This window comes from Macaca mulatta, chromosome 13 (genome assembly GCF_049350105.2).
Source record: "Macaca mulatta isolate MMU2019108-1 chromosome 13, T2T-MMU8v2.0, whole genome shotgun sequence".
NCBI lineage: Eukaryota > Metazoa > Chordata > Mammalia > Primates > Cercopithecidae > Macaca > Macaca mulatta.
Window position 1 is genome coordinate 40,474,898 of NC_133418.1, and position 72,089 is coordinate 40,546,986.

The following is a 72,089-nucleotide window of genomic DNA, read 5'->3' on the forward strand; positions in this document are numbered from 1 at the left end:
TCATTGCATTGGGAAGCTGTCTTGTGCCTCATCAGAACTTTTTCATACTGTCCTCTTCATATTAGATGCCAGTGGCACCTTCCTACAATGTGTAATGACAAAGAGTATCTCCAGATATTGCCAGATATCCCCTGGAGGACAAAACTGCTCCTGGCTGAGAACTACTGGTGTAAGGATTCAGCGTGTGACTCTGAGGTTAGACTGTTTAGGTTTAAACCCAGACTTCTCCTCTTAGGGGACCTGACCTTGGGCACAATATTTAAACTCTCAATTTCCATATACATAAAAGCAGCCTATTGTATCTACCACACAGCATTGTTGTGAGAGTCAAATGATGCCTGATGCTTAGTAAATGAATAAGTATAAGCTATTATTTATATTTTTGGTTTCTTCCAGGTGATCTACATTTTACAGATTTATTTATACAAAGACAAGAATAATTAGCCATATGAAACTGGGCCAGGCAGTTGTCATTCAAGTCTATAGTGGCTCAGTGTCCTTCTAGTGCCATAAAGGAACGGCTCTGTCTTGGGGTCATAGATATAGTTGCAAATTCTGTTTTGGTTGCCTGCTAATTTCGCTATAAATAACCTTCTGTTTCTCCCTTGTCATTCTCCTTTAAAGAGCGATATCATCTACCACTCAGCTTGTATTAAAAGGATCAAACTAGTACAAGACTGCAAAATAAAACAAACAAACAACTCAAAAACTCTTGCCTGACTGCCTGCTTTCCCACTTTCTCATCTTTATCTCCTCCTCTCTTCCTTCCTTTCTTCCTTCTTTCCCTCCTTCTTTTTTTCTTTCTGTGTCTATCAAAAACGTCATTTTCATTGGTTCTGATTCATAAAGTACAGTGATTCTGAACTACCTGGAGGGTTTGTTAAACTGCAGATCAGTGGCCCCACCTCCAGACTTTTTAATTCAATAGGTCTGGGGTGGAAACCAAGAATCTGCATTCTTAATAAGTTTCCAGATAATGGTGATGCTGCTGATCTAGGCACCACACTTTGAGAACTAATGTCATAGTATTTACTGCTACACTCTAGAACAGTGGTCTTATTCTTAAGCAAATATCAAAAACCCCTAGAAGGCTTTTAAAGACACATTGCTGGGTATGTCTCCAGAGTTCCTGATTTACTAGGCTTATACAATGACAACCACTGCTCTAGAATGGTTCTCAATATTAGTTGCACATTAGCATCACTTGGGGAGATTAAATTTTTTAAATTAATCTATAATTAAACATATTTATTATAATCTCCATGTTTTTATAAGTCCCAGTTCAGAGCAATTAAATCAAAATCTCTGTTTATAAATATTCTCAGGTGATTCCAATGCATAGCCATGATTGAGATGCCTTTCAAAAGCAAGTCTCTGAGATTTACAAAATCTCAGAAAGCAATGAGTAAAGCTGAGGATTTTGTGTGCAGCATCTTCACATATCTTTTGTGTGCAATATCTTGATATTTTTATGTTGACTCCAAACATAAAAGGAAATTCAGAGCTTTAGTTATTGATGTGATGAGCAGATACTTAGTCATACCTACCTTGAACTAATAATATAAACACTCATAGGCCTGAGGAATGAGGAGACTTTTAGAAGTAGTTTTTATGTAGAAAATTGGGAGACTTTATGACTGCTTGAGGCTAAAGTCAGCAATAGATTTTTAAGAAACCAGATAAATGCATGATCATTGAAGGCATTACAAAAAAGTAATACATATGTTTTCCAAATTATCCCTAGACGTTGCTGGTTAAGGCAGTCTTGGCATTATAATCCCTTTTCCTAATTTCCTGGCAAGAAATCTGGAGGGGTTCAACTCTAAATAACAATCCTGATGGTATAATGATTGGTTTACTGTCCTCAAATAGAAAAGTTATATCTTTTGTTTTTCTAAAAGATTTCAAGAAATATCTTGCTCCCTTCTCTGCCAGCATTACTTGCCTAGCTGGTCGAGAGTAGAAGTCAGAGTTATGCTGAGTCCGTGTGAGTTGTGGAGCAATGGGTACCAGGGAGGTGGATGAGAGGAGGACCAAGAAAGTATGGCGATAGTGGAATGAATGGTGAGAAGCCTAGCCAATGCCATCTGATCACGCCAATTGAGCTTTCAGATCGGAAATGAGTTTTGAGCCTTAAGGAGACTAGGAGAGACTTGAAGACTGAGAACGCTGGTGATTGGGAACTGCTTTTGCTCTCATGGACTTATCTCAGGGTGGTCATGGTCAGCTGATGCTATGCTGGTGGTATCCACTCCCAGGTGATTACCTCATGTCTTCTGGGGAACAAGAAAACATTGCTTCAATGGGGATGATAGATAGTTCTCCCTTCGATTATAATTATAGACTTTTATGAGTTTCTTTGACAGGTAGCCTACTTTGTCAGTTTTTATATAGTGATATCTCTTAAGGAATGCAGGGCAAGTCCCCTTAAAGTGTAAAACTATCAAAGTTGCACCATTCAGTGTCACATTCAGAATTCTTCCCCTAAGTCCCACCAGGCGCGGCCTAGAATGGACTTCCAGATACATTATGCCTCTTCTGTGCCATTTCAGGTTTCTCAGAATTCGGTATTACTGGAATTCTCCTTAACTTTTTTCCCCCTCCTTTCCTTGGCATTAATTTTATTACAGCTGCATCTTACCCCTAGCTGATTTTCCTAGCCGATTATTCTGCAAGTTAACTCTCTGTTGGCAGACCTAGAATTCCACTCCCTTCTTCCCTGTTCTGGTTCCACTCTGGTAAATCTCTGTGCCTGGTGGTTAAGAAGAGAAGTCTTTTCTTTTTTTCTTATTTATTTATTTATTTATTATTATTATTATACTTTAAGTTCTAGGGTACATGTGCATAACGTGCAGGTTTGTTACATATGTATACTTGTGCCATGTTGCTGTGCTGCACCCATCAACTCGTCAGCACCTATCAACTCGTCATTTACATCAAGTATAACTCCCAATGCAATCCCTCCCCTCTCGCCCCTCCCCATGATGGCCCCAGGGTGTGATGTTCCCCTTCCAGAGTCCAAGTGATCTCATTGTTCAGTTCCCACCTAGGAGTGAGAACATGCGGTGTTTGGTTTTCTGTTCTTGTGATAGTTTGCTAAGAATGATGGTTCCAGCTGCATCCATGTCCCTACAAAGGACACAAACTCATCCTTTTTGATGGCTGCATAGTATTCCATGGTGTATATGTGCCACATTTTCTTAATCCAGTCTGTCACTGATGGACATTTGGGTTGATTCCAAGTCTTTGCTACTGTGAATAGTGCCGCAATCAACATACGTGTGCATGTGTCTTGATAGCAGCATGATTTATAATCCTTTGGGTATATACCCAGTAATGGGATGGCTGGGTCATATGGTACTTCTAGTTCTAGATCTCTGAGGAATCGCCATACTGTTTTCCATAATGGTTGAACTAGTTTACAATCCCACCCACAGTGTAGAAGTGTTCCTATTTCTCCACATCCTCTCCAGCACCTGTTGTTTCCTGACTTTTTAATGGTCGCCATTCTAACTGGTGTGAGATGGTATCTCATTGTGGTTTTGATTTGCATTTCTCTAATGGCCAGTGATGATGAGCATTTTTTCATGTGTCTGTTGGCTGTATGAATGTCTTCTTTTGAGAAATGTCTGTTCATATCCTTTGCCCACTTTTTGATGGGGTTGTTTGTTTTTTTCTTGTAAATTTGTTTGAGTTCATTGTAGGTTCTGGATATTAGCCCTTTGTCAGATGAGTAGATTGCAAAAATTTTCTCCCATTCTGTAGGTTGCCTGTTCACTCTGATGGTAGTTTCTTTTGCTGTGCAGAAGCTCTTTAGTTTAATGAGATCCCATTTGTCAATTTTGGCTTTTGCTGCCGTTGCTTTTGGTGTTTTAGACATGACGTCTTTGCCCATGCCTATGTCCTGAATTCGGTATTGATGGAACGTACGTCAAAATAATAAGAGCTATTTATGACAAACCCACAGCCAATATCATACTGAATGGGCAAAAACTGGAAAAATTCCCTTTGAAAACTGGCACAAGACAGGGATGCCCTCTCTCACCACTCCTATTCAACATAGTGTTGGAAGTTCTGGCTAGGGCAATCAGGCAAGAGAAAGAAATCAAGGGTATTCAGTTAGGAAAAGAAGAAGTCAAATTGTCCCTCTTTGCAGATGACATGATTGTATATTTAGAAAACCCCATTGTCTCAGCCCAAAATCTCCTTAAGCTGATAAGCAACTTCAGCAAAGTCTCAGGATACAAAATTAATGTGCAAAAATCACAAGCATTCTTATACACCAGTAACAGACAAACAGAGAGCCAAATCAGGAATGAACTTCCATTCACAATTGCTTCAAAGAGAATAAAATACCTAGGAATCCAACTTACAAGGGATGTAAAGGGCCTCTTCAAGGAGAACTACAAACCACTGCTCAGTGAAATCAAAGAGGACACAAACAAATGGAAGAACATACCATGCTCATGGATAGGAAGAATCAATATCGTGAAAATGGCCATACTGCCCAAGGTTATTTATAGATTCAATGCCATCCCCATCAAGCTACCAATGAGTTTCTTCACAGAACTGGAAAAAACTGCTTTAAAGTTCATATGGAACCAAAAAAGAGCCCGCATCTCCAAGACAATCCTAAGTCAAAAGAACAAAGCTGGAGGCATCACGCTACCTGACTTCAAACTATACTACAAGGCTACAGTAACCAAAACAGCATGGTACTGGTACCAAAACAGAGATATAGACCAATGGAACAGAACAGAGTCCTCAGAAATAATACCACACATCTACAGCCATCTGATCTTTGACAAACCTGAGAGAAACAAGAAATGGGGAAAGGATTCCCTATTTAATAAATGGTGCTGGGAAAATTGGCTAGCCATAAGTAGAAAGCTGAAACTGGATCCTTTCTTTACTCCTTATACGAAAATTAATTCAAGATGGATTAGAGACTTAAATGTTAGGCCTAATACCATAAAAACCCTAGAGGAAAACCTAAGAAGAGAAGTCTTGATTTTTGTGACTCTAATTCAGCTAGATTTTTTTTTTTTTTTTTTTTTTTTTTTTTTTTTTTTTTTTTTTTTTGGTCAAGTTTCAGGCTTTTAACTTCTTGCAGCAGAAAAGTGATAAGGAATCAAAGAATAAACATATCAATGAAACGTTTTCTCATGTTCTAAAGGCAGTTTTTTTTTTTTTTCTTTCCTTCCATTGTTCCAAGTGAAGTAATGATGTTTGGTAATGGCAGATTTTGAAAATGTAATGATTTTCTTATTTGAAATTAAATCAAGAATCAACCTAGCTTCTAATCCTTCTTTCCCACATGAAAAAGATAAAGAGAGAAGCATGCACAAATCAAATGTTCCTAGATCATGTTCTCAAGAAATATAAAGTGACTTCAAGTTTTTCCTTAAAGTGAAGATATTTATAAATATCTTCCAAAATGACTAATTTTCATTCCGTGGTTATTACAGTAAAAAGGAAGTGGGCATTATGAAAAAGTAAAGTAATAAGTATATATATATATATGCATTAATAATTGAAAAGGATATGATTATACAGTAGTTTTCAAACAGGGTTTTCAAACCCTGCTGTTACCAGAGGTGTCTCAGGGTGGAGAGACTTGAAGACTTGATGGAGGCTGGGGGACAGCATTCTAGCACCTCAGCCCCCATCACTTCAACAGAACTACTCTGCTTTCTTTGTCCTCATATGTGGGATAATTTAAATAGGCTCATACTCTCTATAGCTGTATGCTGCAGATTTATATACTTGTTCATAATGAGAGTATGTGTGGTCATTTCTATGAAAGATTCTGCATTAGCTGTAACCTTGAGCAGTAAGACTGGGATTTCTTAGTGTCTGATGAACTGATAGAGGTAGGAAGGGTCTAACTGAGATGCCAGCTCCAAAACAGATGAATGTGGGCAGTGAGAGAGAAAGGGAGTTTTCAGCTGCCGGAAATGAGGCACATAACTCTCAGTGATGGGATGCAGGATAAAGATCTTTTCATGCTCCATAGAATGACCAGTTCCAGCTGGCATTTGAAGTATTTAGTTTCCTGATACTACTTCGTCCTACTATTTTCCCCCAAACTTCTATTTCCTTTTTTTTTTTTTTTTCGTGTTTTTTGGAGACTGAGTCTCTCTCTGTCGCCCAGGCTGGAGTGCAGTGGTGTGATCTCGGCTCACTGCTAGCTCTGCTTCCCAGGTTCACACCATTCTCCTGCCTCAGCCTCCTGAGTAGCTGGGACTACAGGAACCCACACGATGCCTGGCTAATTTTTTTTGTATTTTTTAGTAGAGATGGGGTTTCACCGTGTTAGCCAGGATGGTCTCGATCTCCTGACCTCGTGATCCGCCTGCCTCGGCCTCCCAAAGTGCTGGGATCACAGGCATGAGCCCCAAGTTTCTATTTCTAAAAACTCTTGATTTATTTACAATTAAACATATTTAATACAACATTCATGTTTTTATAGACACAAAATTCCATGCACTGGGGAGAGTGAAAGACTTGTCTAGGATCGCAAATCTGGAGAGGAGATGATGATTCCTTCATTTCTTATCTAGAGTTCTTTCCTGGCCGGGCGCGGTGGCTCAAGCCTGTAATCCCAGCACTTTGGGAGGCCGAGACGGGCGGATCACGAGGTCAGGAGATCGAGACCATCCTGGCGAACACGGTGAAACCCCGTCTCTACTAAAAAGTACAAAAAAAGTAGCTGGGCGAGGTGGCGGGCGCCTGTAGTCCCAGCTACTCGGGAGGCTGAGGCAGGAGAATGGCGTGAACCCGGGAGGCGGAGCTTGCAGTGAGCCGAGATCCGGCCACTGCACTACAGCCTGCGCGACAGAGCGAGACTCCGTCTCAAAAAAAAAAAAAAAAAAAAAAAAAAAATAGAGTTCTTTCCTTTGCTACAGATATTCAAAACATCTTTAGAGGCTGAAGAGTTCATATTTCTTATGTACCTTTACATAGAAACCATGTACATAAAATAGCAGAGCTGCTTTAGATGAAGCCACATTGGGGAGGGGCTTTTAACCCTACTCACTTTTCTCTCTCCTGCCTCCAGCAGCTGAGGTTTCTTGTTGATCACAATTGGAAAATGACAGTTCTGGCCATGGTATTAACAGCTGGAGACCGGGCATGGTGGCTCACGCCTGTAATCCCAGCACTTTGGGAGGTCGAGGTGGGCAGATCATGAGGTCAAGAGTTCGAGATCAGCTTGACCAACATGGTGAAACCCTGTCTGTACTAAAAATACAAAAATTAGGCGGGCATGTTCGCATGCACCTGTAATCCCAGCTACTCCAGAGGCTGAGGCAGGAGAATTGCTTGAACCTGGGAGGCAGAAGTTGCAGTGAGCCGAGATAGCGCCACTGCACTCCAGCCTGGGTGACAGAGTGAGATTCTGTCTCAAAAACAAACAAACAAACAAACAACGACAACAAAAAACAGTTGGAGTCCAAAGGCCTCTGGGTCTTCCTTTTTCTTCTTCCTTCTTATGTAAATAATATTGGAAAGACTAAATACACTACACTTTCCACACTAAGACCCTGCAAAGGAAAATATTAAAAATACATTTTGGCTTTTAATTTGTCTTATTGAGTGCAATTAAAATTGTTTGACATTTACTAGTAGCTTAATGGCTTGTTAGATAAGTGTTTTATTGCTTAAGTAATTTGAAATTAATTGTATGCTACTTACTTTAAATCCACATGGTCTCTTCTTTTATGATGTTGGCAAGCTTGTCTAAACATTCCTCTATAGAATAAAAAAGCAAAAAATCTAATTAAATGTTATGTGAATTAAAAACATGACTAAATGTTTACTGTATAATTAACTGAAAGATCTTATACAATATCACTTTGATTTTTTATGGAAATACTTAAACCACAATTACTCCATCAGGTTAACTTAAGAGATATAAAATATCTTCCAATATTTTCCTTTTGTCAAACTAATACCCTTCCATTGCATAGCACACTCAAATTTTTAATGCACTTTTATGTAATTTTCTAATTTAATATAATGTCAATTACAGCAGAATTATTATTATGCCTTTTTAGTAAACAAGAAAAACTGTAAGTTTACAACAGTTAAGAGATTTGAAAAGATCACAAAAAATAATACATTAAAAAGTCAAAACTAGAATCATGGTTTTAATTTCCAGTCTTTTAATTCTCCCTAGTCTATCATAGGCACAAGACATATTTGGTATTGCAAGAACTAACCTCCTTAGTTAGGGTGGAAGGAAACTGTTAGGAACTGCCTTCTAAAGGACTGCTCTGCACCTGCTCATTTCCTGTGTCACTCAGGAGAGTGCCTTAAGTCTGTGTCTTTAAGACACAAGTTTTAAAAATAATTTGAACCCTTAAAAATATATGTATCCTGCCCGGCTAATTTTTTGTAGTCCCAGCTACTCAGGAGGCTGAGGCAGGAGAATGGCGTGAACCTGGGAGGCGAAGCTTGCAGTGAGCCGAGATCGCGCCACTGCACTCCAGCCTGGGGGACACAGCGAGACTCCGTCTCAAAAAAAAAAAAAAAAAAAATATATATATATATATATATATATATATACACACACACACACACACACACCCTGGCATAATTCTGAGTCGGAAAATTTCTATTTCAGCAGGTCCTCAGAGCTGTTTGTCCTCTTAAGTGTAGATCAATCAACCCAGTGAAAGCTCACTTTTAACAAGTGTTATTGAGAAACTGCAGTGTTCCTAGACCAGTGTTTCAAAAAAGAACTGAAAAAATGTAAAAGCAAATACTTTTATGACTATGGAATCCATACAGACTATCAGCATTATATTTTAGAGCACCAATAAAATAATGAATGTTATCATGGGAACTAGAATAATCAGTCTCACTCCTTTCCCCCCACTCCCATTTATACCTAGATGCAAGCAAAACAGAGGTTTAGAGGTGTTGGAAAGTGGATTCAATGGGAAAGGAATTTAATATTTGGTTAGAATATGAATTTCAGCACTTATTTAAAAACACGCTTTTAGTATAAGATATAATTATTTCAAAGTACATAAAATTCTGTTAGAGAAATTGATCGTGAACATACACACAAACCTTGAAATACAGACTACAATCAGCATAATCGGTGTTTCAGCGGACTGGCAACCACTGCAGGAATTTAGTGATGTGGGAAGCAGTGAAGGTTAGGAACTGTCTGGGGGATCTTTAGCGAAGTCTTGCTGGGTTTTGAATGCATTCTTGATTACAAGCCTAGTATCTTTGTCAGTCCTCTGATCCAGGCTCTTACTGAGATACTATTTTTGAAGATTCTCCAGCATTGGGCTTTAAGGTAAACCAGACTCATTGTTTTTTCTTACCTCAGGCTTATTATCATTTAAAGCAAAATCATTTGCCTGTTTGTGATGTGAATTATTCATTGATGTAACTACATCACATGCTGATACTGGGGAAAAAGGATCGAAATAATCCAAGATAAATGAGGAATGGTGAGAGACTGTGGGGAACAGGAAGATGTACTTGCACTGCGTTAAGGACATTTTCAGAAAAATGTAACAATTCATTAGTTCACTTATTCCATAGGGGGAAAAAAGTCCACACATTGATTATTCTTTCTCCTTATTCTCCAACGTATTAAGGCCAGAATGAAAAGAAATAAGAGAAATCAAGTTATCATAGGCTTATCAACCTAAGGCAGTTTGGGTTCTACAGAGTTAAAACATGACTCTTGTTTATACAGGAAACATTTATTCTAACAGTCTTTGAGAAAATGGGTGATTCCAGAGTCTCATTAGAATTAACAAAGCTTGTTTTGTTGTTTTATTTGGCTTTAATTCTTCAAAGTAGGCTGTCCTGATTTAATTCACCTGATGATTAAAGTATCCTATCTAGGTATTTTTCTCTTCTGTTTACTTCATTGTAGAGCACTATCTTGGGAAAACAAGTGTTAGTTTTGGTGGTTTCAGATAACTTAAGAACAATTACTGTGTACTTCAAAGAAAGAAAATTCTCTCTAGTCCACCTACCTTCCTAACTGGAAATTTGCTAAGCATTCATGGCATTCTCTCTACTGGTTTAGAAAACATACTGGAAATTCTCAAAATGTGCAATGTAAGGTTGTAGCCGTGAAGGGAAGGGGATATTGTGCAATACCTGGGAAGCAGCAGTGGACCCAAGGATTCATGGATCAAATCCTTGCCTGTGCAGGTACATCCAACCTTGCTGTGGGCCCCATCCTAGGCCTTGTGCAAGGGCCTGTTGAGTCTGCTAAGGGTATGCTTATATGCCAGACCTGTTGTTGCTGTGATGAAGTCTTCAATAGTCTCATGCCATGGCTTAGGACCATGAGTAGAGAAATGGAAAGTTTGAATTTGGAATCAATAGAGCAAATCACAGAAAGGACAGAATTAAAGTAACCAACTTGGGGTCCGAGCATGGAAAAGTAGCTGGCAACAGGCAAGTGGTTTGAGGAGGGTGGTAAAGATTCCAGAACTTTTGAGCAAATAATTATTGAATGCCTATAGTTGTCAAGAAATAGGTGATGAATTCTGATGTGGTCTCAGAGCTGAATAAGTGGAGGTAACAGCAAGAACAGATATTAAGACACTCCAAAGAAAGGAAAGACACCGTTGGAACTCAAGTTGCAGAATGTTGAAGGCCTGATGGAGACTCTGTTAGTAGATGAGATACCAAAGTGATAGGAATTTTCAAATATGTGATTTTTTAATCTGGCAAAGTGCTTCTCCTTATAACTCTTTACTTGATCTTTGGGCACAACTCAGACAGTACTCAACCAGTGAGGTTCACCTTCTCTCAAAGGCACAGCAAATTACACTTTCACAGTGTCTCATGGGTTTCATTTTACCATTCTTATCTTATCCATTCCTCCCCTGTACAGTTTGCTTATGATGAACTTACTAATTTCACATGAAATATTTTTTAAAATGGTCATGAAATATCTGCAGTGGTGTTTTACTACAGAGAATCCTCTATTATGCTGAAACTCAGGGCCGTGTGGGTGTTGTTAATATGCAGAAGTTGAAATGTTTGTAGTAAACATTTTCCTGGATCATATAATCTGAAAACTCTAGTAGCCCACCACATCCAGCAGAGCCAGGATATATTCTTATGATTCCACTGGAGTCACGGAATACAGCTGTTCATTGAGAATCTAAGCAAGCACTCTTCACTCCCCCAATCTTTCAACTGAGACCATTTATTCTTAATTCCTCAACTTGAGACAATAGAGTTTGATATGTTTCCTCATTATAATTTTATGAAGCAATAAATGCCACCACCCCCATCTACCAGGAGGCAGCATCCACTAAAAGGTGAGGCTTGGAACCAAATTGTTTTCTTTGGAAAATCATAGGAAATATATTATTGGTACATGCAGCTCAGTTGCAGATTCAATCACATCTGAAGTTCTGAAACAAGAAGCTGTCTTACAGAACTGCAGGAGAAGGAATGGAGGCATGCAAAGGGCAGTGTCTTAATTTTTAAGTGTGTTTGGTTGAAAAACTTTTCCTTTGCCTGGGGCTTTGCTAAGGAAGAGCTAAGACTCTCTGAGGACATGAACGAAAGCTCTGCCAAACAGAATGAGTGAAAATAAGGGCAGGGAGGGAGGGACCCCAGGGCTGGACTTATTCAAGCCTTAGGATGACCCACAGAATCAAGAATCCTAAAATAGGAGGCAGAGAACAGAACAAAAACAAAAGTTCTGGGCAAATTACAGAAACGTCTTTAGTTGTCTATGTTACGGAATTTTGGCTGATTTAAGCCTCTGTATAATCATTGTTACTGGTACATTTGATAATCAATCTCATCTTTAGCCTAGTGATAAGTATAATTAATATAGTCTATGTCTACTTAAGAATGAAGCTCAGCATTCTCTTTAAATATTGAAATGCTGGAGGTTTTGGTAAAAAGGGGAAATTGTGTTTTGTTTCATAGCAATGCTATCAGCTCAAATTGAGTATAAAATTATCACTTAGATAATTAAAATGCATTGGTGTAAGTGGATGATTTAGCAGTTAAGTTTAGCTTGGGATTTGGATTCATAATGCCTAGGTTCAAACCCTGGAGTTTCAACTTCCAGCTATGTGACTTTGGGCAAGTTACTTATCTCTCTCATAGATTGTTTTCCCCATATTTAAAATGAAAACAATAGTACCTGAGTTACAATGTTGCTTTTAAAATTAAATGATATAAGGTAATGAAAGTACTTAGCACATTATCTGACACATTGTTAATGCTTTATAAATGTTACCTATTATTATTAGTAACTGGTTAATTTATTTCTCAGTCAATTGATTTAATAATGAATTCTAGAAAGCACTCTAAATATTTAAGCATTAAAGTAGGCAACTGCCAAATCTATGTGTCTGTGAAAGCAGTCTACAAGGCAACTATTAATCAACTGCAGAAGTATGTAACGCTCATAAGCAACAAGACTGTTGGTTCTTATTTCCAGCTACATAGCTCTGTGTTTTCAAAATAGTGTTCTTTGTAATTAATTAAACTCTAAATATCTAGAAGAAAAGGACTTTTACATCTCCAGTGCTCAGATTCAGTGTGTGATTTAAAAAGTGCTTGAAAATCCATCATGTAGAGAGTAGAGAAGGTGATGAAACTACCCATCTACAGTGTCCTGCTCAGCCTACATCACTGGACCAGCATACAGCAAATCTATTAACCCATCTATGCCTAGTGTTCCATTATTGGAATGCAAAACTTGTGGGACTTATGTATATCCTACTGTTCAAGGTCATCGCCAAGGTCTGATTTTTCACACACAAAAATTTTCAACCTCTGGAATAAATGGGTTAATACTCCCTTAACTACATCTACAACTAGATGGTGGAAGACAAGTAAATGTCTTGCATCTGCCCTTTTTTTAACTTAGAAAAATGGGGGAAATCTTTCTGTACATCATGGTGACTCCAAGTACCTTTCCAATAAATATGTGAACAAACAGAGAGTATCACATGAGTTTTCTAATTCTAAGTGAGAGCCTTGAAAATAATGTAACCAAATCAATCCAGGCCATATCAGGAACTTCACTTGTCAGCTCTTTCCCACTTTTTCTTCTGGTGGCCTTTCCAGCTTTCCACAGCTTTATCTACTGCTGGATATAACATATACAGAAAGATTTCTTCCATGTTCTGAGTTACAAATAGGTCACAGTATATGCTGTTTACTCGTCTTGCACCATTTATTTAAAGATGATGTAATTAAAGAGTATTGATGAATTTGCTGTTTGGTGATCCAGCGATGTAGGCTGGGAAGGACACTATAGATTTGGAGTTTCATTGGTTTCTCTACCTCTGACGTCATGGCCCATTTCACACTACTCATCTTTCTTGGATTCCCTGTCTAGCTCATAGTCTTCTTCATAGATTAGAAATTCAAACATAAATCTAATTTGATTAGAACCATGGATAGAACCTGGGCATTGATTCCAAGGGTACAGGTTCTCTCTAACTTGTTCCCTCTACATCCCCTGAAACATTGCTGTGAATAGACCATTTTACAAAGTTACATTGCTGATATCTCCTGAACTGTAAGGAATCTTGAGGGCCAAAGCTTCTTGCCATTGCCTTTACCTGTTTGCCAATTTTGGAGTTCAAATATCAGCCATGATATAAATTAGCATCTCCCAAACATTAGACCACAAAACATAAATCCTGGGATATGCTAAAAGATGTCGTTTCATCATTATGTTTGGGAAATACTTTTTTTCTTATTCTTGGTGAAATACATTGTATATTAGCACATTAAAGGCTCTGAGATGCTTTCCTTAGAGGAAAAAAATGTACTTGCTTAATTTTGTTTAACTTGGAATTTTGAGATTTATTTGACTCTCAAACATTTGCAAAATTATAACTCTTATGTCATATGAAATAGTGTTTCATTGAGTATCAGTTTGGAAAATACTTTTCTGGTATTGGTTCTTTGGGAATTCAGGTACCTGTAAGAGGTGACCCTTTTACCCTCAGGTTAAATATCTGTGGTTTCTGTCTCCTCTATTACTTCCTATTAATAGATTTCTGTAATTCTTCTCACCACCACCTGCTAGACTCATGAGATGGGTCATGACCCAATGGTTTTGATTTATTAGGACTTCATATTTTCTGGTTCCAATTGCTACTCTCCCAGGAGTTCCTTTGGTTAGAAGAATACTAAATGAATAGTGGTATTCCCTGGCACAAAGATGAGCATGGAGAAGAGCACCAGGTTGCCCAGAGCCATAGACAAGGCATATGGTTCTGCACTGAAAAGTGAATCCTTTGGAGGAGATGAATACATTCATGGCATTGATTGTGATGAAGGTTTCATAGTTGTATGCTTATATCCAACAAATCAAGTTGTATATGTTAAGCATCTATAGCTTTGTATATATCAAACATACCTCAATAAAATGATTAAAAATAAATAAATTTATCAGGGAGAAGAGTGATTTCTATGGCCATGGAACTACAGAATTGCATCCTAGAACAGTGGCATGACAGAAATCCCCTTTGGGGGGCATACATGAAAACAATGTTAGAATAATTTTGACGTGTGTTTTTAAGAAATTATTATTATTATTATTATTGTTACTACTATTATTTGGAAATCAGGGCAGCATTGTGGACACTTCATGGAGTTCTTGAGGGGCTAGAATGAGATACTGATGTATGCCAAGTGATTATTCTGGCTCTTCAAAGCACCTTTTCAGTAATCATCCTCTACCTGCCTCAACATTTTCCCCTTAAAAGGTGGGATGACTCACTTTGAAGGCCATGAGTTCAAGTTTAGAAATTGTGACTCTGAGGTCAGGACAAAAGAATTCTTTGGGGATGAAACCAAGAAATATTTTCTGTAATTCAGATTTCTGAGATTGAGACCTCAAGATCAATCAAGGAATTGGATTTATTTTGAGAAATGTACCTAACATAGAGCATCAAGAAGCTTAAGAGATCTTTGTAATGATTTGCTAAACAAATAAATAAAAATAGACCTCTTCTGTCAGGCTTAAATCAGTTCTGGTTAATTTTTCAAAACCAAAAATAACTCAACAGACTGACATTTAACTTTCTGAGAAGTTAAATCTGTTTCAGTCCTTTAGGCTGGTCACATCTGGGTGAGCCTTAAGCAAATGCGCCTATGGGCTTTATAAAAAATGGTTCATTATGTTTGCATAGTTTCTGACTAATTTAAACTAGTCCTGCTTTACCCAAATGTTTTCTCATCAGTTTAAATTAATTCAGGTTCATCCAGGCCTACTTAAATGTATCAAAACTACTTGAACCAAATGAACCATATAAATCAATTTTCTTTGGTTCAGATTGTTTCTGTTCTGAAACTTCAGGATGAACTTAAAACTTGTTGACTAGTTTTAGATTTCTATGTAGATAACACTGCTTCTAACTGAGTAAAACCTGTTGTAACTAGGACTGATTCTATTCAAACTGAATCAGATTCATTTAAAGGACTTTGCCTGGTTTATGGTAGAATTAAAGGAGAACGTTCTTAACTAGAAGGGCAGCCTGATGATCTGTTGAAACAAATGCTATTCGGTACCCTGGGAAGATAAAAAACAAAATAGGAATACACTCAACTGGGCTTTCAGAAATAGATGGGGATGATAAAAAAGATGAATTCAGATGGCCATAAGAATGAACAGAAAATAAAACAGAAACAAATTGTCTGAAGAAAAATGGTGAGAGAATCTAGCTTCTGCTAAACAAAGGTGACATGGCAGGATTGCTTCACGGGAAAGACACATGTCAGAGACCAGGTAAGGAAATAAGAGAAGGCCAAGACATTCAATAATATTATTTAAGACGAAGAGAATAGAAGTCAACAAATCATACTATTATATTAATTCTAGTATATTATGTTAATTATATTATGTTATACTAATTATCTCCCAAAAATATTTCCAAAATACAGAAATCAATGAACAGGAGTGGCTTGAAATCTTGTTTTAAACAAGAACAGACAGAGTAGAGGGAAAGAGAAGCGGAAAAGGGGTACACTGCAAACATTCAGGATCCACATTAATGTATAAGTATGGTTAAATCACAACTGAATATCAGAATTTATAATACAAATGTCATTTAAATATCAGAGGCTATTGATATATCCTAAAGGACTATTAGATATAAAAGAGTGAGTACACGGTTGGGGTATAAAAAAAGAAAAATTAAAAATGTTTTACTTTTTAAAAATACTAAGTTAATAACTTTCACTGTTCTTTAGAAGAATTGCAGACAGAATTTAAGTTCAATGACTATGATATCGGTATTTGGAATACATATATAGCATGAGTCAACCTAAATGGGGAGCTAAAATTTTAACTATAAGAGGAGATATTTCTAAAAAATTTATAAAGTGTATAATTGTGTACAAATGAAAGAACAAAACTATGGGAAGATAATAAATGGGTGAGTGGAGTGTGTATTAAAATTATAATGATGGACAACTAGAACTCTTGGGCATTGTATGTAAAGAGAACTCAAAAAGACTCTTATTAAAGGTGGAGAGAAGAAGGCCGACTTGCTGCAGATCTAGGACTCAAGAAACAATACAATAGCGAGGTGCCTGTGGTTTTCTTTGTTGTTGTTGTTGTTGTTGTTGTTGTTGTTGTTGTTGTTGTTTGGTTTGTTTTTTTGAGGAGTCTCGCTCTGTCGCCCAGACTGGAGTGCAGTGGTGAGATCTCGCCTCAACTGCAAGCTCCGCCTCCGGGGATCACACCACTCTCCTGCCTCAGCCTCCCGAGTAGCTGGGACTACAGACGCCCGCCACTACGCCGGGCTAATTTTTTGTATTTTTGGTAGAGACGGGGTTTCACCATGTTAGCCAGGATGGTCTCCGATCTCCTGACCTCGTGATCTGCCCGCCTCGGTCTCCCAAAGTGCTGGGATTACAGGCGTGAGCCACGGCGCCTGGCCTGTTTGTTTTCAAACCTAGACTTGGAGCTGAAGAAGCCGACAACTCAGAGGTGCCAACAGGCTCAAAAATGCAACAGACAAAAAAAAAAAAAAAAAAAAAAAAGCCCCAACAAAAGCCTGCCCTTCAGTCAATCACCACGAAAGAGGTAGCCTACCGAGACAGAAAACTCTTAGAAAATAACTGCTCGACTCAGGCCAAACACCACAGCGAAAACTATAATCCCATTGGCACCCACACCAGCCTAAGTGGAGAGCCTATTTTTTGTCTCTAATGAGGCTGCAATGAGGCAACCGCGTCTTGTCACCAGGCGGTTGACAGAAAAGGTGGAGGAAGGAATGAGGATTTCATTCCCACTGGATGTGACTGAGTATCCCTCATCAACGTATTTCTCCTTTCTTTACCCTATGTGTGAATAATAGGGTAAAGTGTCCGGCATATAGTAGGCACTAAATACATGCTTATGTTTAACTTTTATGCAAGTAAATGTTAGAAGAGCATTTGATGTACTAGGCACTCAAGGTATCCTTGTTTATATCCCTAAGTGTGAGTAATGCTATATTAGATAAAGCCCAGCCTATACACATTGCTCAACTCAATCTTCTTTTCCTTACCTATGGATCAATAATGTTCTAGAATAGGACCTGACATACATTAGGTGCTCAGCACATGCTCATTTCTTGTCCCTCTCTATGAGTATTGGCATATGAAAATAATACCTAGGATAGACTACATACTCCTTGTGTGCTCAATTGCTGTCAATAATATTATAATATTATATGGAATATAATAATATATAACATATATAATATATAATATAATATTATAATATATAGAATATAATATATAACATATAAAATATATAATGTAATATTATAATATTATAGTAGACTAATACCAGACATACAGAGGTTCAGTATGAAAGGTGGGATTATTTCCTACCTTTATGGGAGTCAGTTTGTACTAGGATAGTGCCTACTATGTATTAGATGCTCAAAAAATCTTGTGTCTTTCATTACGTGTGGTAAGGTTGTGCTAGACTAGTATCTCACACATACTAGGCTGTCCACGCATGCTTACTTAAGTCCCCCATATGTGATTATTTTAGCTCGTACTTTTTTTTTTTTTTTTTTTGAGACCAAGTCTCGCTCTTGTCCCCCAGGCTGGAGTGCAATGGTGAGAACTCGGCTCACTGCAACCTCCACCTCCCGGGTTCATATGATTCTCCTGCCTCAGTCTCCCGAGCAGCTGGGATTACAGGCACCTGCTACCACGCCCGGCTAATTTTTGTATTTTTAGTAGAGATGGGGTTTCACCACATTGACCAGGCTGGTCTGGAACTCCTGAACTCAGGTGATCCGCCCGCCTCGGCCTCCCAAAGTGCTGGGATTACAGGCGTGAGCCACCGTGCCCGGCCTTTAGCTCATACTTTGGCCTATACTAGATGGTCTATTCAGGCTTGTTTCCTTTCCTTGTGTGTGGATGTGTTGTAATTTAATAGTATCAGTTATATATTCCGGGTTAATGCATGCATGCTTCCTCTTCCCTATGTATGCATGCTTCCTGCTCCCTAATGTTATACAGATTAGTGCGTGGCATGTACTTGAAGTTTAATGCATCCCCGTTTCCTTACCTCGTGTGTGAGTAAAGTTGTAGTAGACCAGTGCCTGGGATATACAGGGTGCTTCATAAATACTGGTTTTCTTCTCTTGTATGTCAATAAGTCTGTACCGGAATAGAACCTAGTATACACTGAATTTTCAATACATACTTCCGTGCTTTCACATAATGTATCAGTAATGATGTACTAGAATATTGCCCGGCATATCACTGCTCCATATAGGCTTGTAGTTTACTGTATGTTATTCCAGAATTGTATCTTACATACAGGTTTCCAATCAATGGACGTTTGCTTCTTTCCCCTAGGTGTGAGTAGGTTATGATAGAGTAAAACCTGAAATACACTAAACGCTCAGTGCGTGCTCAATTCCTTTCCTAATGTGAGAATAAAGTTGTACTAAAATAGACCCTGCAATACATTTGTTATTTAAGTCCAATTTCTTCCTTTACATGATAGATGAGTAGTGTATAATGATATTGTGTGCTGCAAGCATGCTCATTTTCTTCATTTAGATGTGAGTAAAAATGCTCAAGAAAATTTCCATGCACATATTTTGTACTCTATATGTGCCCTTTTTATTCTCACACAGGTGAGTAAGGTTGTACAAAATTATTATCTTACATATGCAATGTTCATTACTTAATGAATGCTTGCTTCCCGTTCCCAATGTATAATGTTGTACCTGTCATGTTCTAAGTGTACAATGCAATAATCTTCTCTTCTTATGTGAGCAAAGTCCTACTAGACTAGTGCCTGGATTAACCTTGGCATGAAATGCATGCATTAATTTTTCAGTCCATGTAAGAGTAAAGTTGTACCAGAGACCTGGCTGGCATTTAATGAGTGATTGTTTCTTTTTTTTCTAATATTGCATTAAAACAGTGCTTGACAACACCAGATGCTCCATGCATGCCTGTTTTCTTCTTCTATGAGTGAGCGCATTGTACTAGAAGATTGCCTGACAAACATTAGGCACTTAACACATACTTTTATTATTCCACTGACTTATGAGTGTTGTACTAGAAAAGTTCCTGGAATATACCCCACACTTAATACATATTCATTCCCTTTTCCTAGATGACAGCAAATATTAACTAGACTAATACTTGGTATATAGGAGGTAGTATTTGCAGTCCTGTTCCTTTCCACCATGTGTGGATACAGTTATACTAGAAGAGACCCTTGGATATACTGGTGGTTCAATGCATAACTGCTTCCTTCCCATTGTATGTGAGTAATGTTGCAAGGATAATATCTGGTCTATACAAAGCATTTTAAACATGCTTATTTCTCCTTTTCTGTAAGAACAGTACTAGAATAATTCATGGTTTGTACTAGTTGCTTCATTGTGCTCATTTCCTTTCCACATGTGTGAGTAAAGTTGTCAGGTATGTTTGCTTCCTCCCCACTTTGTGTTGTGAGGAAAGGCACACTAAACTAGAATGTACCTCACAGCAGTTCCATCCATACTTGTTTCCTTTTCCATATATGTGTATAGGTTTGTATTAGAATAGTATGTGGCATACCCTAGGTGATCAAAGTATTTATGCTTCCTCCCCCTACATGTAAGTAAGTTGGTATTGGTGTAGCACCTGGCATAGGTACTTAATGTATGCTGGTTCCCTTTCTCAGTCACATTGTCCTAAAATTGTTTTTGACCAAATACTTGGTGCTCAATTCAATCTTATTTCCTTCCCCTATGGGTGAGTAACATTGTTCTAGAATAGAACCTGTCATACACTAGGTACTCAATGCAAGTGTTTCTTTTCCCTATGTGTGAGTGCTATTGTACGAAAACAGTACTTGGCATATACTATGTTCTCTATGCAGGGTACTCAGTACTGGGTTGGGGGTCCCTGTACTAGATGATCAAAGCGTGCTCATTTCTTCCAACTGTTCAAGTCTAGTGCCTGGTGTATTCAAGATACTTAATGCAATCTTGTTTTCCTACTCCTCTGTATGAATAATGTTTTACTAAAATATAATTTGACATATAATAGGCATTCAATGCATGCTAGTTTTTTCCCCTGGAGTTATGTTTTGCTAGAATACTTTTTAGCATACATTAGGTGCTTCATGTTTCCTTTCCCCTATCTTCAGTCAGTGTATGCTAAAATAAGGCCTTGTATACCAAAAGCCCTTACTGCATTGTTTAGAGATTAGATGGTATATTGTGTATGTTGAACCATGCTTGCGGTAAGTTCCACTTGGTCATCCTAGTGTTTTACTGAGGACTTTTGCATCTGTGTTTATCAGGGGTATTGGTCTGGGCTTTGTTTCCTACTGTTTTCCTTAGAAACGGGGTCTCATTTTGCCACCCAGGCTGGAGTGCAGTGGCCAATCATAGCTCACTGCAGCCTCAATCTCCTGGACTCCAGCGATCTTCCCACCTCAGGTTCCTGAGTAACTGGAATTACAGCCACATGCCACCATAGCCCAGCTGATTTTTTAATTTTTATTTTTTGTAAAAGCAGGGTCTCATTATGTTGTCCAGGCCGGTCTTAAACTCCTGGGCTCAAGTGATCTTCCTGCCTCTTCTTCCCAAAGTGCTGGGATTACAGGTGTGAGCCACCACATCTGGCCTGGTTTTCCTTTCTTATGGTGTCCTTTTCTGGTGTTGGTATCAGAGTGATGCTGGCCTCATAAAATGTGTTTGAAAGTATTTCTTCTTTTTCTCTTTCCTGGAAGAGTTTAAAAGGATTGGTATTCTTTGAATGTTTGGTGGCATTCAGCCATATAGAAGACCATTATAGCCATTATAGTTTTCAGTTACTGCTTCCATCTCTTTATTTGTTACTGGTCTTTTAAGGCTTTCTATTTATTTTTGATTCAGTTTTGATAGGTTGAATGTTTTAGGAATTTATCAACGTCTTCAGATTATCCAATTTGTTCATGTATAACTATTCATAATAGTCCCTTATAACTGTTCATAATAGTCTTATAATGGTCCTTTTTACTTGTGAGGCATCTGTTGTAATGTAAATCTCTTTCATTTCTGATTTTATTAAGTCCTCTCCTTTTTCTCAGTGTAGGTAAGAGTTTGTCAATTTTCTTTATCTTTTCCAGAAACGACTTCATTTTATTGTCTCTTTTCTATTTCTTTTTATACTTTATTTTATTTGTTTCTGCTATAATCTTTATTATTTTCTTTCTTCTGCTAACTTTGGGCTTAGTTTGTTTCTCTTTTTCCAGTTTCCTGAGATGTAAAGTTTATTTATTTGAGATCTCTCTGCTTTTTGAATGTAGGCGTTTATCACTATAACCTTCCCTCTTAGTACTGCTTTTGCTGCATCCCATAAGCTTGGTATGTTGTGTTTTCATTTTTATTTGTCTCAAGATATTTTTTAAATTTCTTTTTGATTTCCTTTTTGACCCAATGGATGATTAAGAGTGTGTTGTTTTCCATGGTATATGTATATATACACCACATTTTCTCATTTTCTTTCTCTTTTTTCTTGAGCCAGAGTCTCACTCTGTCACCCAGACTGGAGTGCAGTGGCACAATCTCGGCTCACTGCAACATCCATCTCCCAGGTTTAAGCAATTCTCCTGCCTCAGCCTCCCAAGTAGCTGGGATTACAGGTGCCTGCCACCACGCCCGGCTAATTTTTGTATTTTTAGTAGAGACAGGGTTTCACCATGTTGGCCAGGCTGGTCTCGAACTCCTGACCTCAGGTGACCCCCCTGCCTCAGTCTCCCAAAGTGTTGGGATTACAGGCATGAGCCACTGCACCCAGCCCACTACATTTTCTTTATCGATTTGCGGGTTGGTGGACATTTAGGCTGGTTCCTTTTTTTTTTTTTTTTTTTTTTTTTCATTTGTGAATTGTGCTGTTATAAACATGTGTGTGCAAGTGTCTTTTTCATATAATGACTCATTTTCCTCTAGGTAGATACCCAGTAGTGGGATTCCAGATCAAATGGTAGCTCTACTTTTAATCCTTTAAGGAGTGTCCATACTGTTTTCCATAGTGGTTGTACTAGTTTACATTCCCAGCAGAAGAGTAAAAGTGTTCCCTTTTTACCACATCCATGCCAACATCTTTTTTTTTTTTTTTAATTTTAAAATTATGACCATTCTTGCAGGTGTAAGGTGGTATTGCATTGTGGTTTTGATTTGAATTTCCGTGCTAATTAGACATGTTGAAAAAGGAATAATGGAATTCACAGCCACCTGGATGGAGTTGGAGACCATTATTTTAAGTGAAGTAACTCAGGAATGGAAGACTAAACATTGTACGTTCTCATTTATAAGTGGGAGCTAAGCTATGAGGACACAAAGGCATAAGAATGATATGATGGACTCTGGGGTCTCAGGGGGAAGGCTGGGAGGAGGATGAGGGATAAAAGACTACACATTTGGAGCCAGGTACAGTGGCTCACGCCTGTAATCCCAGCACTTTGAGAGGCTGAGGCGGGTGGATCACGAGGTCAGGAGATGGAGACCATCCTGGCTAACACGGTAAGACCCCGTCTCTACTAAAAATACAAAAAGTTAGCCGGGTGTGGTGGCAGGCGCCTGTAGTCCTAGCTACTCGGGAGGCTGAGGCAGGAGAATGGTGTGAACCCAGGAGGCGGAGCTTGCAGTGAGCTGAGATCGCGCCACTGCACTCCAGCCTGGGCAACAGAGCAAGACTCCCTCTTAGGAAAAAAAAAAAAAAAAAAAGACTACACATTTGGTACAGCATACACTGCTCAGGTAATGCATGCACCAAAATCTTGGAGATTGCCACTAAAGAATTTATCCATGTAACCAAACACCACCTGTTCCCCCAAAACTATTAAAATAATAGTAATACAAAGAATTTAAAAAGAGTATGTTATTTAATTTCATGTATTTGTGAATTTTCCCATTTTCTTATTATTATTGATTCTAGTTTCACTTCACTGTGGCTGTAAAAGATACTTGGAATGGTCTATTCAGGGATTCAACTTCTTCCTGGTTTAGTCTTGGAAGAGTGTAAGTGTCCAGGAAATTATCCATTTCTTCTAGATTTTCCAGTTTATTTGCGTAGAGGTGTTTATAGTATTCTCTGATGGTAGTTTGTATTTCTGTGGGGTCGGTGGTGATATCCCCTTTATCATTTTTAATTGCGTCGATTTGATTCTTCTCTCTTTTCTTCTTTATTAGTCTTGCTAGCAGTCTGTCAATTTTGTTGATCTTTTCAAAAAACCAACTCCTGGATTCATTGATTTTTTGGAGCATTTTTTGTGTCTCTATCTCCTTCAGTTCTGCTCTGATCTTAGTTATTTCTGAAGAAGTTGAATCCCTGAATAGACCAATAGCAGGCTCTGAAATTGAGGCAATAATTAATAGCCTACCAACCAAAAAAAGTCCAGGACCAGATGGATGCACAGCTGAATTCTACCAGAGGTACAAGGAGGAGTTGGTACCATTCCTTCTGAAACTATTCCAATCAATAGAAAAAGAGGGAATCCTCCCTAACTCATTTTATGAGGCCAACATCATCCTGATACCAAAGCCTGGCAGAGACACAACAAAAAAAGCGAATTTTAGACCAATATCCCTGATGAACATCGATGCAAAAATCCTCAATAAAATACTGGCAAACCGGATTCAGCAACACATCAAAAAGCTTATCCACCATGATCAAGTAGGCTTCATCCCTGGGATGCAAGGCTGGTTCAACATTCGCAAATCAATAAACATAATCCAACATATAAACAGAACCAAAGACAAGAACCACATGATTATCTCAATAGATGCAGAAAAGGCTTTTGACAAAATTCAACAGCCCTTCATGCTAAAAACGCTCAATAAATTCGGTATTGATGCAACGTACCTCAAAATAATAAGAGCTATTTATGACAAACCTACAGCCAATATCATACTGAATGGGAAAAAACTGGAAAAATTCCCTTTGAAAACTGGCACAAGACAGGGATGCCCTCTCTCACCACTCCTATTCAACATAGTGTTGGAAGTTCTGGCTAGGACAATTAGGCAAGAGAAAGAAATCAAGGGTATTCAGTTAGGAAAAGAAGAAGTCAAATTGTCCCTATTTGCAGATGACATGATTGTATATTTAGAAAACCCCATTGTCTCAGCCCAAAACCTCCTTAAGCTGATAAGCAACTTCAGCAAAGTCTCAGGATACAAAATTAATGTGCAAAAATCACAAGCATTCTTATACAACAGTAACAGACAAACAGAGAGCCAAATCAGGAATGAACTTCCATTCACAATTGCTTCAAAGAGAATAAAATACCTAGGAATCCAACTTACAAGGGATGTAAAGGACCTCTTCAAGGAGAACTACAAACCACTGCTCAGTGAAATAAAAGAGGACACAAACAAATGGAAGAACATACCATGCTCATGGATAGGAAGAATCAATATCATGAAAATGGCCATACTGCCCAAGGTAATTTATAGATTCAATGCCATCCCCATCAAGCTACCAATGATTTCTTCACAGAATTGGAAAAAACTGCTTTAAAGTTCATATGGAACCAAAAAAGAGCCCGCATCTCCAAGACAATCCTAAGTCAAAAGAACAAAGCTGGAGGCATCACGCTACCTGACTTCAAGCTATACTACAAAGCTACAAAACAGCAAAGCTGTTGCATACTACAAAACAGCAAAGCTGTTTGTATACTACAAAGCTACAAAACAGCATGGTACTGGTACCAAAACAGAGATATAGACCAATGGAACAGAACAGAGTCCTCAGAAATAATACCACACATCTACAGCCATCTGATCTTTGACAAACCTGAGAGAAACAAGAAATGGGGAGAGGATTCCCTATTTAATAAATGGTGCTGGGAAAATTGGCTAGCCATAAGTAGAAAGCTGAAACTGGATCCTTTCCTTACTCCTTATACGAAAATTAATTCAAGATGGATTAGAGACTTAAATATTAGACCTAATACCATAAAAATCCTAGAGGAAAACGTAGGTAGTACCATTCAGGACATAGGCATGGGGAAAGACTTCATGTCTAAAACACCAAAAGCAACGGCAGCAAAAGCCAAAATTGACAAATGGGATCTCATTAAACTAAAGAGCTTCTGCACAGCAAAAGAAACTACCATCAGAGTGAACAGGCAACCTACAGAATGGGAGAAAATTTTTGCAATCTACTCATCTGACAAAGGGCTAATATCCAGAACCTACAAAGAACTCAAACAAATTTACAAGAAAAAAACAAACAACCCCATCAAAAAGTGGGCAAAGGATATGAACAGACATTTCTCAAAAGAAGACATTCATACAGCCAACAGACACATGAAAAAATGCTCATCATCACTGGCCATCAGAGAAATGCAAATCAAAACCACAATGAGATACCATCTCACACCAGTTAGAATGGCGATCATTAAAAAGTCAGGAAACAACAGGTGCTGGAGAGGATGTGGAGAAATAGGAACACTTTTACACTGTTGGTGGGATTGTAAACTAGTTCAACCATTATGGAAAACAGTATGGCGATTCCTCAAGGATCTAGAACTAGATGTACCATATGACCCAGCCATCCCATTACTGGGTATATACCCCAAGGATTATAAATTATGCTGCTATAAAGACACATGCACACGTATGTTTATTGCAGCACTATTCACAATAGCAAAGACTTGGAATCAACCCAAATGTCCATCAGTGACAGATTGGATTAAGAAAATGTGGCACATATACACCATGGAATACTATGCAGCCATCAAAAAGGATGAGTTTGTGTCCTTTGTAGGGACATGGATGCAGCTGGAAACCATCATTCTTAGCAAACTATCACAAGGACAGAAAACCAAACACCGCATGTTCTCACTCATAGGTGGGAACTGAACAATGAGATCACTTGGACTCAGGAAGGGGAACATCACACACCGGGGCCTATTATGGGGAGGGGGGAGGGGAGAGGGATTGCATTGGGAGTTATACCTGATGTAAATGACGAGTTGATGGGTGCAGCACACCAACATGGCACAAGTATACATATGTAACAAACCTGCACGTTATGCACATGTACGCTACAACTTAAAGTATAATAATAATAAATAAATTAAAAAAAAAGATACTTGGAATGATTTTAATCTTCTTAAATTTATTAAGACTTGCGACATATTACATAACGTCTCCCGGAGAATGTTCTTTGTGCACCTGAGAACAATGTATATTTTTCTGCTGTTGGGTGGAAAGTTCTGTATAGGTTTGTTAGGTCCTTTTAGTCCATAGTGTTGTTCAATTCAGATGTATGATTTTCTTTTTTTAGTTGGTTTCCAGTCTAATGCTCTCTTCATTACTGAAAGTGGATTATTTTAGTCTCTTATGATTATTGAATGGCTGTCAATGTCTCATTTGATATCTGTGAATATTTGCTTTAAATCTTTAGATGCTGTAATGTAGGGTATGTATGTTTTTATAATTGTTACATTTTCCTGTTAAGTTGACTCTTTTATCATTATTGGATAACCTTCTTTGTCTCTACACTTGGCATATGCTAAACTTTAAATGCATACTCATCTCTTTTATGGTATGTCAGAAATGTTAGTGCCTGGCTTTATTAGTTGCTCAATGAATCTTCATTTTCTCCTCCTACAAGTGAGAAAGTCTCTACTTGAACAATATCTGGTATTGTAGTCACTCAATGCCTGCTTGCTTCCTTCCCCCATCAGTGACCAAGACTGTGCTAAAATAGAACCTGACTTAAATGAAGCACACAATGTATGCTTGCTTCCTTCCTGATAGGGATTTGTGAAGTTATACTGGAATAATAATTGGCATAAATTCAGCTCTAAACGCACGCTCATTTTCTTTCTCTACATGTACATATTTGACAGTAAACAAGTGCCTGACATATGTAAGTGCCGGTTGCACCCTCATTTCTTCTCCTAAGAGTGAGTCATTCTGTACTAGAGTGGTACCTGGCATGCACTAGGTAATAAATGCATGCTTGCTTGCATCTTTCACCTATGTATGGATAACATTATTCTAAAATAACACCTGACATATATTAGGTGCTTAGTTGTAATCTTTTCTTTCCCCTTATATGTTAGTAGGTTTGTACTAGCATGGTATCTGGCATATCCATGTTGTTTGTTTGCACTTATACATGAATAATGTGCTGGAATCATGCCTGATGTATGTTAGGTACTCAACTCATCCTTGCTTTTCTCTGATACGTGTTTTTAATGTTGTGTTCAAATAATACCTGAAATCTATAAAACTTCAACTTATGTGTGTTTCTTTCCCCCATGTGTAGTGATGTCAGAATAGGAATTGTGCCAGACATATTTTAGGAGCTCAAAGAGCGTTCATTTTCTTCTCCCTATGTGTAAGTAATGCATTAGAGTAGTGCTTGCCATATGCTAGTGCTGCATGCATCCTGGTTTCTTTCCCTTATGTTTTAGCAAAGTTGTAACTACAATAGTGCCTGGCACATCACAGAAGCTCAATACATGCTTGTTTCTTTCTCTGTACTTGTGAGTAATGTTGTAGTAAAATAGGTCTCGGCATATAATATGTGCTGCAAGTAGGCTTGTTTCTTTCCCTTAAATGTGATTGTGGGTGTACTATAAAATTGCCTTGCATATGGTAGATGTGCCATGCACGCTCGTTTGCTTCCCCTTAAGTGAGAGCAATTTTGTATTAGTCTTAGTAGAGGACCTGACATATACTTAGTGCATGCTTGCTTCCTTTTATTTATGTGTGTGTGATGTTGTGCTCAAAGATTGCCTGTCATACAAAGTATTTGCATTCTTGGAGTAATGTATTAAAATAGTGCCTGGCATACCCTAGTTGTCCTATGCATGCCTGCTCATATCTGTCCCATATATGTGAGTATGCTTGTATTAAAATATTACCTAGCTTATACAAGGTGCACAATGAATTCTTGTTTTCTTTTCTCTGTACAAATAATGTTGTTTCAGACATATACTGGTCATTCCTATGAAATATGTCTCATTATCTATATGTAATAATGTGCTAGAATAATGCTTGACCTCTCCTAGGTGCTCAATGTATGCTTGTGTTCTTTAGGCTATATAAGATTGAAGTGGTGCTAGAATACTGCCTGGCCTACACAGAACATTGATGCATGCTTGCTTGTTTTTATACTTTGTAGGTAATGTATTGGAATAATGCTTGGCAATACTAGGTGTAAACAAGTGTGCACAAAGCAACGAACATGTTTCAGGAACTATTTTAGTACATACACATAACAGAAGGGAATCCGGCATGCATTAATTTCTTATTGTATGTCCCTATTATTCTATTACAACTGTATTAACGTAAGAAAGAGAAAGAGTGAAGCGTGAGTGAAGTGCCTAGTGCATGGTAGAAGCTATTCTTTTACAACCTTACTCTTGTGTAGTAGGAATCACATAGCCATGCATTGACAGACTTGTAAAACTCCAGTCACTGTTCTCATAAAATCTTCCTCACACATAGTGCAAATAAATGATAATGAATTGAGTGTGAGGCAGTGTTGCAGTACAACATTACTCACACATTAAGAAAGACAACAAAGGGTTTTGAACATCCAGGATATGCCAAACACTATTCTAGTACAACGTTACTTCCACTAAAAGAAAAACAAATGAGCATATCTTAAGTTCCTAGAATATGCAAGGTACTATTTTTGTATAATGTGTGTATAATATTCACTCATGGGGAGAAGAAAACATGCATGCAATGAGCATCTGGTATGTGCTAAGTACTATTTTCCTATATCCTTACTCTCACATCAAGATTGGGAATGAATATACATTAAGTATATGTCAGCTACAGTTTCTGTAAAAAAATACTAACAAGTCAATTGAAGAATACTTGTTATTCTTGATCTCTTGTATTTTTCACTATAATAGTACAAACTCTTTCATACACAGGAGAAGGAATAGGCATGTGTGTTCAAGGCATCCTTGTAAAATTTCTTTCCTATGTGTGAATAATGTTGTATTTAAAAAGCAGAGGGCCAGGCATGGTGGCTCATGCCTGTAATCCCAACACTTTGAGGGGTCAAGGCAGGAGGATTGCTTGAACCCAGCAGTTCAAGACCTGCCTGGGCAACATAGCGAGACCCTGTCTCTGCATAAAGTAAAAATTTAAAAAATTATCCAAGTGTCATGGTGTATGCCTGTAGTCGCAGCACTTAGAAGGCTGGAGCAGGAGGAACTCTTGAGCCCAGGAGGTCAAGGTTGCAATGAGCTGTGATCATGCCATTGCACTCCAGCTTGAGCAACAGGGTGAGATGCTGTCTCAAAAAATAAATTAATAAAATACAATAATTAAAAAGGGGAAAAATATAATAGGCACTTAAAGAATATTTGTTTGCTACTCTATGCATGGGTAGGGTTTTTCTGGAATAGTGATTGGCATAATATTAGATGCTTCATGCATACTCATTTCCTTCTCCCATGTATGAATACTTCTGTGCTAGTATCGTATCTAGCATGTATCGGTGCTCAGTGCATGCTTACTAATTTTCTTCTCTATGTGAGAAATATTATACTAGAATATTGCCTGACAATACTAATTACTTCTTGAAGGTCCCTTCCTTTCCCTATTAGTGAGTAATCTTGTGCTACTATAGTCTCTGGCATCTAGTAGGCACTCAGGGTATGTTTACTACCTTACCTCTGTATGTTTTAGTAACGTACTAGAAGATTTCCTAGCTTATAGTAGATAATAAAGGGAACTTTTCTTCCTTCCCTTGTGTATGAGTAATGTTATCTACAATAGCACCTGGTGTATAATATGTAGTCAATGTATGCCCATTTCTTTAGAAGTAGCGTCATAAAAATTGTCCCAAATATGGGAGCTCAATGCCTGCCCCATCTGTGAGTAATGCTGTGTTAGAACAATACCTAATATATGCTAGGTGCTCAATTCATGCTCATTTTTTCCATTTATGTGTGATTTATGTTTTAAGGCTATACTACACTAGTGTATACTAGGTGCTCAATGAATGCTTGTTTATTTCCTTCTATGTGTAAGTAATGTACTAGAATTTATATGTCAGGCAATCAATTCATGTTTTTCCTTCTTTCTCTATGTGAGTAATGCACTGGAGTTGTTTCTGACATATGCAAGTTGATCAATGCATGCTTACTTAATGTTTCTTTAGTGTATGTTTAGTTACGTTTCTTTAGTGTTTATTTAGTGTATGAGTGATATTGCTCTGATTTTTCACATGCTTTAGAAGTGTTGACAAAGGGAAAATTTACTACCAAAATATGCACAGAGATTTGAGACAGCTATAGGCAAATCATATCATCAGATAGATGTCTAATGTGTTGGAGTATGAGCTTTGACAGAACTTCAAAGTTGGATAGAATTTACATTGTTGAAGAAAATGAAGAATTATCCAGGTAGGAAACCATAAGCCTATGAAAAAATTGAATTGGAGTATGGTAAGGATCACTGAATGTTGAGTGTGGAAACCCAGTGTCAAGATTTTGTTCTGTTGCTATGTAATACTGAAGATATGGTATTACCTCCCCAATTGTCAATACTCTTACTTTTCTGTAACCCAAATACCTCAGGGTGTCTCGGGCTTGTGGATGTAAATGAAGTCACATTAGTATACACAATTACTTTTTGTGTTATTGTTGTTCTTTGTCCTTGCCTGCTCATTCAGAATCCTCACTTTATAAAATGAATCTACTCAATTCTTTCTGAAAGTTCATAGGAATACCTCTTTAAGGACTAGTGTGTGTGTTCCGTGATCTCTCATACCAGGTCATATTCCTCTCCAGACTCTCCCCTCCCTGCCCATTACGTGGATTCTTCCAGGTGAACAGTGCTCAGTGCACACATGTACACACACACACAACTCTATCAACACATATAATTGTGGTAAGAATAGATAGCAGGAGATATGCCCTTGTACATTTTTCAGTGGACAGTATTTTTAACTCTAGCACAATGTCATACAGCATATTTCTAGAACGTATTCATCTTGCATTACTGAAACTTTATACTTATTGCTGGCCTAGTACACTTTTAAGTAGTCTCTTCCATGTGAGAGTCAAATTGAATTCTTCACAGAATTGGTGACCTTGAGTGTGAGTCTCTTCCCTCAGGTCCCTCAGGTACTGCATCAAACTCTGCTTTCTAGCATGCTTGGTTCTTAAAGAGACAGATAAGGTAAAATCAAAAAATAATTTAAGTATAGCCTTTGTGATTGGCAAAGAGAAAAATCAGTCCTGTGGTTAAAAGCTCTCTCATTGGAATGAGGTTGACGATCATTCATTCAAAATGTAATAAATAAAGAATGGAATTTACACAACATAAGCCAGACACCAGGAATTTAGTAACGAATGACATCTGCACTATTTCTGCCTTTATGGATAATTACAGATCAGTGGAGGTAACAGATATTTAAATAAACAAACATAATTCAATATATTATCTTTTCTGAAGATAGCAGTGTGGTGAGGCTTTTTCAGAAATGTTTCAGTTAAAATATTAAGAAGAGACTAAAGAATAATAAGCTAGTATAAGAGGGAGCTAAATGATGTGAGCACATGGGCACAGAGTATGGAATAATAGAATAATAGACATGAACTTTGGGAGGATGGTGGGGGGGTGAAGAATGATAAATTACTTAATGGGTACAATGTATATTATTCAGGTGATGGTTACGCTAAAATCCCAGATTTCACCACAACACAGTATGTCCATGTAACAAAACTATACTTGTACCCCTTAAATTTATACAAATAATAAAATGAATAATGAGATAGAATGTACATTAACACACACATTCCACTTTCACTGCTAATCACTGTTGCATTACCATGACTAGAACAAGAACATATTTTGTACATACACACACACACACACGTGGAATGAATGAATGGAGGGATGGATGGTGCTAAGATGACAAAATGGAATAAAAGATTCAAAAATATAGAGGTAATGGGAGCAAATATTTGTTGAGTTGCACACTGCCTTTGAGCGTCTGGCTGCTCATCACTAAAAGGTGAATGATAATATTCCCCTTATGGGATTGGTCTTGTGATTAGTCTTTTGATGCACTCAAAGCACTTAGCGTTCTGTCAGTGCTCATTGCTAAGGAAGGAACTCTAAATCATGAGAACAAAAGTAAGTTACAGAGGGTAAGAAAGTCAATCTGTCTTGATAAGGATGTCCATGGGTTTGAGTCATAGCATCCCAGTGACTTGATGTGTCACTAAGGGAAGCCAGGACAACTTGGAAACCTCATGAAATTCGGCAGTGCAGCTCAATACTTTTCCAAGCATCATGACAATGTGTCCTCCATGGGGGAGTAGCTGATGTGATGCTCCATCTGAAATTGGCTTAAGATGTGAGTTTAGGACAGTTGAATTTAGGGGTTATCTTCTGAATTTGAAAGGATTTAGCAAATATCTCTGTGTAAAATTCTAAGACCATCTTTGATTTCAGAAAATGTTACAGACTTTTAGCTAAAGTCCTGAGCTTGGGAATTAGAACAGCTTGGCTGTGTCCAGACATTGCTTCTGAGCAAAAACAGAGATGCCAACAGTAATTTTTTTCTGGGTATACATTTTATATATTGTGTAAAGACAAAATGAAGAAAAAGAAAGAAAAATGGACACTCAAGGTTGCAGAATTTATCCTTTCCCTAATGTAATGTAACTGTCAGAATGAAATGAGGTAGATATTTTTCTCCTAAGAAAATGCTCAAGTTATAGAAAAGAGGATAATGCTTTTGTTCTTGTACGGAAGATAAGGTAGTATTTGCTGATTATGCTGATGTGAAAAGATGATGTGATTTGCAAATTTGAATAAATGGTCAGTCCAATCCTGAGATTATTTTTGCTAAGTAACCTTCCATTTAAATTTCTCTCTGGAATAAGTTGGGATATGAATAAAATAAGAGTGATCCAGGATTACCAAAGCATATATGGATATATGCCTTGTATAACTTGCAGCTTAATTATTTGCTCATGAGCCACTGAACAGGATACATTTAGTATTGCCTGTTTTGGAGTTGTTTTTATATGAAACTCAGATAATATGTTATATTTTGATTTAAATCTTCCATTTGTCTCACTCAGCAGTATGTCCTGAACATTTTCTGTGCCTACACATACAGATCAATATTTTTCTGACAGCTCTCTGATATTGTATGGCACAAACCTGCATCATTTAACACTCCTATTGTTGAACATTATGCTATCTCCAATTTGTCCATATAATAAACAATGTTACAAATACCCTGACACTTTTGCTTAAGTATCTACGTAGATTTCCAGAAATGAGATTGCTCAAAGATATGTGCATTTAGTTTGCACTGTATTTTGTTTTGTGTTGTTTTTGAGCAGTCTTACAGTTACAGAATAGTTGCAAGTACAATACAAAGAAGTTAGCAATGCAACTGTCTTACACCTCTGAACTCATCAGTGTGTGTTTTCTACAAATAAATATATTTGCCTACACAGCCAACTTCCAACTATCAAAATCAGGTGATTAACACTGATTCATTGCTACTATCTAATACTCAGACCTCACTCAGGTTTCTGTAAGTGTCCTAGTAATGTGACTTTCAGCAGAAGGATTCATTTTAGAATTATATGTTGTATTTAGTTGTCATGTCTTTTATTATTTATTCTGGAATCTTCTTATTTTCCTTGACTTACCAAACAATTAATTTTTTAGAATGTCCCTCAAATTGTGTGTGTCTGTTGTCTCCTCATGAGTAAGTTCATGTTATACATCTTCTGCAGGAATATCACAGAAGTGACATTGCATTACATCTGTTCAGTAAGTACACAACTTTCATTTGGGTTATTGCTGATGACGTTCACTTTAAACATTTGATTAATGTAACATTTTACAAGTCTTTCCATTGTAAAGTTACTATTTTTTTTCTCTCTCTGTAATTAGGAAGTATTTTGTGGGGAGGTTCTTAAAACTATATAACCATGTTATTTCCCATCACACTTTAGTTTAGTTCTTCATTCACTTAGTTATACCTGTGACATAAGTAAAGATCCATTATATTTTACTTGCAATTTTTAATGTAAAAGTGAGATTGCTCCAAAATAAATCCATGGTTTCCTATCTGACTCAATGTGTTATAATACATTACTGTCTTTGAGCTCTTTATTACTTACTGGGACAGCAAGATGTTCTGAGATCATCTTATACTTGCCTACCCCAGCCTTAGAATCAGCAATTTTTCCAAAGATATTCTATTTCTTTTAAGTAGAGATGGGTATTTAGAACCCAAAATCTGGGTGCTTGATATGTTCATTGCTTCTGACTTCAACTCCAATGCAACATTTCAGGATTCATTCAAATTTTCTCCCTTTTCATATGTGCAAGTCCCTTCTCCAACTGTGAAAGGCTTGCCTCTCATTTTCTTTAAATACTTATGTGACCATGTTCCCTATATGTAACTCATCTCCTGTTACTGTTGCCACCTACTTCCTTGGATGGAACACACTTCTCATTTTGCTGGGGCTCTGAATTCCATTATCCACAAAGAACTTAAGCTAATTTAGGTTCTAAGTAGATGATCTGGAACTCACTGGGAGTTAATGTTGGTCATTTTGGGTTGTGGCAGCCACATAGAGTAGACATTTGAACTTAAGAAATAGATACTGAGATATCTGTGAGGCCAAAAATGAAACAATAACAAAACAAATTTCTTAAGAGATGCAATGAAGGAATGAGAAATACAGATAATTTCTAATTTAATGATGTAGAAGAAGACGAATTTGAGTAAGAATAGCCCCATTAGAAATTGTGATTTCCCTCCAGCATACCAGTCTTATGAAGCTCAAAATACGCAGTAGGAACACAATGATTTCATTTCATGGAATTTCCCAGTTATTTTAAAACAGCCAGATCTGATAAAGTGAAATCTAGTTCTGAGGGTATACTGACTGAGAAACTGTCATTCACTCTGAAAGTATCAATGGGAAAGAACACTTCATTCTGTTGGTTGGTGCTCACAATTGTCTTTGGCCTCAAGCATATTCTTATTTAATTTTCTAGTTTCCTCTAATTGACCTGACACTAGTATGTACATAAGAATATTAGGACTTCACATCTTGTCCATAGATTTTAAGTTTACAAATGGAACTATTTCCTGGTAAAGGCATTGATTTTTCAAATACCTTATCAATTCAGTTATATTGGCTTCTTAGATGTTTTTCATATTGTCTTTACATGTGGAGCTCAAAAAGCGCCTAAAAATTTTCTCTTTTGTGATTTGTCTGGAAGAGAAATAGAGATTTTAGAAATCTAAACTTATTATTTTGGGCATCAAAATTGCCAAGGGCACTAAAAATCACACCATACATTTATATATGCATTGTTCTTTAATTTAGCCTGATATCATAAAATCATTCATTCAATTTAATATTTATTGGGAACCTATTATTTTCTAGGCTTTATTTCAAGTGTCATAGGAGGAAGAATTATGTGGGTATAAAATGCATCAAATATATGTAAGACAAGGCAAGAATTGAATTAGGGATGCATCCTGCCCTCTAGGAGATTACAAAAAACCAGGAGGGATAACATAAACACACATGATTTTAACCAAAGGTAAAGGACAAAGATAAAAGGATTGTAAGAGATATATGATTTAAAAATAAAGAAATATGGGGACGTGAGATATTTGTGGTTCCAGACCTGGGATGGGATGGGTTGGGGAGATCAGAGAAGCAAGAAACCTTGGAAGAGGAAGATCAGAGTGAGATCTGTAGTATATTAAGAATTTTGCATGTTTATTTCCAATGTCCCTACCCTTCTAAAACATCAGAGTTAAGCATATATAGCATAGATGATTTTATGTTTGGGAACAACAGAAGAAACAGTCGAAAAGTAGACATGGCACTTGAAGTCCATCCCTTTATTTCTGACAGTGGCACTACTCTAGGTCTTGTCTGTTCTGCTCAACATTACATCACCACCATCTTGAAAAGTGTATGGAATGTTATAGAAGGTCAATGTATATTTGAGGAATTAAAGAGCAATCCTAGGACATGAAAACCTTACGATTTGGGTATCTTTCCTCAGACTGGATATGACTTAAAAGAAACACACTGCTAGCATGTCCTCATGTCTTGGGCAAACAGATAGGGCAATCAAAGGAACAAATGATATATAGAGGACACATTTTTCTTTCAACTGTTTGTTTTTGGCTAGTTCTTTGTCTACTTTTCATTGATTTATACATGATAAAAGTCAGTTCTTTGTCTTCTTTTCATTGATTTATAAACTAGAGCACTATAATAATCTTTTTTATTTTTCTTAAAATAATTGTGGATGAAATCACTCCATGCCAAACATTAATGTTTTATGTATCTCTTTTCCCATAAAAGACTGTGAGGAGATGGGATCCAGTCAGGAGATCTATAGTTCTATATAGGTTCTATATAGATCTATACAGGAGATCTATAGTTCTCCTATAAGCCAACCTGACTTTCTGAAACTTACATATTGATCTTATATTTAAATTTCTACAAAACTGTGTTGAGCATTTCAGTGTAATTTTGTTTCAATGGCTTAAACTTACAGTAAATAAATGAGGCAAAAATGACAAATAGAGTAAAACACCGCTCATTGTTAATAGGAAGTCTTATTGTCTGGAACAAGAGCTGTAGAGCGTATTCAATGTTAATGCAAAGATTGAGTTCTTTTTTGTTTAAGATTTGCCTAGTGGAATTATGCTAGATCTATCAGCAATCACAACATCTTATATTTGTATTGAGTGTTGTATTTCACAGTGCTGTTACATATACACTATCTTTATCTGATAATCTAATAAAAAGTAGGTGAGAGAAACAAGCAGACCCTAGTTTATAAATGAGGAAGGTGAGATTTAGGGAGAATAGAGACCAAGTTCCCAGACCTGGTATGAAGCAGAGCTGGAACAGGAACCAGGTTTTGCCACCTGGATTAGTATATTTCCAAAACCATCACTCTGGCACTGCCTTTTAAAATTAGCATTCTAATTTTCAAGGTTGGAAGAATGTTGGTAGGGTAATGATGAGAAATAAGTGAATCTTGTCCAATAGCTTTGCTCATGCTCTGGACTGTAAGTGACTAAGAAGAAGAAATAGACAGAGAAAGGTGGCACCGAGCAGATGAGTTCAGAATCAAAGTCTCCTTCATTCCTGTAGAGACTGTGAGAGTTACTGCTGCCTCCCCAGGGAAAAGCCAGACTGTTATTCCATATTTGCCGAAAAGAGCTACTGACATGAAGGGGTGCTGCTCATTTCATTCATAGTCCTCTAACTTCAACCTAATCATAAGAGAGAAGTGGCCACAGATGAAAATGAGATTACTTTTTACATAAAATTAGATTAAGGGGTCCTGCGCTTCTCTTTGAAGCATTTCTTTAAAAATGCACCATTTCCTACTGAGGATATTACAAATTATTGCTTTTAATGGATCTTGCAACATAAAATGCACTGTGCTTGAACTCCAAACTTGTGTCATGCCTTGGTGAGTGTTTTATGAATTGTAAAATTGAAAAGTAAGTTAAAATACAGAAGTGGCTGCTGGCTCCTCCATCTGATAAATCTTCTTTGGGATTAGTGTGTAACATCCCTTTTAACACCTATTTCATTTCTTTTTTATGAAGTTTAACTGAATACCAATAAAAGAGAGGAAATTCTACCCACGTATTTTTGCTTCTTCCTTGTTAACTATACTACTTACCTGTTTAAATTTTCTTTCTCTTTTCAAAATGAACACAGGTTCTCTGAAAATGTCAGCATCAGATTTAACTCTGTTCCGTAGTTTACAGACATTGCACAGGACTGATAACATGCTTGGAGATATATGCAAGTTTTAAAGTAGGTGTTAACCAAGGGGATTGACATGCAGAATGGCAGAGTGAAGACATTGATTTAACTCACTTCCCTCTAAAACAAACATGAAAACAAAATACGAGCAAAACAACTAAAACGAGTCATTTCAGAACTCTAGCAATTAACCAAAGCCACAGAATAAACTGAAAATCATGTATCCAAGAAAAATTACTGAACTCTTTTTAAAGACAGTAGGAGTTGCAATGTTTTAATTTAGGAACATTCTTATCTTCTCTCCCTCCCTCCCCAATTTCGTGGTGTAGTATGTATGCAAAAGCCAGAAGCATTGCAGACGATGAAAAGATCAGACCACTCTTGGAGATCCATTAAAAACATCATCCCCAGTGCAAAGTCAATATTTTGCCTGAACTTTCAGCTCCCTGGGAAATTTCTATTCCCAAAGAGCTGTTTGAATCATTCAGAGGGTGGCTCAGTGTGAGGTGCAGCAATCTGACACCAGAATTGTTACAAACAACTCTGTAACAAAAAATACAAGAGAGGAAAAAGGAAAATATGTTCATCATGCACAGGTTTTGTTTTTGTTTTTGTTTTTTTAAAGTAGCCAACATAAAATGCCCCTGAGTGGGGCCAGATTTTGAACTTAGTAGAGGACTTTAGAGAAGCGAATTATATGTATAAATATTAAAATGTATTGAAATAATTGTAGAAAATGATGCATGTAGAATTAAACGAAAATGTTAAAATAATACTGGATATGGTAACTGCATAGGTATTATAACAAGCAGTATAAATGTAATTGTGTTTGTAATTCTTTTTTTCTCTAACCTGTTTGAAAAGACAACCGAATAACTATAAATATAAAATTGTTGGCCGGGCTCAGTGGCTCACGCCTGTAATCCCAGCACTTTGGGAGGCCAAGGAGGGCGGATCACAAGGTTAGGAGATCAAGACGATCAAGACCATCCTGGATAACACGGTGAAACCCCGTCTCTACTGAAAATACAAAAAATTAGCCAGGCATGGTGGTGGGCACCTGTAGTCTGAGCTACTCGGGAGGCTGAGGCAGGAGAATGGTGCGAACCCAGGAGGCAGAGCTTGCAGTGAGCTGAGATCGCGCCACTGCCCTCCAGCCTGGGCGATAGTACAAGACTCCATCTCAAAAAAAAAAAAAAGTGTTAATGGGATGCAATGTATACAGATATCGTTTGTACTATATAAGGAGAGGGAATAGGGATAGTTTAGATTAATTTTGTATATACTACTGAAATTAGCATCCACCAAATAGATTGTTTTAAATTAAGGTGCTAATTGTCATCTCCAGAACAACCACTACAAAAATAACTTACTTATAGTAAAACAACAAAGGAATAAAAAAGGTAAGCTAGATAACATATGCTTAACAAAAAGTCAGGAATCAAGGAATCAAGAAGTTAGAGAAAAACAATCACAAGACATAAAGAAAATAAACAACAAAACGGCAGACATAAATTCTACCTTATCAGCAATTACATTAAATGTAAATGGATTAAACATCTCAGTCAAAAGATAAAAATAGGCAGAATGGATATGTTGTCTACAAGATGCATTCTTAAGATTCAAATATACAAAGAAGTTGAAAGGAAAAAATGTTTAGGTTTACCTGGAAATGTCAACCAAAAGAGAACTAACATGGCTGTCCTAAAATCAGACAAAATAGACTTTGAAACAAAAGTGTTACTAGAGGGAAGAAAGGACATTTTGTTGTGATAAGAGGGTTAAGACATTAGGAAGATATAAGAATTATTAATATATATCACCTATCAATGGAGTCTGAGAACATATGAAGCAAAATCTGACAGAATTAGGAGAGATAGACAATTTAACAATAATAATTAGGATCTTCAATACATGATTTTCAGTAATAAATAGAATAATAAGGGAGAAAATTAACAATAAAAGATTTGAACAACACTATACTATAAGCCAATCAGACATGATGGACATTTATAGAATACTACACTCAACAGAAGAATATATATTTTTCTCAAGCTCATATTAAACATTCTTCAGGATAGATCTTATGTTAGGTCATATAATAAGCTTCAATACATTAAAAAAAATGGAAATACAAGATATGTTATTTAACCAAAATGGAATTAAATTAGAAATCAACAATAGCAGAAAATTTGAGAAATTCACTAACATGTAGAAATTTAATAACACTTTTCTAAATAATTAATGTGGCAAAGGAGAATTCAAAGGAAATTAGAAAACACTTTGAAAAAATTGAAATGACATGCAATATCTCAAAGCACATGGGATCCTGCTAAAGTAATGTTTAGAGGGATGTTAATTCCCATAAGTGACCATATTGTTTTAAAAAAATCTCAATTCAATAACCTGAACTTCCACTTTAAGAATAACCTGAACTTCCACTTTAAGAATGTGAAGAAAGAAGAGCAAACTAAACCCAAAGCAAGAAGAAGGAGGAAAAGAATAATAATTACAGCAGAAATTAATAAAATAGAGAATAGAAAAAATAATAATCAATGGAACAAAAAGATTATTATTTAGAAAGATCAACACAATTGTCAAATTTGGCTGGGCTGGCCAAGAAAGAAAGATAGAAGATTCAAATTATGAAAGTCAGGAGTGAAAGAGGGAACATAACTACTGACCTGACAGATACAAAGTAAGTACTAATGAAATATACAGCAACTCTATGCCAAGAAATTGGATAACTCAGATGGGATGGGAAAATTCTAGAAAGGCAAAATCTACTGAAATGGACTCAAGAAGGCATATATAACCTAAATAATCCTATAAAATCTCTGGTTGAATTAATAATAATAATAATAATGATAAGAAATACATCCAACAAAGAAGAACCAAGTCCGTATGAATTTATCGGTAAATACATCAAATATTTAAAGATAATTAATAACAACATTCACAAACACTTTCAAAAAATATGAGAAGAAACAGAATTTCCAACTTATCTATGAGATTAGTATTATCTTGGTAACAAAACCAGTACAAAAACAATACTACATTCCAAAAATTATATATATTACATATATAATATATATGTTCCTCATGAATATAAGTGCAGAAGACCTCAACAAGATACTAGTAAACTGAATTTAGCAATATATAAAAAGGATTATACATGATCATCAAGGGAGATTTACTACAGAAATATAAGGCTGGTTTAACAACCAAAAACCAATCAAGGTAACACACCATCGTTTCCAATTAGTAGTGGCTTAGAACAACATAAATTTATTTTAGGGGTTCTGGTGTCAGAAGTCCAAAATTAATCTCACTGAGTTAAAGTCAAGGTTTCTGTAAGCTTCTTTTTTGTTTGTTTTTTTTTTTGTTTGTTTGTTTGTTTTTTATTCTGGAGATGTTAGCACTAGGGAAAATATCCCAGTCACATGGCACCAAAGTACGTTACCAGTAGCAAACCATACAATCTACAGGAACCTCAATTTTTGCCTCCTCAGAAGAAAGAATTTGACCTAGAGGCATAAGGCAGAGGGAGAGACCAAGGCAAGTTTTAGAGCAGGAGTGAAAGTTTATTAAAAAATATTAGAGCAGGAACCAAAGGAGGCAAAGTACACTTGGAAAAGAACCAAGCATGTGATTTGAGAGATTCAAGTGCACTCTTTGAGTTTGAACTTGGGGTTTTATACTTTGGTATGATTTCAGAGTCTTGCATCCCTTCTCCCCGGATTCTTCTCTTAAGGTGGGCTGTCCACATGCACAGTGGCCTGTCAGCACTTGGGAGGGGCCACATATGCAGTGTGTTTACTGGAGTTGTGCGCATGCTCACGTGAGGCATTTTTCCCTTACCAGTTCAGCGTTCCTAGAGAAGGGTCATATGCCAGTTAAACTCTGCCATTTTGCCTTAGTGTGCATGCTTGAGCCTACTTACCTAACTCACCTTATTCAGAAGCTGATCACCAGTTTCAGGTTTTTCTGTCTACTGGGAGAGTGCACTTCCGCAGTGCTGGCTGCAACCAATTATTATTTTTAGAGAGAAAGCTTAACAACTTCCTGACCATCACCTGATGGTTGCCTGACATTCCTGGTGCTGGTGGAGGGCCCTCTTCTGCCCTGCTCATGTCTGACTAGCTACCCACTGTAACAGAGGCTCTAGGGGAAAATCCTTTTTCTTGCCTTTTCCAGTTTCTGGAGGCTGTCTTTATTTTTTTGCTCGTGGGCCCATATCACACTGCTTTCTCGTATACGGTTTCCATTGTCACATCACCTTCTACTACCTTTGACATTCTTGCTTTCCTATTATAAAGACTCTTGTGATTACATTGGACCTGCCTAGAAAATTCAGGATAATCTTCTCATCTCAAAATCTTCAACTTGATTAAATCTGCAAAGACCCTTTATCATGTAGGGTAACATATTCACAGGGTCTAGGGATTAGGACATGGACATATTTGGGTGGTCATTATTCTACCTGTTAGATTATGCCCTCTGCCCTCCAAAGGTTTCTAGCCATCTGGCTGGCAAAGTATATTCTCCCCATTGCAACATCCTCAAGGTCTCAACCCATTGAGCATCTATCTATTCAACGTCCAAAATCTTATCTAAATACCAACCACTCTAACATCCAGAATTTCATTGTCTAAATCAGGTATGGGCTATATTCTGGGCATCATCAACATTGGGGCAAAATTTATTTCAATGTGAACCTGGGAAAGCAGACAAATTATCTTTTCTCAAAATACCATAGTGGACAGACTTAAGATACCACTTATAGACATTTCAAAAGGGTCAAAGTGGAAATAAAAATCCTGTCACTGTTTCAAAAATAATTTTGAAATACAGAAGGGCAAATTCCATTAGGTTTTAAGGTCTGGGAATAACCCTAGGAATAATCCTCTGTGGCTCAAAATTTCAGTTTCTGAGTGGTCTTTTTTCCCCTATGAAGGGCAGCACCGTTGATAGCTGAGTAGTTTTATGTCTGTTTACTGACTGTAGAATTTTAGAGGTCTGGTAGTCTTCTTTTACTTCATTCTCACACTGACCCTTTAATTCCAAGCTCAGCAGTGTTTCTGCTGGAAGTAAATTTTTAAATACCAGTAGATCTTCTATTCATGGCACAGGGTTTTGCTCAATTAGACAAAAAATTCTTCCACAGATTTCTCCTGGATAGTTCCAGCTCTATTCCTGACTTCTGCTGATATGGCTAAAGCGATCTCTGATTTAAGTGCCTAATCTCTTCAAGGAGTCCTCTGTATGACTGAATACTTTGATATTTGTATCCTTCAATGCACTGATAAATTTGTCCAGGCATACCCTTTCTCTCTGGAGTGTGCATTTTTGACAGTCAATCTGTTAATTTTAGCATCTTCTGCAAAATAGATAGCCAATAATTTCTTAAATTATCAAGTCCTGGTTCCATTTTACTTACCAGATCTTCCCCCAATTTATTTCCTGCCACTTGCTTTTTACTATAAGAGCAAGAAGAGGGGGCGGAGCAAGATGGCCGAATAGGAACAGCTCCAGTCTCCAACTCCCAGCACGAGCGACACAGAAGACCGGTGATTTCTGCATTTTCGACTGAGGTACTGGGTTCATCTCACTAGGGAGTGCCAGACAATCGGTGCTGGTCAGCTGCTGCAGCCTGACCAGCAAGAGCTGAAGCAGGGCAAGGCATCGCCTCACCTGGGAAGCGCAAGGGGAAAGAGAATCCCTTTTCCTAGCCAGGGGAACTGAGACACACAACACCTGGAAAATTGGGTAACTCCCACCCCAATACTACACTTTAAGCAAACAGGCACACCAGGAGATTATATCCCACACCTGGCCGGGAGGGTCCCATGCCCACGGAGCCTCCCTCATTGCTAGCACAGCAGTCTGCGATCTAACCGTAAGGCAGCAGCCAGGCTGGGGGAGGGGCGCCTGCCATTGCTGAGGCTTAAGTAGGTAAACAAAGCCACTGGGAAGCTCGAACTGGGTGGAGTTCACAGCAGCTCAAGGAAACCTGCCTGTCTCTGTAGACTCCACCTCTGGGGACAGGGCACAGTAAACAACAAAAGCAGCAGAAACCTCTGCAGACGCAAACGACTCTGTCTGACAGCTTTGAAGAGTGCAGTGGATCTCCCAACACCGAGGTTCAGATCTGAGAAGGGACAGACTGCCTGCTCAAGTGGATCCCTGACCCCTGAGTAGCCTAACTGGGAGACATCCCCCACTAGGGGCAGTCTGACACCCCACACCTCACAGGGTGGAGTACATCCCTGAGAGGAAGCCTCCAAAGCAAGAATCAGACAGATACAATCGCTGTTCAGCAATATTCTATCTTCTGCAGCCTCTGCTGCTGACACCCAGGCAAACAGGGTCTGGAGTGGACCTCAAGCAATCTCCAACAGACCTACAGCTGAGGGTCCTGACTGTTAGAAGGAAAACTATCAAACAGGAAGGACACCTACACCAAAACCCCATCAGTACGTCACCATCATCATCAAAGACCAGCGGCAGATAAAACCACAAAGATGGGGAAAAAGCAGGGCAGAAAAGCTGGAAATTCAAAAAATAAGAGCACATCTCCCCCGGCAAAGGAGCGCAGCTCATCGCCAGCAACGGATCAAAGCTTGACGGAGAATGACTTTGACGAGATGAGAGAAGAAGGCTTCAGTCCATCAAACTTCTCAGAGCTAAAGGAGGAATTACGTACCCAGTGCAAAGAAACTAAAAATCTTGAAAAAAAAGTGGAAGAATTGATGGCTAGAGAAATTAATGCAGAGAAGGTCATAAATGAAAATGAAAGAGATGAAAACCATGACACGAGAAATACGTGACAAATGCACAAGCTTCAGTAACCGACTTGATCAACTGGAAGAAAGAGTATCAGCAACTGAGGATCAAATGAACGAAATGAAGCGAGAAGAGAAACCAAATGAAAAAAGAAGAAAAAGAAATGAACAAAGCCTGCAAGAAGTATGGGATTATGTAAAAAGACAAAATCTACATTTGATTGGGGTGCCTGAAACTGAGGGGGAAAATGGAACCAAGTTGGAAAACACTCTTCAGGATATCATCCAGGAGAACTTCCCCAACCTAGTAGGGCAGGCCAACATTCAAATCCAGGAAATACAGAGAACGCCACAAAGATACTCCTCGAGAAGAGCAACTCCAAGACACATAATTGCCAGATTCACCAAAGTTGAAATGAAGGAAAAAATCTTAAGTGCGGCCAGAGAGAAAGGTCGGGTTACCCACAAAGGGAAGCTCATCAGACTAACAGCAGATCTCTCGGCAGAAACTCTCCAAGCCAGAAGAGAGTGGGGGCCAATATTCAACATTCTTAAAGAAAAGAATTTTCAACCCAGAATTTCATATCCAGCCAAATTAAGTTTCATAAGTGAAGGAGAAATAAAATCCTTTAGAGATAAGCAAATGCTTAGAGATTTTGTCACCACTAGGCCTGCCTTACAAGAGACCCTGAAGGAAGCACTAAACATGGAAAGGAACAACCGGTACCAGCCATTGCAAAAACATGCCAAAATGTAAAGACCATCGATGCTAGGAAGAAACTGCATCAACTAACGAGCAAAATAACCAGTTAATATCATATTGGCAGGATCAAGTTCACACATAACAATATTAACCTTAAATGTAAATGGACTAAATGTTCCAATTAAAAGACACAGACTGGAAACTGGATAAAGAGTCAAGACCCATCAGTCTGCTGTATTCAGGAGACCCATCTCACATGCAGAAACATACAGAGGCTCAAAATAAAGGGATGGAGGAAGATCTACCAAGCAAATGAAGAACAAAAAAAGCAGAGGTTGCAATCCTAGTGTCTGATAAAACAGACTTTAAACCATCAAAGATCAAAAGAGACAAAGAAGGCCATTACATAATGGTAAAGGGATCAATTCAACAGGAAGAGCTAACTATCCTAAATATATATGCACCCAATACAGGAGCACCCAGATTCATAAAGCAAGTCCTTAGAGACTTACAAAGAGACTTAGACTCCCATACAATAATAATGGGAGACTTCAACACCCCACTGTCAACATTAGACAGATCAACGAGACAGAAAGTTAACAAGGATATCCAGGAATTGAACTCATCTCTGCAGCAAGCAGACCTAATAGACATCTATAGAACTCTCCACCCCAAATCAACAGAATATACATTCTTCTCAGCACCACATCGCACTTATTCCAAAATTGACCACATAATTGGAAGAAAAGCACTCCTCAGCAAATGTACAAGAACAGAAATTATAACAAACTGTCTCTCAGACCACAGTGCAATCAAACTAGAACTCAGGACTAAAAAACTCGATCAAAACCGCTCAACTACATGGAAACTGAAGAACCTGCTCCTGAATGACTACTGGGTACATAACGAAATGAAGGCAGAAATAAAGATGTTCTTTGAAACCAATGAGAACAAAGATACAACATACCAGAATCTCTGGGACACATTTAAAGCAGTGTGTAGAGGGAAATTTATAGCACTAAATACCGACAAGAGAAAGCAGGAAAGATCTAAAATTGACACTCTAACATCACAATTAAAAGAACTAGAGAAGCAAGAGCAAACACATTCAAAAGCTAGCAGAAGGCGAGAAATAACTAAGATCAGAGCAGAACTGAAGGAGATAGAGACACAAAAAACCCTCCAAAAAATCAATGAATCCAGGAGTTGGTTTTTTGAAAAGATCAACAAAATTGACAGACCACTACCCAGACTAATAAAGAAGAAAAGAGAGAAGAATCAAATCGATGCAATAAAAAATGATAAAGGGGATATCACCACCGACCCCACAGAAATACAAACTACCATCAGAGAATACTATAAACACCTCTACGCAAATAAACTAGAAAATCTAGAAGAAATGGATAATTTCCTGGACACTTACACTCTTCCAAGACTAAACCAGGAAGAAGTTGAATCCCTGAATAGACCAATAGTAGGCTCTGAAATTGAGGCAATAATTAGTAGCCTACCAACCAAAAAAAGTCCAGGACCAGATGGATTCACAGCTGAATTCTACCAGAGGTACAAGGAGGAGCTGGTACCATTCCTTCTGAAACTATTCCAATCAATAGAAAAAGAGGGAATCCTCCCTAACTCATTTTATGAGGCCAACATCATCCTGATACCAAAGCCTGGCAGAGACACAACAAAAAAAGAGAATTTTAGACCAATATCCCTGATGAACATTGATGCAAGCATCCTCAATAAAATACTGGCAAACCGGATTCAGCAGCACATCAAAAAGCTTATCCACCATGATCAAGTGGGCTTCATCCCTGGGATGCAAGGCTGGTTCAACATTCACAAATCAATAAACATAATCCAGCATATAAACAGAACCAAAGACAAGAACCACATGATTATCTCAATAGATGCAGAAAAGGCTTTTGACAAAATTCAACAGCCCTTCATGCTAAAAACGCTCAATAAATTCGGTATTGATGGAACGTACCTCAAAATAATAAGAGCTATTTATGACAAACCCACAGCCAATATCATACTGAATGGGCAAAAACTGGAAAAATTCCCTTTGAAAACTGGCACAAGACAGGGATGCCCTCTCTCACCACTCCTATTCAATCTAGTGTTGGAAGTTCTGGCTAGGGCAATCAGGCAAGAGAAAGAAATCAAGGGTATTCAGTTAGGAAAAGAAGAAGTCAAATTGTCCCTGTTTGCAGATGACATGATTGTATATTTAGAAAACCCCATTGTCTCAGCCCAAAATCTCCTTAAGCTGATAAGCAACTTCAGCAAAGTCTCAGGATACAAAATTAATGTGCAAAAATCACAAGCATTCGTATACACCAGTAACGGACAAACAGAGAGCCAAATCAGGAATGAACTTCCATTCACAATTGCTTCAAAGAGAATAAAATACCTAGGAATCCAACTGACAAGGGATGTAAAGGACCTGTTCAAGGAGAACTACAAACCACTGCTCAGTGAAATTAAAGAGGACACAAACAAATGGAAGAACATATCATGCTCATGGATAGGAAGAATCAATATCGTGAAAATGGCCATACTGCCCAAGGTAATTTATAGATTCAATGCCATCCCCATCAAGCTACCAATGAGTTTCTTCACAGAATTGGAAAAAACTGCTTTAAAGTTCATATGGAACCAAAAAAGAGCCTGCATCTCCAAGACAATCCTAAGTCAAAAGAACAAAGCTGGAGGCATCACGCTACCTGACTTCAAACTATACTACAAGGCTACAGTAACCAAAACAGCATGGTACTGGTACCAAAACAGAGATATAGACCAATGGAACAGAACAGAGTCCTCAGAAATAATACCACACATCTACAGCCATCTGATCTTTGACAAACCTGAGAGAAACAAGAAATGGGGAAAGGATTCCCTATTTAATAAATGGTGCTGGGAAAATTGGCTAGCCATAAGTAGAAAGCTGAAACTGGATCCTTTCTTTACTCCTTACACGAAAATTAATTCAAGATGGAATAGAGACTTAAATGTTAGGCCTAATACCATAGAAACCCTAGAGGAAAACCTAGGTAGTACCATTCAGGACATAGGCATGGGCAAAGACTTCACGTCTAAAACACCAAAAGCAACGGCAGCAAAAGCCAAAATTGACAAATGGGATCTCATTAAACTAAAGAGCTTCTGCACAGCAAAAAAACTACATCAGAGTGAACAGGCAACCTACAGAATGGGAGAAAATTTTTGCAATCTACTCATCTGACAAAGGGCTAATATCCAGAACCTACAAAGAACTCAAACAAATTTACAAGAAAAAAACAAACAGCCCCATCAAAAAGTGGGCAAAGGATATGAACAGACATTTCTCAAAAGAAGACATTCATACAGCCAACAGACACATGAAAAAATGCTCATCATCACTGGCCATCAGAGGAATGCAAATCAAAACCACAATGAGATACCATCTCACACCAGTTAGAATGGCGATCATTAAAAAGTCAGGAAACAACAGGTGCTGGAGAGGATGTGGGCAAATAGGAACACTTTTACACTGTTGGTGGGATTGTAAACTAGTTCAACCAGTATGGGAAACAGTATGGCGATTCCTCAAAGATCTAGAACTAGATGTACCATATGACCCAGCCATCCCATTACTGGGTATATACCCAAAGGATTATAAATCATGCTGCTATAAAGACACATGCACGTGTATGTTTATTGCAGCACTATTCACAATAGCAAAGACTTGGAATCAACCCAAATGTCCATCAGTGACAGACTGGATTAAGAAAATGTGGCACATATACACCATGGAATACTATGCAGCCATAGAAAAGGATGAGTTTGTGTCCTTTGTAGGGACATGGATGCAGCTGGAAACCATCATTCTTAGCAAACTATCACAAGAACAGAAAACCAAACACCGCATGTTCTCACTCCTAGGTGGGAACTGAACAATGAGATCACTTGGACTCTGGAAGGGGAACATCACACACCGGGGCCTATCATGGGGAGGGGGGAGGGGGGAGGGGGGAGGGATTGCATTGGGAGTTATACCTGATGTAAATGACGAGTTGATGGGTGCTGACGAGTTGATGTGTGCAGCACAGCAACATGGCACAAGTATACATATGTAACAAACCTGCACGTTACGCACATGTACCCTAGAACTTAAAGTATAATAATAATAATAATAATAATAATAATAATAATAAAAGAGCAAGAAGAAACCAAACGACATCTTCAACAGTTTGCTTGGAAATCCTCTTGGCTACATATCGAAGCTAACTATTACAAGTTACACTTTTTACATAAATCCCCTTTCCTCCAGTTTCCACAAATACACTTCTTGTATTCTTGTGAGCACATAGCTACACTTTTTACATAAATCTCCTTTCCTCCAGTTTCCACAAATACACTTCTTGTATTCTTGTGAGCACATAGCAGCAGGTTTAATGTCCATATTTTTACCAGTAGTTAATGACAATTTAAACATTCTCTAACATAATATATATTTTCTTTGCTGTACTCTTCACTTTCTTCTGAACTTTAATGAGCAGAATCATTGACATTCATATTTCAATGAATAGTCTGCTCAAGGCAATCTAGTTTTCCTCTGCCACGTTTCTCAAAATTCTTTTAACCTCTCCTCATTCATTACCCAATCTCAAAGCTACTTCTAGATTTTTAGGCATTTGTGACAACATCACTAGGAAATTGGTATGCCTAATGGTGGAATAAAGGATTAAAAACCATATGATCATCTCTATATATACAGAAAAAGCATTTAGAAATAAAACCTCATGTTATTTTATAATAAACACTTATAACATATTAGAAATAGAAGGGAACTTATTCAACCTGAGGAAAGATATCTGAAAGAAATGTCTGCTTCTGACATCATACTTAATTGAATGCTTTTCCCTAAAATTAGGAATAAAACAAGGATGTCTGTTCTTACAACTTTTATTTAACATTACACTAGAGAACCTAGACAGGGAAACTGGGCAAGGAAAGGGAAGCAATAGCATCCAGAGGGAAAAGACAAAGTAAACCTATCTTTATTTGCAGATGGCATATCTTTTATACTGAAAATAATAGGAAAATCACCAAAAAAAAAAAAAAAAAAACCCTTATTTTAAATAGTAAGAGTGCAGCAATATGGCAGGATACAAAATCCATATGCAAAAGTCTGTTGTATTTCTACATATTCACAGTGAATAATCCAAAATATGCAATGACGTTTAAATAGGAGAAACATTTTAAAAATGTGTCCAGAACAGGTGAATGTAGAGACAAAGTAGATAACTGATTACCTGGGGCCAGAGGTGGGAAAAAGGATAGGTGGAGGTGGAGAGAGAATTGGGGATTTACTACTGATGATTATGGATTTTCTTTTTTTGTGTGATGAAAATATTCTAACATGTATTCTGGTGATAGTTGCACAACTCTGTGAACATATTAAGAATGATTGGGTTACATACTTTAAATGGATGAACTGTATGATAAGTGAATTATATCTCAATACAGTTGTTTAAAACAAACAAAAATGAAATTAAGGAAAACATTCTCCTTTTAACAACGAAACAAAATATTTTAAATTAAATTTAACAAATTAAGTGCATATATTATAACTAAAAACACATTTGAAAGAAATTAAATTGACATAAATAAAAATACATTTTTTGGATTATGGATTGGAAGACTTGACATTGTTAAAATGGCAATAATGACAAAATTGATCTTCAGATGCAACAAAATTCCTACCAAAAATTTTAGCTAGTTTTTTTTCTAGTGATTGACAGCCTGACTCTAAAATTCATATGGAACTGTAAGTGTTCCAGAATAATTAAAACCATCTTGAAGAAGAACAAAGTTAAAAGACTCACACTTTCAATTTCAAAACCTGTTGAAAGCTGGCATAGTCAAGACACTCCGATATTGGCATAAGGGTAGCCATGTAGATTACTAGAATAGAATTGAGAGTCCAGAATAGATTTTTAAATACTTGGTCAAACGATTTTCAGTAAGTGTGCTGAAGAAAATTCATGGGGGCAACTGGGTATCCTCACGCAAAAGAATGCCTTTGGATCCCCGCAGCATATCATACAGACAAAGTAACTCAAAGTTGATCATACCCATTGGATAAAAGAAAACATTTGTAAAATATGTCCAGAATACATAAAGAATTGTTGCAACTTAACAAAAAAAGGCAAATAATTTCAAAATAATAATTTAAATAGCACTTTTTTTCTCAGAAGATATGCAAATGGATAATAGACATATCAAAGATACTCAATATCTTTAGTCACTAGGAAGATACAAATTTAAACCACAATGCGGTATCACTTTACAGTTACTTGGATGACAAGAACATGGAGGAATTGGGTCCCTCGTGCATTGCTGGTGAGAATGTAAAACAGGGCAGCCACTTTAGGAATCAGTCTAACCGCTCCTCAGATGATTAAATACAGAGTTACTATATGATCCACCAATTCCACGTCTACGTACAGATACAAGAGAAATGAAGGGATATGTCCACACACAAACTTGTTCATAGCAGAATTATTCATAATAATCAAAAAGGAGAAAAAAGACTAAATAATTATCAACTGATGAACACATAAATAAAAGCAGTGTAACCAACCATAAAATGGAATATTATTCAATAAAAAAAGAGAATAAGATAGAATAGCATGTTGTGACATTAAAATATGAAGTGGCCGGGCGCGGTGGCTCAAGCCTGTAATCCCAGCACTTTGGGAGGCCGAGGCGGGTGGATCACGAGGTCAGGAGATCGAGACCATCCTGGCTAACATGGTGAAACCCCGTCTCTACTAAAAATACAAAAAACTAGCCGGGCGTGGTGGCGGGCGCCTGTAGTCCCAGCTACTCGGAGGCTGAGGCAGGAGAATGGCGTGAACCTGGGAGGCGGAGCTTGCAGTGAGCCGAGATCGCGCCACTGCACTCCAGCCTGGGTGACACAGCGCGAGACTCCGTCTCAAAAAAAATAAATAAATAAATAAATAAATAAATAAATAAATAAATAAATAAAATAAAATATGAAGTGGATCTTATAACTAATTTTGGGAAAAAGAGTATAGATTGATACATTTGTGATGCTGGAAATGATTCTATCCATCACATGGGTATATTTGAAGTTCAGTTGGATTTGGTTGCAGAGGGTTATCTATTAAGATAAAAACCACTGATCACTAAATACAGCTACTTTAATTTACATTTGATAAATCTTTAAACATGCAATTAGTAAGTCTGTAGATTATTTTGGAAAATATTATACATTTTAAGCACACACACGAACATGCACACACACAAAGTCACACATTAAAGATAACGACTGTCTCCTTTATATATATTCCCCACATTCTGCATGATGTATATGATGCAATATTATACAAAAGTACATACTATCAAATTATTGTTCTGATGTCATATTGTGTGTATCCTTTTGCAAGTTTTGCTTAATTCAGAGACACTGCCTCTATTTCTCTTTTGTATAGACTGTATTTTTTTTGAATAATGATTTTAATGACATTGAAAAAATGTAAGAGTTGGAATTTTCCTGTTCATCTTTAATGTGAAACATGAGACATTCATTTGAATCTGAAAGCTACAGTTAGTTTATCCAGTCATTTGGGTCTACCAGATAGGCTCATGATTCATTTGTAAGCACTGGGTTTATATTTGTCTGATGCTTTATTCATATATTCTTCTGACTAATTCAATAGGAACAAACCTAAGGATGATTTTCTGCTCTGGAATAATGAGACTTTGATCAGGTTTCTTGAAGCTGTTCAGGTTTCAGGAAGTCTATGACCCCTTGGAAATGTATGTAACCTTTTAAATGTTTTGTATACTTGTGTGTGAGACTGTGTAATTTTTATCAAAATCAGCATTTACATTTTCTACAAGTTCTTAAAGCAATCTCAGATTCACAAAAACTTAAGAACCATTAACCTAGTGTCTAGGTTAACCATACATCTCAAAGCAATTTACAAATATAAATTGACTCTGTAAAACACCAATGACAAAAGACCCTGTCAATATACCAATGACATTTTTTTTCACAGAAATAGAAAAGAGAAAGAAGAAACAGAAATAGCATAAAAAATAACATTTTTATGCTTTTGTATGCAACCAAAAAAGAGCCCAGATGTCCAAAGCAATCCTGAACAAAAAGAACAAAGCTGGAGGCATCACACTATCTGACTTTAAAATATATTACCAGGCTGTAGTAACCAAAACAGCATAGTATTTGCATGAAAACAGACACATAGAACAGAACAAAGAACTGACAAATAAATTCATATATTTACGGCCAACAGGTTTTTGACAAAGGTGCAAGAACATACATTGAGGAAAAACTCCTTCAATAAGAGGTGCTGAGAAAAATGAACATCCGTATGCAGAACTATGAAATTAGACCCCTATTGAGGCAAGAGAATAGGGTCTGGAGGCAGGGAATCTAAGGCCAATTTGTGCTAACTTCCTAAAACTGAATCAAGGGAAATCACTAAAGTCTGGGGGAGAGGATGAAGGCCAATTCGTGATAATTTCCTAAAGTTAAATCAAAGGAAAACACCTTTGTTTGGGGGCAGGGAACCTAACGCCAATTAACGCAAACTTCCTAAAGCTAAACCAAAAGGAAAAACCCCCGTCTTCCCACATGGAGTAACAAGGGATCAAAGGCTACTCTCCCTACAACCCTTCCCCTTCCACCACATCTCAGATGGAAAGGGAAAGTGCCCTGAATTAGACATGGGCTACGCACACAGGGGGCACCAGTTCACCTCAGCCATTAATCAGCAACAGACCAAATCCTTCACCCAGGTAAGTGGTAACCTACAGGGACCTCAAAAAGGGTACTTAAAACCCAGAAAGCTTTGTAACTGGGCCTTGAGTCACTTGCTCGGGCCCACTGCCACCCTGTGGAGTACTTTCTTGCCTTAATAAATCTCTGCTTTGGCTATTCTTGTGTTTCATTCCTTTGTTACTTTGTGCATTTTGTTCAATTCTTTGTTCAAAATGCTAAGGACCTGGACAGCTCATGCAAAGATTTTAAGGTTAAGAAATTAAATGCACAGAGAACAAAACCAAAAATAGAGAAATGGAACTATATTAAACTAAAAAGCTCCTTCAGAGTTTAAAAAAAAAAAAGTGACAGAGTGAAGAGACAACCTATTGAAAAAGAAAAAAAAATTGCAAACTATTCATCTGATAAGGGACAAATATTCAGAATGTACAGGGAACCTGAACAACTCAAGAGCATAAAAACCCAAATAATCCTATTTAAAAGTGGGCAAATGACCCAAATAGACATTTTTCAAAAGAAGACATGCAAATGTCCAAAAGGTATATGAAAAAAATGTTCGACATCACTAATCATCAGGGAAATGAAGATCAAAATCATAATGAGATATCATAGTCTCAAGTAGAATGACTATTATCAAACAAACAAACAAACAAACAAAATGATAGATGCCAGCGAAGATGTGGGGAAAAGGGAACTCTTAAACATTTTTAGTGGGAATGTAAATTAGTATAGCCATTATGGAAAACAGTATGGAGGTTTTCTCAGAAAATTAAAAACTAAAAAATTAAAAATAAGAAAATTAAAAATAGAACTACCTTATGATCCAGCAAACTCCTGACTATTGATCCAATGGAAAGAAGATTAATATGTCAGACAGATACTTGCACGCCATGTTTACAACAGTACTATTCACAATAGCAAAGGTATGAAATCAATCTAAGTGTCCATCAGTGAATAAATGGATAAAGAAAATATGGCATTTATACACAATGGAATACTCTTTGCCCATAAAAAAAAAAGAACGAAATTATGTCATTTCCATACACATAATTGGAACTGGAGGTCATTATGTTAATTGAAATATGCCAGGCACAGAAAGACAAATATTCCACGTGTTCAGTCATATGTAGGTGCTAAAAAAGTTGATCTCATGGAGGTAGAGGGTAGAATCATAGTCATGAGAGGCTGGAAAAAGTTTGTGTTTGTGTGTTGAAAGGAAAAGGGAAGATGAAGAGAGGTTGGTTAATGGGCACAAACATACAGTTAGATAGAAAAAACAAATTCTTTTTTTTTTTGAGACAGAGTCTCACTCTGTTGCCCAGGCTGGAGTGCAGTGGTGGGATCTCAGCTCACTGCAATTTCCACCTCCTCGGTTCAAGAGATTCTCCCACCTCAGCTTACCATGTAGCTGGGATTACAGGCGCTCCCCACCACACCCAGCTAGTTTTGTATTTTTAGTAGAGATGGGGTTTCACCATGTTGGCTGGGCTGGTCTTGAACTCCTGACCTCCAGTGATCTGCCCACCTCAGCCTTCCAAAGTGCTGGGATTACAGGTGTGAGCCACTGTGCCTGGGCCAGAAAAAATAAATTCTAATGTTTGATTGCAGAGTAGAGTAACTATATGTATTGTATACTTCAAAATAGCTAGAAGAGAGGACTTGAAATATTCCCAACAAATAGAAATGATAAATGCTTGAAGTGGTGGATATTCTAAATACCCTGACTTGATCATGATACATTCTATGTATGTAACAAAATATCACATATACCCCACAGATACGTACACAAATTATGCGTCAACAAAAATAACTATTTTCTGAGAACAGTTTATGTCCAAGATAGAGTGTTTCATGTTGTGGGAGTACATAAAAGTTATCAGTAGATTTCCCCCAATATTTGTTCTTGGCTGTATTTTATGATTGCAAATATTACATATATTACTTCTTGACTATAATTCATACTTTTTTCACCTGGCCTGAATTTGTTCTTGTGCCCCCCCAAACTCCCTGTTATTATTGACAATTGAATATTAACTACCTGATTATACTCAAATACAATATACTTAAAATTGAAATAATTGTTTCTCCTCCTCTCTCCTTCCCTCCTCCTCTTAAACCCTATCTCCCATTGAAAATAACAAAATTAGAATATAACCCTGTTTCCACTCCTGACTTAAATGTTTCTTTTTTTGTAACCCTCATTTCCAAATGAGTCACATCTGAATCTCCAAGTTATTTTTAACAATCCCATTTACATAGTCGCTACAGTCTTGTTATTCTTTTTAGAATATTGCTAATTAATGCCTGTGTGACTAGCCTCACTTCTCCCCAATTCATTTAATTCCTGCTTAAGATTTTCAGTATAATATTTCTAGATCGTTTCTACTTTCTGGTACCCACAACATCCTACTCTCTCCACCAACATCCCACTCTGAAATATTATAACATTACCTTTTCAAAGTCTTAACTCTGATGATGTTAGTTTCCTGATGAATAATTTCTCATTAATTGTATTTACTGGATTAATTAAATCAAAGCACCTGCTTAGACTCACTTGAATCTTACATTGCCTAAATTTATTTCTTCTATTTTAGCAAATGTTATTGCACTCCAAAAAAATCCTAACCATTTCCTTATCAAAGCGTTCAATCTCTGGTCTTTTCTTTTCAGAAACTCTTCTCACTAGGTATCACATCTATTCTGAAAAATTCACAATAATTATTTCTTCAGAAATTCCCTCTCATTCTATTTATATTTTCACTTGCATATTGAAGTTTTTAGTCTGCCTTCATATCACTTGACTTCTGCTTCTTATTTTCCATCAATGTGTGTGCTAATATGTGTGACTCCTGAGAGCTACCCTCTTTTTCATTTATTTGTCTTCAACTTTATCTAGTTTACTGTTTAAACCAGGGTTGCTTTTTTATTCATTTCAAAGCATATGCATATACATACGTATGTATTACATATGTGTATGTGCATGTATATATACATTTTTAAATAATTATATTTGGTTTATTTTTAAATTAATTCTTCCTTTTCATGCTTGTTTTTCCCTTTCTTTGTATCATGAAGATTTTCAATATACGTATTATAAAGTCTCTTTCTGATTGTTTCGTTCTCTCTCCTTTTTAGGGTATAACTTTGAGGATTTCTGATTTAGTTAATACTCCAATCACTCTGAGTCATTTTCTACTATAGGTCATTTATTTTAAGGTCATTTTCTATGGATTTGTTTTCCATGGGAATAACACTTGCCTTAATCAAAGCCAGAGTTCAGTTATAGGGTAGTTCCTATTTTTCTCTGATGGGACCTTCTACTTTTCACCAGACAGGGACCAGTTCTTCTGTTAATTTCTCAGTATCCAGTTGGATGAAATAAATGTGACTTCTGGTGTCCTGTGAGGCACAAGAATGATGTTCTCATCTCATCTTCCTTCACAGCCTTCCATAAGCTGCTTTGTAAACTTAATAAACTTCTTCGCCTCTTCCCAGGATAGCGAGTGAACTCATTTTTCTGGTCCTTGCTTCACAGGGAGCCAATTCTTTGTCCTATTGTCTTGGTGCAGTTATTTTGAATGCAGCAACCTTTCTGACATGACCTGGAGGCCTTACGTGGAGTTTCTAAACAGTCGTGAGAAGTTCATACTCTAGATGTTAAAGTATCACTCTTGGTTTCAATATAATCATGAGCCTTTTAGATTGAACCTCTGTTTTACTGTCACCACTTGAAGTTTTTGTTTGTTCACATAGGAGTTTATAGGTTTCTAATTTAGCTGCATGTGTTTACCTTTCACTGTTTTTGTTGTTTGTGTTTTTGTTTTGGAGACGGAGTCTCATTCTGTCACTCAGGCTAGAGTGCCGAGTGCAGTGACACAAGCTTGGCTCACTGGAACCTCTACCTCCCAGGTTCAAATGATTCTTCTGCCTCAGCCTCCTGAGTAGCTGAGAATATAGGTGCCTGCCACCAGGTCTGGCTAATCTTTGTATTTTTAGTAGAAACGGGGTTTCACAATGTTGACCAGACTGGTCTCGAATTCCTGACCTCAAGTGATCCACTTGCCACGGCCTCCCAACATGCTGGGATTACAGGCATGAGCCACTGTGCCCAGCCCTCATTGTTGTTTTTTATATTTTATTCAATATTTTAACATTTTGAATCATTACAAAAGTTCTTACATTAGGCCAATCTACAATGTTTACTCTATGTCTCTCATTTTATTTTTACCAGGACCTGAAAAGTGGTATGTTTCTCCATTTTGTAAATTAATCAATGGAAGCTGAGTAATATTAATAGAAATTGAACTGACTCAAAATCGATACATTTGTATATTAAGGAAAAAGACTTTGGCCTTGCACTGTGGGAAGACTGCACTATAGCAATCAAGAAAGGCCTTCAGATAATATAGATAAGACATAGTGCTCTCGAGTAAAATAAAATAGAAAAAGCAGGAAATGGGGATGACAGATTGAAATGCCTTTTGACTGAATTCATGCAGCCCTTGAGCTGGGATCTAAGATCTTTTTCTTTTCCCACTTTGCCCACTGATGTTGGGAGCAAACAGCCAACTTCACTATATTTGTTAGTTTGCCAAAAATATTCAAAAGTATTGTATACATAGTCATCCAGATCCTTGATTCTTATAAGTGGTTGCATTCAATGTAGATATTTTATGTATCTCTACTGCCAGGTCACACCATGGATTATGAGTGCTCTCTTTGCTACTGGAAATAGAGTCATTAACATCTTTAAATATAATCAGATTAAAAAGCCAATTCCAGAAAACTCAGTACCAACTCAGAAGCCTCATCCTTAAAACACTATTCCTCTTGAATCACTCTAAGTACCAAAATCTGTATTAGTTAGGGTTCTTCAAAGAAACAGAACTACATAACCAATAGAAAATATGTAAATACATACATATACTTCTCTTTCTCTAGATATAGATGTAGATGTAAATATGTATAGATATAGACAAATTAATTTATATGTAGATATCTAACTATCTAGATATCTAGATATCTGTCTAGATAGATGCATCACTTAATGATAAAGATATGTTCTGAGAAATGCATCATTAGGAAATATTTTTGTTGTGTGAACCTTATAGAGTGTACATATACACATCTATATTCTATAACCTACTATACACCTCGGCTGTCTGATATAGCCTATTCCTCCTAGGCTACAGATCTATACAGCATGTTACTGTATGGGATACTGTAAACAACTGAAACACAATGATATTCGTGTATTTAAATATATCAAAACGTAGAAGAGGTACACTAAAAACGCAGTATGGAAGGTACAAAATAATACACCTGGATACGGCACTTACAACGAATAGAAGCTGCACTGAATGAGTCAGTGAGTGAGTGGTGAGGGAATGTGAGGGCCAAGGACTTTACTGTATATGATTGCAGACTTTATAAACACTGTACACTAAGGTTACACTAAATTTATTTTTTAATGTTTTTCTTTCTTCAATAATAAATTAACCTTAGCTTACTGTGTTTCTTTATAAGCTTTTTAATTTTTTTAAAACTTTTTGACTCTTTCATGATAACAAAACTGAAAACAATAACACATTGTGCAACTGTACAAAATTTTTCTTTCTTTATATGCTTATTCTATAAGCTTTTTTCTATTTTAGATTTCAAAAATTTTTTAACTTTTAAAGCTTTTTAATCCTAAAACCTTGAAAAAATGAAGACACAAACACACATATTGGCCTACACCTACACGTAGTCAGGATCATCAACATCATTGTCTTCCAACTTCTTTTCTTGGTTCACTAGAAGCTCTTCAGGGTAATAACATGCATGGAGCTGTCATTTCTTATGATACTAATGCCTTCTTCTTGAATATCTCCTAAAAGAACAACCTGAGTGTTTCCCAGTCAACAATTTTTTGTAAGTAGAAGGATTATGCTCTCAAACAATGATTGAAAGTATACTGTAGTAAATACATAAACCAGCAACATAGTTGTTTATTATTGTTATCAATTATTATATATCATACTGATACAGGAGTTAAGAGGAAATTACTCAGCAGATAATAAGGGTATGGGAGTCCTTGGTAAGGTTTTTCTTTTTAATGAAAAGCAGCTCCAAGTCATTTTCTAACAAAGAGCAGCCTGTAAAGTCAAGCTAAAGACGTATACAAGCAAGCTGGGAGCTTGCAGGGGTGAACCAGGGACTAGACATGTTCAAAATGGTGGCTCCATCTTCCCTTCTCTGCCAGCCACGTGTATAGTAAGGAGCAGACAAGATGGCAGGGATCAGCTGGAAAGCTCATTTGCATAATGAGATTTGGGTGGGGTGGCCAGCCTTCACTGTGCACTATGTAAACGTCATACCTGATTGAACCAATCTGTGAGCCCTGTGTAAATTAGACACTGTCTCCTCAAACCTGACTATAAAATCTGGTGCATCTGCCACAGGTCCTTTCTACTTGGAGACCCCTTTCTCTATAGAGAGAGCTGTTTCTCTTTCTCTTCTCTTCTGCCTATTAAACCTCTTTTCCTAAACTCCGTGTATGTCCCTGTCCTAAAGTTTCCTGGTGCATGATGATGAACCCCAGAATATATACCCTAGACCACATAGTTGCTTCAGTGCAAAATTGAATGTGCTATACTTTCATATGACTAGCAGGTCAGTAAATTTGTTTGCACCAGCATCACTACAAACACATGAGTAATGCATTGCACTACAATATTATGATGGGTACATCACTAGGTGATAGGAATTTTTCATGTGCATTATAATCTTATGAGACCATCATGGTATTTGCATGGTATTTGCATATTTCAGTCTAACATTGACTGAAAATTCATTATGCAGCACATGACTGTGTGTGTGTGTGTGTGTGTGAGAGAGAGAGAGAGAGAGAGAAACAAGAAAGAGAAAAGGAGAAAGAGATTTATTATAAGGGATTGGCTCATGTAATTATAGAGGCTGAGAAGTCCCAGAATCTATAGTCAGCAAGCTAGACACTCAGGACTGCTGCTGTGTAGTTCCAGTTTAAGTCCAAAGACCTGGAAACAAGGAGAGACAATGGAGTAAACTCCAGTCAGAAAAGCTGACAGGCTCAAGACCCAATAAGAGCTAAGGTTTCCTTTTGAATTTGAGGGCAGAAGACAAATGTCTCTGCTCAAGTAGTCAGGGAGAAAGAGTTCTCTTTTACTCAGCCTTTTAATTCTATTCAGCACTTTAAGTGATTGGATGAAGCCCACCCACATTAGGGAGGGCAATCGGCTTAACTCAGTCTACTAATTCAAATATTGATATTGGCCAGGTGTGGTGGCTCACACCTGTAATCCCAGTGCTTTGCGAGGTGGGCAGATCACTTGAGGTCAGGAGTTCCAGACCAGCCTGGCCAATATGGTGAAAATCTATCTCTACTAAAAATACAAAAATTAGCAGGGTGGCACATGCCTGTAGTTCCAGTTACTCAAGAGGCTGAGGCATGAGAATCGATTGAGCCTGGGAGGCAGAGGTTGCACTGAGCTAAGATCATGCCACTACACTCCAGCCTGGCAGATACAGTTGTTTGTTTGACAAACAAACAACAACAGCAACAAAATAAATGTCAATCTCATGCAGAAACAGCCTCACTGACACACTCAGAACAAAGACCAACTATTTCAGCACCTTGTAGCCTAGTCAAGTTGACACATAAAATTAGCCATCACTAGGACCATGTGCATTTTATTTCTAGTGAGGTTGGTTTTCATGTGCAACTTATTGGTCCCTCATCTCCTAAGCTTAGTGATATCCAATTACCTAAAACATTTACTGGGGAGGAATGAGGAAGAAAGTCTGCAAATGACAAAGAATGTTTATTTTGTGGCTAGCATCCACTCTGTGTTTCTAGAATAATGACTTTTGCCAATAGAAAGCCAATCTCTTTCTTCAGCTGCATCCAAACCTGTGTAACCTACTTTATGTCATCAACATACTTTGGAAAATAACATTTTGTACAGTGAGACATAACTTTTCAAAGCCTCTTGACTTCATCTGTATCCTTGAGTAGTAGATAATCTTGGGGATAAAATCTTCCTTCCACAGTATTTGTGAACAATATAGAGATCTCTAGACTACTCTAATTCATGATGTTTTGACAGGCAGAATTTTTTTCACCTACTTTAGCCGTGGTTGATATTCTGATAATCATTGCTACCAGCCCTTTGACTCTAAAGTAAATTCCAGCAAAGCTTTTTCATCAAAATAGAATATAAATATTACTTGTAAGTTATTCCTATACCAACAACATTAATAATAAATGGCTTAACATATTACCCTTCTCAGATGATGTTTGCATTTTATGTGTCTTAGTCAGCTCAGACTATGATTACAAAACACTGAGAGCTTAAACAACAAAAATGTATTTCTCACTTCTCGAGGTTGGAAAGTCCAAGATTAAGGTACCAGCTGATTTGGGGTTTTCGAAAGCCCTCCTCCCTGTTTGCAGATCGGATACAGTCTTCTTGCTATATCCTCACATGGTAGAGAGAGGAATAGAGAGGGCTGTGGTCTCTTCCTCTTCTTACAAGGGCATTAATGCCATCAGGGAGGCTCTACTCTCATGATCTCATCTAAACCTAATTATCTCCTAAGGGCCTACCTCTCAATACCAACATACTGGAAATTAGGGCCACAACATATGAATTTTGGTAGGTCACAAATATCCAGTCCATAGCAACGTGAGTCTTCAAAATTTAGTCCACATTTCCCAAAGCATGTTCTTAGGGGTACAAAACTATATTTGTAAAACGAGGTTTTCTAGTCAAAACTTTTAGAAGACATTGCAGAGTATATATCCTCTTGGAAATTCAACAAGTATATGCATGTACTAAGTGCTCTGAGAAAACTTGTAATAAACAGATTAACACAGTGTCTATTATCTTGATTGTGGTGGTGGTGTTATCAGTGTATTCATATGTCCAAGCTCACTAAATTGTATAGATTAAATATGTTTATTTTTTGTATTTCAATTATACCTCAATAAAGCTGTGCTTTTAAATTTAAAAAGTTAATCCAGCTTTTCACAGACGTTTTGGATGCAAGACTTTTTAATCTATGTTTAAATGTATTGGTTCCATAGAAGGGCAATCACAACTAATATTAAGTTTTTACTTATATTAATTAAGCTTATATTAATTAATTGATTTTACTAATATTAATTAGGCTTTTCATATGCTAGACACTATATGAAGAGTTTTGTTTATTTTCTGATTTTATTGTCACAATTATCTGAGATACTGTTAATATCATCATTTTCTTGATGAGGAAACTGAGGCTCAGAGAGTTTCAGTCACTTTCCCAAGGCCACACAGTAGAGAGCAGGGTTTGAGCCTCTGTTAGTTTTCCTTTGCTATTGTAGTGACTTTTCACCAACTTAGTGGTTTGGTGAAACCATTTTTTTGTGTTACATTTTTGTAGGTCAGTAGTCTGACACATCTCACAAGGGTAAGATTCAGTTGTTAGCAATGCTGCATTCTGGAGGATCTAGGGGAGGTTCTGTATGCTGTTCATTGGGGTAGTGGTAAAATTTAGATCCATGCATTTGTAGGACTGAAGTCTCCATCTCCTTACTGGCTCTCCGTTGGGTCTCCTTTAGTTCTCAGAGACCTTTCTCAGGTCCTTGGTCCCTACATAACCAGCACCAATTCTCATGCAGCCATCTCTCTTTCCTACCTTTATGCCTCTTTATTCCATTTTTAAGGACTCACGTGATTGAATTGGGCTTACCCAGAGAATACAGGATAACATTTCCAGTTCAAGATCCTCAACTTTAATCACATAAGCAAGGTCTTTTTTACTGCGTAATAGAATATAGTAATTATAACTTCCAGGGATTACGGTGTGAGCTTCTTTAGGAGGCCATTAGTTTGCTAATGATAGGGCATACTTATTTTAACTTTGAGGCTGTGTTCTTATCACCATGACCCTCTGTTGTTTTAAGAATGCCCTATATAGCAGTAGCATAGAACTATGGGAAATATCTCCTTTGCTCAAAATAACAACACGAGAAGTAAAAATGCAGACATAGGGCAGGCCTGGGGAAAAGCTATTTGGGGTTTTAGGATCTAAGAACACAAAAGTATTTGCAAAGTGCTCATCCTTTTGGAGAAATGTGTGTCATACACAGCATGATTTTAGAAATTCCAAATAACTTATTTCTCAGGGCTTTAGAAAAGTGTGAGAAAGAAAGAGAAAGTGAACCCTTAAATATGATTTCTTTGTATTTTCTTGGCCATAACCCCTTGATAAACTGCTCCATGACTTTATAAAAGGCCATTTGTTTGTAGGTGACTTGTGGTAACATAAACAAGGACGAGAAAAGTGTTTTATTTGTTTCCTATATAATTAGAGCTTGGTTTTTATACTTCAGACTTTAGTAAGCAACATGCTTGAGAATTATCACAAGGATTGTTTTCTCTTCCATAGTCAACACTGCTTCTTGGGTAGTTGTAGAAATGGCAAGTATGTGGCTGAATGCTTATGTCCTGACTACAAAATATATTCCTTTTCAGCTGTCCAGTATGTGTTCCATTATGTGTAAAAATTCATTTACTTGGTGCTATAATGTATCATAAATATTTTCACCCATTTTTTTATCTTGGAAAAAAATAGTGGTCCACAGTAATTATCAATCTGGGGTAGAGTGGCTTTGTTTTCTAGGACTTTTATCTTTGTTTTTTAAAATCATCTGTCTGTACCAAATAAGGGCTAATAACATCAGTGCACTTTACTGGGCTTTGTGGAAGAAGTAAAGCCATATTGAGCCCTTGTACTTTGAGAATTTATATCCGTCATCTAACGTCTATCTGCACTAACGCCATCCTTGGCTAAAACTTCTTCATCATTTCTATGATGGGTTTTTCAATTATATTCCACAATAATACTCTAATCAAATATGTGTTTTGAAAATATTTTATCTCAGCCTGTGCCTTGTGTTTCACTTTTCCAATAGTTTCTTTTGCAGAGCAGAAGTCTTAAAATATATAAGAGAATTTAAAGAGAAGACTGCGAATTTTGAACTTACTCTTGGGTTAATAATTTTTTTTTAGCACTTCCAGAGAGCCTGGTTTTCTGCTCAGACTTCCCCTGCATCACTGAATTTTAGTTACTTATAACATTTCTGTAAAATATGCATTGTTTCTCTTACAGATGAGAAATCTGATTCTCCATAGTCAATTCCATGCATAAGTTGTATTATGCCAGTGTTTGCAAAATCAATTATTTTATAATATTTGGGCATTTATTCATTTAGCTGGATGCCACTATTTATGGGAGGCATTTAGGAATTTATGAATGACTTTGTAATTAGAGCCTTCTATTTCTGAAAACAATTTATTCACAACCACAAGTGAACATTCCATGTGAGATAATGAGGTTTCTCTTTAGATGATTCCAACTTGGGCATAAATATTCCAAATATTTGGGGAGTAGTATATAAACACTTAGTTTGGTACTTGCACCTTGCTTCTAATTACCTCTAAAATGATTTTACTTACAGTGGGATTTTCAGAGTTTATCACAATTTTGCTAGTCCCTTTGACTATCTTGCATTCCAAAAAGTTAGAGATTGGCATTCAAAAATAGCATAATAGCTCATTCACTTATAGCAGCAGAATTTCTTGCAAAATACTTGAAGGTTTAACATATAGTATTTACATTCTGTCATTTGTAATGAGTTTCCTACGTAACTATGTGTGTTCTGTTTATTATGCTGCTTTGTCACTTCTCTTGCTAACTTGCAGACCTCCAACACTGTACCAATATTGATATTTTAAAACCAATTGAATCCTATCCACATCAGGAGCAGTGTATAATGATGCTCACCTTTCTAATACACATCCTAGATTGATCCAGCTTGCTGTGTCAATAACTGCCATCTAAAACTAAGTGCCAAGTGCTTCACTGTGACTGATTTTATTAGTCACTGTGAGAATTAAAAACAAACACAATAACAGAAAAGAAAAACTGACAAGAGAAAAAGGTTGAGATTTATTATTTAAACTCTGATAAGATCAAATTTAAATAATACCACTCTTTACTACTCTCGCCACAAAAAGTCCAACATAATCCTGTGAAATACCTTCTTAAAGCTTGATGTTAGAGGCCAAATTGTGATATGTTGTATGTTTGGAATTATGGACATATGTTGAATTGTTCCATAAAAAGTATTCTAATATTTAAACTGGTAGGATAAAACTTTTACCTAAATTGGTAATATGTTCATAGGCCCATATTCATATTATAAATGAGGGCTTATAATGGTCTAGCCCTAAACTGGCAAACAGCAAGACTAACAAAAATACACTCATCCTATTTATTGATAAAAATGTGATCTGGGGTAAACTTTTACTCTTTAGAACACACAAATAGCGAGTAATACCAACCAGGAAGCTACGAAAAACATTGCAAAAGAAGGGAAAGGGGTTTACATCACAGATACTTGGAGGGAGAACATGCTTATAATTTTCGTTTTGAATTTTCATAACCAAAAGAAGATGTTAGACCATCACTGTATAGTCTCAGGAGGATGGAAAGCATGACTGGCTCCTCCTCATTGGGTTGATTCTTTCTCATTATTTTGATCTCAGATTAAAAGTCATCGTCTCAAGGTATAGGGAGTGGGAGAGACCTTCCTGACCTCTGTAAATTAGATCAGCCCTTTTATTGTTTTGTTTTGCAATGTATTAATTTTCTGCACAACACTAATTATTATTTTAATTATGTATTTAGTTGTTCTTTTTATTTTATTCGATGACTTCTGGAATAAGACTTAGCTCCATGAGATAAGTGACAATAATGCACCCAACAGATTTCTTTTTTTTTCTTTTTTTTTTTTTTTTTGAGACGGAGTCTGGCTCTGTGGCCCAGGCTGGAGTGCAGTGGCCGGATCTCAGCTCACTGCAAGCTCCGCCTCCTGGGTTCACGCCATTCTCCTGCCTCAGCCCCCCAAGTAGCTGGGACTACAGGCGCCCGCCATCTCGCCCGGCTAGTTTTTTGTATTTTTTTAGTAGAGACGGGGTTTCACCGAGTTAGCCAGGATGGTCTCGATCTCCTGACCTCGTGATCCGCCCGTCTCGGCCTCCCAAAGTGCTGGGATTACAGGCTTGAGCCACCGCGCCCGGCCGCACCCAACAGATTTCTTGGCAAAAAAGTACTGTTGGGTTCAAACCTGTTGAAGGATTTAATAATCAAATAAGAAATAAGGGGCCATGAGGAGAGTCCAGGTTAATCCAGGCAAAAAGAAAGTCACTAAAAAGGTTATAACAGAAGTTTGTTCTATACAGGCTTGTAAGTCCAGGCTTTAAAGGTACACGCTTTGAAATTTTCTAAGAAAAAAAATGCCATATAGACTATTTCAGAACAACCACAGAAAAATCATGGTAAGGAATACACCAATTAGCCCAGGCATGATGGCTCATGCCTGTAAACCCAGCACTTTGGGAGGCTGAGGAGGGCGGATCACTGGAGGTCTGGAGTTCCAGACTAGTCTGGCCAACATGGTGAATCCCTGTCTCTACGAAAAATACAAAAATTGGCTGGTTGTTCTCACTTGAGCACAGGAGGCAGAGGTTGTAGTGTGCCAAGATTGCACCACTGCACTCCAGCCTGGGTGACAGACTGAGACAAAATGTACCAATTAATAGAACACTATGGTTATTAGCATAGATTGTTATCTCAAAAGGACCAGAGTTGGTGTGTTGCATCTACCATTATCAATTTTGCCATAACAATAACCAAAATACTTAGTGTCTATAAAACTAATTTTAGTCATCTATAAAATAAAGACAATAATGAAACCTGCTACATAGAATTGTTGTGAGGACTGATTATAAAATTGTATACATTTAACATGAGGATAGGAAGAGAATAGCTAGTAAACATTTACAATATTTACAATTTGTTGCAGTGTGGAGCAGATAATAAACATTTATACATTTATCATATATAAGCTATTAGTATCATTTTAAGTGAATAGACTATAATACTAAAATCTAATATAGCATGTGTCTCATCAGTGTGCAAGTATCTTTAAGAAATGGCCGATTTATTAGTCCCATGACTACACAAGAATGCACAATGGCTTAATAGTCAATCTATTAGTTCATTATTAGAGTCCATAAAAAAATGTTGATAATAGAACACTTAAAGTGTATTTAAAAAGTAACTTTCACAGCTATTGTTTTTAAATTTTTCAAAAATTAAAAATATTGGGAAGCTTCTCCGTTATTTAAAGAGTAAATTAAGTCTGTAGTCTTCATTCATTCATGTACTCATTTATATGACAAATATTTATTTAATACTAATTATGGTAGGCATATTGGGTATCATGATATGTTGAATAATCGTCCCTAAAAATATCCAGATTCTGATCACTGGAATTTGTGACTCTATTACCTTCAATTACATCGAGGAATTAAGGTTGCAGATGGAATTAAGGTTACTAATCAACTGACCTTATAATAGAGGAGATTATCCTGAAATATTTGAGTGGTTTGAGCTAATCATAAGGGTCCTTAAAGGTAGATGAAAAAGGGGAAAATAGAGGCTACAGTGAGAAGAACTCAACTCACATCACTGGCTTTCAAGATTTAGGAATGGGGCCAAATGTCTAGGAACATCCAAGGCCTCTAGTAGCTGGAAAAGGTAAGAAAACCAATTCTCCCTGAGAGCCTCCAGAAAGGAGCACAGCCCTGCTGACACCTTGATTTTATCCCAGTGACAACTGCATCAGACACCAGACAGAACATAAGATAATCAATCTATATTGTTTTATGCACTGTGTGTCACAATTTGTTACAGCAGCAGTAGAAAACTAATACAGGTATGACAATACATGAAATGAAGTGTGAATCCTCCTCTAACAGAATTGGCTCTCTGGTAGAAGAGTAACTTATTGAATAATAACGAATATTAATATAAAGCAGTTACTGTGTGAAGTGCTATGAAGGAGTATAAACTCTGAGATGTTTATTTATATATAAAAAGAGTTGTGTTATGTTCTAAAATCAGTATAAAAGGCTCAAATCACCATTATCATGATTAACTCTGAGTAGCTCTTAAATTGCGCATGAGGTTGAGTTTACATGGTTTTGGCTAACTCTTAGATGCACTGAAACATGATAATCACTGGGACAGATTAACAGAGCAAAAGCAAAGCCTATATGCAGAGTTATCAACAGTGTATTTGTTTTAGAAAACAATGATGTGTCTAACAGTGATGGGCATATAAGATGTGCAGAATAGTAAAATACTTCTGCTTTTCTTCAAGGTTTGCTCTGTCTTCCTTTGACATTAGGTTTTCAAAATTTCGTGAGTATTGAAACACTAGACATGTCATTTCAAATTCACAAATAAAATAAATTCTCCACTAATTTTAATTCTTTTAAGCTTGTTCCAGACATTCTGAGCCACATAACATACTATAAAAATAAATTGTAATCATTAGATAAAAATTGAGGTTAAAAATTCGTTATTATCACATATTATATACTTAAAAATGCCAAGAAAATCAACTGAAACCACTAAACTTACCAAAAGATTGTCAGTGATGTTGTTACATATGAGACAAAACAACAACTTTCTCTTAGAAGTTATAATACAAAAGAGAAATAAAGAGTAGGAAACAAACAAATCATAAAGTACTCAGAAAGACCCTAAGTAGGGATGGCATAGAAGTCTTGCAAAGATAAAAGATTTTTTAAAAGGCATGGGGAAAGTCCTTTGAATTAATTAATAGCATTTTAAATGAAAGAGTTATGTCAGCAGCATCTTTGGGTCAATGGGAGGACTAATGAGTAGCTGCAGCTTATATAAGAACCTAGTATGGTTTCAGAAACCTTCCAAGCTAATGAGAAGTGAAGAATATTCAATACATTGAAATAAAAGCATTGGATCCTCATTGCATATATAGTTAACTAAAATATATGTCAGATATGTCAAAGTATAAAACATTTTAAATTAATATAATTATACATGCACATATATAATACATATATATGCATATATATAGTTAACCAAAATACATGTCTGATATGTCAAAGTATGAAACATTTTTAATTAAAATCTTATTGCTATATGTGATATAAAAGAAAATGTGGATGACTAATTGAAAACAGGGGAACTGATAAGCAAGAAAAAATGAAAGATCAATAGATTTGACATTAAAAAAATATAAAATGTCCAAATGTTAAACATCTTGTAAATACTTAAAGATCTACTATAAACTGAGAGGTTTATTATAAACAGACTAATATTTGAAGCAAACATTGCTGATATTAAAGTTAATAGCCTTATGAAGAGCTTTAAAAAAAGCAATGAGAAAATCCGTTAATTAAAAAAAGAGAATGTGTTTAACCCCTCTCTACAAGTCAAATATTGAACCTGCAGATTAAAGAAACAAGAATACATAATTTTTTAACTTATTACCTTAGAAATGGTCATGTATTAAATATGAATATTGAAAACTATTAATTTTATAATGAGACGCTGGTGCTTCTGGGAATATTGATGTATATACATTTTATGAAAACCAATTAGCAATATATATTAAGTACCTAAATATTTATATATTTTATTTCAATAATCTCACTTTAGGACTATACCTTAATGAAATAATTATAGATTGTGACAGGAAAGATTTCTGTCTTAGGCTTTTAATTGCAAAGTATTTCACTTCAGTTTGTTTTGCATCATAAAACAAATTTGTATTCAGTACTTAGCACTTCAAGACACTTAACATATATTTTTAAATTAAAAATTTAATGACTTCTTATTAAATAGCAAAAATGGAAATAGGCCTAAATATCAGAAGAGAAAGACTTATATACAGTTACACAAAGCTATATAAAACGTTTTATACAGTTATACAGCTTTAAACAGTAAGGTAAACGTGGTAGTCAGACTTCAAGATGGCTTCAATGATCCCAGTGCCCCGGTATTCATACCTTTGTGTAATGTCCTCCCTTTTGAGTGTAGATCGACGTTAGTGCCTTGTTTCTAATGGATCACATATGGTGGAAATGATGGTATGTAACTTGAAGACTAGGTCACAAAAGGCAGCATAACCTCCTTACCCTATCTCCCCTTGGCCATTTCCAGTCACCCACTCTGAAAGAAGCCAGCTTGAAAGCAGCTCTGTGGATAAGTGCACAGGTGAGAAACTAAAGTTTCCAGTCAACAGACAGGTAAGTGAGCTTGGAATTAGATCCTCCAGCCTCAGCTGAGTGTTCAGAGCCTGCAGCCCAGTGGACAGCTTGACTACAACTTCCTAAGAGACTCTGAATTAGAACCACCTGGCTGATGCCTCCTAATTACTGATGCTCAGAAACTGTGTGACCTGAGAAATGCTTGTTGTTTTTAAGTCCTGGAGTAGTTTGTTATGCACGAGGAGGTAACTAACACAGAAAGGTGCAAGATGAAATATTCTGCAGTCATTAAACTCATAGTCACTAAGACTATTTAATGGCACAACAGCATTCATGGGAG